The sequence below is a fragment of the Protomyctophum bolini genome (genome assembly GCF_963924005.1).
Source record: "Protomyctophum bolini genome assembly, chromosome: 1".
Classification (NCBI taxonomy): Eukaryota; Metazoa; Chordata; class Actinopteri; order Myctophiformes; family Myctophidae; genus Protomyctophum; species Protomyctophum bolini.
Window position 1 is genome coordinate 26874777 of NC_137862.1, and position 60948 is coordinate 26935724.

At 42.3% G+C, this 60948-nt stretch overlaps 2 protein-coding genes across 4 annotated transcripts; both read right to left on the reverse strand.

The window, feature by feature from the left end:
* Nucleotides 1-16074: 16074 nt before the first annotated feature.
* Nucleotides 16075-26173, reverse strand: polr2m (RNA polymerase II subunit M). Of its 2 annotated transcripts, none has more exons than XM_080759122.1 (5): nt 25863-26173; nt 23689-23909; nt 22694-23057; nt 21518-21761; nt 16075-18644 (listed from the first exon to the last, which is right to left on the reverse strand). In XM_080759122.1, exons 1-5 carry the CDS (start codon nt 25970-25972, stop codon nt 18486-18488), a joined length of 1098 nt encoding a protein of 365 aa, XP_080615248.1. In that variant the 5' UTR covers nt 25973-26173; the 3' UTR covers nt 16075-18485. The 2 variants fall into 2 exon arrangements, with proteins under 2 accessions (XP_080615248.1, XP_080615249.1); XM_080759123.1 differs by having other exon boundaries at nt 22694-23040; nt 23678-23909.
* Nucleotides 26174-26355: 182 nt separating this feature from the next.
* Nucleotides 26356-60619, reverse strand: myzap (myocardial zonula adherens protein). 2 transcript variants are annotated; one of them, XM_080759105.1, is made up of 14 exons: nt 60505-60619; nt 57805-57894; nt 42991-43083; nt 40878-41066; nt 40128-40220; nt 39487-39600; nt 38122-38274; nt 36899-37024; nt 35518-35646; nt 34325-34419; nt 33399-33504; nt 32761-32844; nt 30404-30462; nt 26356-29131 (listed from the first exon to the last, which is right to left on the reverse strand). In XM_080759105.1, the coding sequence occupies exons 1-14, from the start codon at nt 60574-60576 to the stop codon at nt 28654-28656; spliced, it is 1881 nt and encodes a 626-aa protein (XP_080615231.1). In that variant the 5' UTR covers nt 60577-60619; the 3' UTR covers nt 26356-28653. The 2 variants fall into 2 exon arrangements, with proteins under 2 accessions (XP_080615231.1, XP_080615230.1); XM_080759104.1 differs by having other exon boundaries at nt 30404-30507.
* Between the last annotated feature and the right edge of the window lie 329 nt (nt 60620-60948).

Here is a 60948-nt window from a genome sequence, read left to right on the forward strand (position 1 = left end):
GCTACTCTCGCTCGGGACCCCCCCACTTTGAGGACACACACACACACACACACACACACACACACACACACACACACACAGTTTTCCCAGAGTATATATAGGCTATAGCCCCTAATTTACACTTCTAGTGCTTGTCAGTTGGCATGTTCACAAATCACATGAGCGTGATTTCATTCAAAACCCAAGTGAAAATAATGAAAAACAGCATTACACCATATATCCCATTCTGGACGGGGAACACCTTTTGGGTGTTTTTAAGCATTATGTTAGACTTTAGCTATAGAAAAATAGCAGATCTACAAGCTTGTAGATCTGTTTTTTTTTTTTTTTTCGTGAAAATGTGGCACGAATCTTTGAATATATACTGTATTCTTTTAGAGCTCAAATCTTTGCTCATGGGAGGTGTCCTGTGGGAGGGGTCCTGGGCTGGAACAACATGTTTTCTGATTGTGGTCGGCGGCCAAATTCATATCATTTTTGGGGTCCTTGACTTGAAAAACTTTGAGAACCACTGACATTGAAACATGGGCTTTTTTCAGAAAACTGTCATGATTTAGAAGATATTTGTAGAATCGTCCTCAGGTATAAATGGGATACACGCACGCACACGCACACGCAAACACACACACACACACACACACACACACACACACACACACACACACACACACACACACACTATCCTGGCTGGTTCCCTGACAGAACCAGATTGACGTCACAGAGACACCAGCCAACAAATCATGCCTCTATATAATGCCGGGCTTTCGGGATCTTGATTGCCGTAATTGACAGCAGCCACGGGTTGTCAACATTTTGTGATAATAGGCTCAGACGATCTAACAAGCAATAAATATAGCATTTATTTATCAAGATTTTTAAATGATCACAAATGGGAAGATATTGCACAAGATAGTATTAAGTAATCCCCTTCCCTATGGGACCACAATGGAAATAAATAAGGTTTTACGGATTACTTCATTGCTTTTTTTCCCTCTTTTTTGGTGCTGTTTTGCCTTAAGGAGCAAAGCTATGTTTTTTAACATCAAATTGTCAAATAAATGTCAGTCAAGATTGATTGTCGGGTGAAAACCTCATATCTCCAAAACAGTTACTTTTGAGGAATGAAATTAAAAAACAGCAAAAGTAGCAGATCTACAAGCTCTGACTAAAACGTGCCGCAGCGCATTTCAAGCGTGTGGATCTGCTACTTTTGTGCGACACTGTAGTAGTAGGTCTACAGCAGGGGAATTCAACTGGCGGCCCGCGGGCCAAATGCATCACGCGTGGGGCGCCACCATTGTGGCCCCTGGAAAGATACCCCTGCTATAAGCATGCACTGCAGAGAGCATGGTGTGTGTGTCCAGCTGGTGCTCGTTGACGCTCGCCTATACTGTACATCTATTCTAAGGTATAGCATATACCAGACATTATTAGCCTGCTCATTTACCGTGCACAAATTAGTTATAAATCTTTGTGTTTGCATGCATGCATTGCATGCATTTTGAGAACCCACACATTTTCTGCATGCACGCCTCTATGCAGCCCTCCTCCACACACACAATCATTCTACAGTTGTGCCCCCCCCCCCCCCCCCCACAGCGTAATCTAGTTGAATGCCCCTGGTCCACGTACCTGCCCTTTTACCCGTCTGTAAAACAACTGCCCTTTCCAGACCACGAATGCAGCATTTACTATAGTTAAAGAAATGCAAAATGCCCTCCTCTCCTTATATACCCTGATAATTGCTTTTTTCTGATCTCTCCTGATCTTGAAAATTTTTGCATTGAAAGAGTGTGTTTAGAAATCCATGTCATCGCCGCATCTCCAGTATAGCCAAAGGGTGCTGCGGGCTCGGGTCGCGCCCGGTAAAATAGCTGATCTACAAGCTATTTTCTTCCAAAAGTGCCCTCTTTTACGGAATTTCAGCCCCTGCCTCTCGAACACTCTCTGCACGTCCATGAAGAGTTATTAAACTATGGAGATTAGAGGTTTCTGCCTGACGCAATATAGCCTACAATCGTGGGAGGCACAAGTAAAGGTGTGTGTGTGTGTGTGTGTGTGTGTGTGTGTGTGTGTGTGTGTGTGTGTCTTGTTTATAAGCCCAGGCTAAAACAGCATGGAGGATATAAGCCTATATAGCTCTGACATAATCGTTCTCCTATAAAAAATTAAATAAAAATAATAATAAACGGGTCAGAGCACACCGATATTACGCCAAATAAACCCACATGAGCAGCAAAGGGTTTTAATAATACAAGCAAAACCAAATAAATAAATACATTAGGAAAAAAGAAGGAAAAAGAAGTTGGAGGAAAGTGCATTGTTGTAACATTAATCTGGATAACAAGAATGGGATTTCTTTTCTTCCCCTCCTCCTCATTATTATGAACCGAGGAGCTGCCGGGACATCTTAAAAAAAAGTCTGTGGTTTCTCCCCCCCGCCGTGCCCTGGTACCCCCTCACCCCCCCTCCCCCCCTCCCCTGGCACCCCCTCAGCATCCCTACGGAGACCGCTTCCTCGGCGCGATGAGATTTTGACAGGCCCCAAAACAGCCTTAACACCCTTAATGCTGTGCCAGCCCCCAGACATGGGGTGGCCGGGAAGGGACGGGGGGGACGGGCGGCTGGCAGCTTCTTGGCACCTATACGCAACGACACAACACGCATCGTGAGGCCTCCTCAAAATAAATGAAAAAAAAAAAATTATAGATGGACTTCGTCATGATGGCAGTGTCATTTGCGGCGAATAATGGCCGATCTACAAGCTTGTGGATCTGCTATTGTCACATGACTCGATCGGCTGTACGCCGGAGTAGCTCAAGTCTCTCTCTCTCTGCCTCTCTGCGGAAGCTTTCCAAGAGAGGCAAAAATGTGTGGGAGTTTCTGCCTATAGGGCACACAGATGTATCCAGAAACCATGTTTGTCCTGCATGGTGTAATCTGAAGATCTGTAAAAAGATCTGGACTGAGTGTTCTTCTTGTGTTATCTCCCCCGGCCGATGCGAGGTGATCAGTACCCCTACAGCCTCTATATGGCTCACATTAGGGGAATGTCTACCTACACCTTGGGAAAGCAGTGGTGCATTGCTTATCTGGAGCTTGACCAAAATCATTCCAGGTCTATACGCCGCAAATAACCGTCAACAGCTGTCGATGCTGGCTGCAGACTCTTTCAGAAATAGTGACAATGTAACATGCCTATTGCCTATACTTTGGATATGGGCTTTCTCTTTTCTATATTATTGATTATATGTGCACATTATAGTTTTAAAGCCAGCAGTGTAATTGTGATGATGGTACTAGTAGTACCAACTCTCTGGGAGATTGCATATTATAGGCCTATGTGGGACTTCCATTCATTCCACCTTGATACAGTACAAATACAGATACAACACTGACATCTAGTGTTTGGCTAGAAGTAGTGCCGTGCAATAACAACACAAAGTACAGTATGGGCAGTCCATTTGCTGCAGGCAATCTGAGTCAATAAGGATAATTAGTCACACACACACACACACACACACACACACACACACACACACACACACACACACACACACACAGTCTCCATCTGTGGCCAGCATTACTGCTACTGAAACGTAAACACTTTGTCCACGGGAAACAAACAACACAGGCCACTCATGCGGAGAAGGCATGCAGTATGTTATTTATAAAGAAGGCATGCAGTATGTTATTTATAAAGCCTTTCCTCTTCAGAAGGCATGCAGTATGTTATTTATAAAGCCTTTCCTCTTCTGTCCCGGATTTGAACCCGCTTTTCTTGCGCAAGTCCTGACATTTTTACCGTTGAGCTAATAGAGCCTGCCAGAAAAAAACCCATCATAAATAAATATTGAAACCAGATATAATCATTAAGGAAAGAATGCATGAATATGTGTAGGCCTACTATATGTAAAGTCTTCATTTCCATTTTCCAGCCATTCAGTTGCAAAAAAAAAAAAAAACATTTTATGTATAGGCCTACAATTGGCTATATATATTCTAGGGACCCCCTAAAATAATTTGGTGACCCCCCCGAGGGTTTGCGACCCCCAGGTTGAGAACCCCTGGTCTACCATACGGATATAATTAAATATTGGGTGAAACTATTATTTCCATTCAAAAATAAACTCCATTTATTACCTATAGTACAAGCTGTGAAATGGAGTGGCCTTTTACAAAAAAATATAATTATTATTAAATATATATATATATATGCAATAAAAAAATGAAGCATACGTAATCTTGTCCTGAGTCTCTGGAGTAAGTGGTCCATACCTTTCCTTCTCCTTTCACACACACACACACACACACACACACACACACACACACACACACACACACACACTATGATATTAACAGAAAAGGCTTGCGCACAGACAGAAAATGGGTCTCTCGGGATGCAAAACTAATAATAAAATGTACAGATTGAAAAAGTTGACAAAATTAATGGACATTTTGGTCCTCCGACCATCAGCAGCATCATTACTGGGGATGCAGTTTAGACACACCAACGGACTGACATGACATCATTACTGGGGATGCAGTTTAGACACACCAACGGACTGACATGACATCATTACTGGGGATGCAGTTTAGACACACCAACGGACTGACATGACATCATTACTGGGGATGCAGTTTAGACACACCAACGGACTGACATGCGGAAACAACGGTCGGACATGCGGTGGAACATGCGCTGCTCCGTGCTTGCGGTTACGGTTAGATTAGGGTTTGAGGTTGAGGTTGTCGGTCTAATGACTGTCGAGCCAGGTAACCAGAAAAAAAGGAGGAAAAAAGGCTTGCAAATTGACAGAAAGAAAATGTTGAAACTACATTAATTTACAAAGTGAAAAGGGACATTTCATTCCTCACACCTTTGCTCAATGTCGCCCGTTTTACTTTGTAAATAAATGTAGTTTTGCATCCCATGAGCCTCAAACGTTTTCTTTCTGTCAGTGTGCGAGCCTTTTTTTGCAGCTCTAGCTTTGCCTCGAGTTTGGAGCCCCAAAATGTTCTACTTTATTGGCTGTTACCAAATAAATTATGAAGTTTTATTGACTTCACCTTCTTCTAAATCCTCTCATTTGGTTTAATTGAAGGGGGGAGCATTAATTAAGGATTGTAGACAATTGAGTGAGCTGTGAATCACAAAAGGTTCAAGTGACTTTCAATGGGGTTTGGCAGTATGTGCCAGGCACGCAGTTTTGAATGTGTCAAGACTATACAATACCAGTTTCCCCATGTGTATAAAAAGAATGGTCCATCACCCAAAGTTCGTCCGGGCCAACAGCGAGGATGTGGTCAAAAACAGTTCATTGACGAGGAAGCCCAAAGGGAGGATTGAAAGGAATTGTGTAGCGCTATAATAGTTGAGGTTAAAGTTAGTTTACAGCCCCGTACAACACTGGTGGGAAGACCAATATGGAAGAATACTCATCAGACTCACACACCTTTTGCCCGTGAAGGGATATGGCAACCAAGTGGGCCTGACAAAGTTCAGCATCTTTCAACAATAAACAAGAAAGTGGTAGCTGGTGGGAACTACATGGTAAACAATGGAGGATTGGAACAATATCAGCTGGCCCAGAAGATTCCCAATTCCTGCTGTTTCGCACTGATACTGAGGAGGACTAGAGTATGAAGAGATCCCTATGCATTCATTCCGAGCTACAGTACTGTAGTGTGTTGGTGTATAGCTCATATGTTTGAATAAATGGCACAAAACTGCTATTCAGCACCAGCTGGGGCAATGTAATGGACTCTCAACACAACACAGATATCATTTATACATGTACATTTTCAAAATGACCTCTCCGGTCTGGCAGTGAGTTTAAGTGTTATTATTTAGCACCGACATCGGGTGCAGTACTTAGTTTAGACAGTTTTTGGTTTAGACTAGTCATTGGTTAGAACAGTCATTAGTCCTACAACTACAACCTATCTCAAACCGTCACCCGGCCTAAACCTAACCTCCCACGGGGCAGCACACCTAAACCTAACCTTAATGCATGTCTAACCAATGACTAGTCTAAACTAAGTATGCACCCCCCGACATCAGGACAAATCAAACGGCGAAAGTAGCAGATCTGCATGCGTAAACGCGTAAATACCAATGTGTTGATTCAGACGTGATGATAATATCGTCGCCAATATAGGCCTTCTATACAACTGATTCTTTAAACCTTACCTTGCTTAGTTGCATCACAAACGGTCTGGGCTTGGCCTCCGCCTGCTGTTGCTGCTGCTGTACTGAGACATTCCATGATCCGCCACTGCTGTAAGAAAAGAAAAGGAAAAACAAAAAAAAATTAATACCGTCCGTGAATGGTGTTGACGCCACTCTCTCACTCTGGAGTGTCCCAATTAAAGTACGGTGTACGGTGCGGGTGGCCAATTTAAAAACGTCAACCATACAGATGCAAGTGCACACGTCAATAGCCAGAGTGCCAATACTTTATTAGGACGCAGCAGGTTTAGACAAATGAATCCTTTCCTTTTTTTTTTATATTATTTTTATCCCACGATTTTGCAACCCAGTTTTTTCACCCAGTGCCAATTATCTAATGTAATCCTGGGCGCTACACTTCCTCTGCCAACCTGGGGGGGATGGGGGGGCAGCGGACTGCCTCCTATGCATGAGGAGTCCAAGCTGCTTCTTTTCAACTGACGGGGGAGAGTTTCCCTGGCGGGACGTAGCGCATGGAAGGAACACGTTATTCCGACCAGTTCCTTTCCCCTCCATCAGGCACCCCGGCTGGCCAGGGAGGTAGTTTAGAGACCAGGATTACGGCATACTTTTGCGAGGGTACCTACCCTAGGGGACACAGGGAGAACATGCAAACTAGAAAGGCCCTTTCGCCAACCCCACCTCGGGTATGGGCACTGATGACGCGGAGGAGAGAACACGCCCCCAGCGTCCTCAGCGGGAATCGAACCCAGGACCTTACAGCTGTGAGGCGACAGCACTACCGACTGTGTCACCGTGCCCCCATGAATCAGTTCTCTCCCGTGGGCCGGCACCACTACAAGGACTTTGGTGTGCGTTAGCATCTTTGTACAATAGTGACAATAGGACTATGGGGCGCCCACTGGCCTAGCGGTCTAGGCGCATACCACATACGCACATGCCTGACAGCGCGTTGCGAGTCCCGATCCTGACGACCTTTGCTGTGTGTCATTCCCAGTCTCTCTCCACTGTGTCAATAAAGGCAGAAATGCCCCAAAAATATATACAAATATAGCTATAGCTATCATCTACAAGCTCACCTTGCGATCAGCTATTTTTGCCAAATGCTTGCTCCATTTCTCCCTAAATATGACATTCGAGAACAGGGACGCTAGTAAGGGTAGGGTTCATGTGGTTATGGGAGGGTTACGTGATATGATTTTTGTTAGAAGTGATATGATTTTTGTTAGAAGTGATATGATTTTTGTTAGAATAAGTGATATGATTTTTGTTAGAATAAGTGTTAAATAGTGCTATATTAGCCTACTCGTTGCTATAGATTATTTGTTCAGAAACCAATCTCCATGTCTCTCCAAACACATTTTCAGGGTGGGGTACCAATGTTATCCAATGAGGAGAGAGCACTCACACAGGACAGGATAGAGATTGCGATGATCTTCAATTTTCTGCCCTCAGTAGCTTTTTATCCTCAATAGACTTCAATGAAATCATCTCAATTCCATGCTCAGTCGATCGAATCATCGCTATGATTCACACAAACACACAAAGCTGCATGCATGGCGTTTTGTTTTAACAAAATGACTTACCCTACCTTTAAGCAGTCACACCTGGACTGAATTAAATTAAACAGAGCTGGAAGCTGGGTGGGAGCTGGGTGACCAGACACTAGTCTGTCAATTGCCACGATCTTGAGCTTGCAGATCCTATTGTCGCTGAATGGCGAACATGTTCGCTTATTTTCACCAATATGCTAGTCTAGTCGCCAACGTTTGTGAATTGTTGCCTATACTATGACAATAATGGTCAGAATAGGGAACGTAGAGTTCCATTTGCTTAAGCAGAAACCTGGGCTGAGTTAAACTAATTACTCTGCCTGGGTGTGACTACTGAATACACACCTGTTGTGCATCAGGCTATGAGCTCTCTCCCTCTCTCTCAAAAAAGAGCCTCATAGTCAGGCAGACAGCAGGTTTTTTTGTTCAAAGCGGTACATTCGGTATAGGTTTTTTTATTGGCCCAAAATATTGTCTATCTCTAGTCTACACACATTCATGAATCCACCTGCTGACCGGCTGTCATCTTTCAGCAATATCTTTTATTTCATGATTCTGAATCCATTCCAAACATTAGTTTTGCATGAAAAACACTCCTTGCCTTGGGCTAAATCCGGCCATAGCCACTTGCCCAAATGTGATGACCTCATGGCTATGGCCGTTTTTAGCCCAAGGAGTGCGTTTGACACTCCACATGCGATTTAAAGCACAATTAAATTTAGATATTTGTTTTGCCTCACATACAGTTACAGTATCATTGAGTTTTAGTAAACTACTAATTGATCATATATACTACAGAATTCACTCAAAAGTAGCAAATCCACAAGCTCAAAGCTTTGGCGCCTTTTGGCTTTGGAATATGAGGTTTCCACCCCACAGAGACAATATTTGTTATGTAGGCACTAGGCAGTCTATGGCAACCCAGTATAATTGCACTTCATGTGACCACCGCACTCTGACTTTAGGTGCGTTACCCGTTCAAAACATATCAAATAAATAACGGTAGTGGGTCGCACATACCAAGACTTGTTTTCTTGCATTTTGAACAGGAGACCATACAAATTACAAACGTTTCGGCTCCAGCCTTCATCAGTGTGGAGAGTGGGAGTGGTGACATAGTGCAGGTGCACAAAATCACTGCTAATCACCTCACACCACACCCGGTGGGTGATCACAGATTGGAACTGTGCAATAAGGTGCACCTGCACTATGTCACCAACACTCCTTTAAAAGGAACTTACGTTCAGTCACTCTCCACACTGATGGAAGGCTGGATAGCCGAAATGTTTGTCTCCTGTTCAAAATGCAAGAATACATTTTTGAACTACAGTCTTGGTGTGTGCGACCCACTGCCGTTATTACCCAGTATAATTGAACATAATGCCACACATACCATGCCAAGAAAAATACACAGTTATGTACTGTACTTAAGTTATGTAAAGAAAAATGTAAAAAGAGAAAAACAATAACTTTGGCAGTAATACCATATTATGCAATAAAAATAACTCATAATAGGTCTACCATGTTGTGTAGCTTTAATGCCTACTAATCCTGAGTGCTAAATTAACACAGGCTATTGCTGGGACATAAAAAGAGAGATATAGACTATAGTATAGGCTACGATCTATGTTGTCAAAGTAAATAGGCCATACTGTATGCCATATTGTTATCTCATAATAGAGCCTTACAATATATAGGCCTACTACCTACATGCCCGTCAAATGCCTTTTGACGGGCAATTTACTGAAGGAAAACCTAACCACGTCCCCCATTGTTTATACAAATTTACACAGCTAAAGCTACTGTGTATGTATATCACACCCTTCACTCTTGACAGTATAAAATAAATTAGTTTATTTCTCCTCGCTAGTGTTTTCTTGGGAATAGTTATTTGGCAGAAATATAGCAGTAATATCAGTAGCTGACAGGAAATAATTATACCCAAGCAGTCCAGGACCCTAGCAACACAATTCTACTGAAAAGGTCAATATAATGATATCAGAAAATAGTACAAAGCCACAAAATACCAATTACCAACTATGTAATTATTTTAAAAAAAATATATATATATATATAATGTAATGTTTTGACAATGTACTACAATTGTATTTTTTATTTAGTTTTTTTTACGACAGTAGTATGGCGTTGTTTTTACACATGCCATTGTTTTATATATATATATTTACCGGTACTGTCCTAAAGATAACATGCTGTATTACATCACCAATGAAGTGACTATACTATAGTCATAAAACAATGGCATGTGTAAAAACAACGCCATACTACTGTCGTAAAAAAAAACTAAATAAAAAATACAATTGTAGTACATTGTCAAAACATTACATTATATAGCCTATACAATGTCATGATAACAAAGTTATATTGTCCAAAAAGCATAGTGATATAGCATTCAACATACAGCATACAATATTATACAGGGAACAGAAAATGCCCAAAGTATATTTGTAAAAAGACCCACCATGCTATGTAATAGAAAGCAATGCCATCAGACAAACAAATCACTGGCACTGCTGAAAAACTGCTTCATCTACACTAATATCAAATTCCAGTCAGTTTAACGTAAATCTTAATAATCATGTGGAATCGTTTTATTTTTGTTTGTTTGTTTTTACCCGTCTAATACTTTTCGTCCTGTCCATTCCAAAGACTCGCTCGCAAGAATCAAAGATGAGCTTTAGGTTCACACACACACACACACAACCGCGGACGCATGCGCACTCACACACAAACACACACACACACACACACACACACACACACACACACACACACACACACACACACACACACACACACACACACACACACACACACACACACACACACACACACACACACACACACACACAATGGTCGCCATTTGACTTTAGTCTGAAAATATGTTACTGATAAACAGAGGGGCGGACGAGGGGAAAAAAAGTCATTGAAGACATTTTGGCGAGTCTTTTCGTTCTGTTCATTATGCGCTTTAAGAGAGGTTGGGAACCTGTTGTTTTGTTTGGTAACTTTCAGGGTATTAATTGTGGGTGTGGAGTGCCAGAGATGTGGGGCCTCAACGTTGGCCCTTTGCCCAGGGGCCTCCCAATCATTCAGTCCCACCGCTGAGCAAATAGGATGCTTCTAAACATGACACCCAGTTCACCTGACTGCAGTCAAAAGAAACCAACCCATCCACCCACTCAAACTGAGCATCTATCAGATTAAATATTTATATGTATATCAACATTTTTTAGAAGGCTTGTTTTCAGTAGTAGTAGCTCATTTACAATTAATCTTTAGGGTATTTTTAGTGGTGTAAAGCAACTAATGTACTCAGTGTGGTAAGTGAGGTATTTCTCTTTTACTTTCTTCAGTATCTACTTTTACTCCACTGTAATTAATTATGAAATTGAAAACATTAGTTACTAGTTACTTCTACATGATCGGCTATTTTGAAATTATTGTTGTTTTTAGTACTAGTATTTTGAACTTGTGGAATGGCGCATTCTGCACAACAAGTACTTCTACTATTGGTGCGCTACGAGCTTGTAGAACTGCTTTTTTTTATCGTGAAAATGTGGCGCAAATCTTTGAATATATATTCTTTCAGAGCAAACGTTTTTAACTCAAATCCTTGGTTCTGGGGGTCCCTGGAACAACATATTTTCAGATGGGGGTCGGCTGCCAATTACATATATTTTTGGGGTCGTTGACATGAAAATGTTTGAGAACAACTGACATAGAAACATAGGGTTTTTCAGAAAACTGTCAGGATTTAGAAGACATTTGTAGAATCCTCCTCAGGTCTAAATGGGTTATATCAGGGTTTTTTTTCAAAAAAAAGAAAGAAAGGAAAAAAAAGAAGGCCTTTGTTCTACGTAACTTGGAATGCTCATACTGTAAGTCATAAATATGTTATATACATTTTTGTAAATCAGACTTGACCAGCTAAATCCGCCCCCACATTTCCCATACTATATTCAAGGCTGTGACATCAGATGTGGAAGGAGTCCAAACCTGGCAAACTCATACACGCTCCCTATAAACAAGCACAAGGATATACTTTTATATCATCGATATACATGTATGTAATGTCATATTTGACGACATAGGAAAGCCTACAAACACAAGCATGGGTTTGAACGCAAGACATTTACATTGTACATTTATACAGTAGACCAACATAGACCAACATTATACTTCTAATTATCTAATTATGTGGATAATAAGTACATAAAATACATAATATGTGCATAATAGATATACAAGTGGTAATTTAACTCTCTGTTTGTGATGTCGAGATTCTTCAATTCAATTCCAGCTGCCTGTTTTGAAACCTTTTGTTTTAAGTAAATTCTAAAAAAGGCGTAGTATGTAAATGTCAAGAGGTATATACCTAAATAAAGACCTGAGGACGATTCTACAAATGTCTTCGAAATCCTGACAGTTTTCTGAAAAGGCGTTCTCAATCATTTTCATGTCAAGGACCCCCCAAAAAAGTATGTAATTGGCACCCGACCACGACCACCGAGACCTCCCAGAAGCAAAGTTTTGAGTTTAAAAAAACGTTTGCTCTGAAATAATATATATTAAAAGATTTGCGCCACATTTGTGCTATTTTTCAATAGATAAAGTATGCCATAATGCTTAAAACACCAAAATGGGGTTCCCGTCCAGAATGGGTTTTTAACAGAGTGCAGCTTGTGTATACATAACTCTAATATCAGAGAGCCATATGGGAACGATTGATTGGAAACAACCAAAGGGTCATTCTGTCTGTGGGACCTTAATTGTGCTGTCCAGGACACAAATTTAACCAAAGAAATGCAATTTGGTCATTGTTGATTGTATTTATACTGCATGTGAGATGTACGTTTTTCTAAATGAATAGTGTGTAGGCTGCATACTGCAGACTACATGTTCACACACAGCTGCAGCCACGCGACGTCATTGCTTCCTCGGCTGTAACATAAACAGAGCTACGTTACCTTTTTATTAGAGTCTCAAGCTCTCGACGACAAGTTTCTCACAGTCAGAAATGTCCGAAAAATACGCGTTATTTTACTGTCAACTGCAGTATTCTATAGGGAGCTGCGGAGTCACACAAGCCGTTTGTTTCACATTCAGACAATAATAATGGCATTTGCATATGAAACATTGGCAACCTCAACTTGTCATGCTTGAGATCATTTTAATAGTTTCAAATGTGTGTGCGCGCTCCCGCCATGGCTTGAACATATAGGATATGTATTAACATATGAAAGCTCGGCAGTACACAGTGACTCTTGTTAAAACCTATTCCAAATCTTCCACGCCTCAAGATTTGTTACCAAAACAGAACCCCCTGGTGAGTGAGTGCCCATAGTTGACGGCTCTGCTTTGTGAAATGAAAAAAATATATATATTTGATGTGTACAATTTATAAAGAGGGCACATTTCAAAATACAACCCCCCCCCCACACACACACACACACACACACCCACAAAAAGGAGGGGGGTGGGGGGGACGGGACAAAAAAACCTGGAACTCATAATTCAATTCCAGGCCTAGTATGAAGAGAGCTGGTTCTAATTGGGACGAGAGGAGATAAACGGTAACCTTATCTTCAGAAAGCTGCTGACTATACGGCATTATTTCATATCCTTGTGTGCCTTGAAAAAAAATAAGACCCAAAACATCAGATGGAAGAGAGGCTGGGAAAAAATATGACCTCAGCCTTTGCAACCTGGCAGACATAACGCACTCACTCTGCCCAAGAGACTAAATTGTTGCTTAATGCCAGTCTATACATCATATATTTAATGTAAGGCTGCGCTGACTTGTCTTTGAAGGAGGCAGTTTTTTTTTTAAACAGCATACCATTTTCTCCTCCCATAGACCAAATTACTGTTGCCGCTCCCCTGAGATGTGTGATTTCGGACTTTTCGAGTTGGCGCAAATCGCTTGCAGACTATAGCTTCATGAGGACGCTTGTTAATCAGTGATGAGTGAGAGAGGGGTGTGGGATCCACCAAGTTCAAGTATAAACAACCTCCTCCTCCTCCTCCTCTCGGCGAAAAACACACAAAGGGCAGTGTGGGCCTGCAGAATGCATGGCTTGGGTTCTACGTCAGCCATATCAACGACAGATAGCGTGGGTCAGAAAAATCTACAGGGGGAGAAGGAGAAAAAAAAGTGCCCCTTAATTGGTAACAGTCTTTGAATTTATGTTGGGAAGGTATAAGACCCTAATTATTCCCATGCAGTACAAGGAAGATCCTCTACTAGAGCAGAGCTCATATATTTATTATTGGAAGTCAAAGCTCGGGCCTTTCTGGAGTCCATCAGCCTCGATGTCTAAACACACAGCAGCCAGATGGGCTTTCTTTGTTTCTCTCCTCATGGCGAGTAGTATCTCCTAGCAATGCCATCAATTATCAAAGGTTATCAAGGAGCATCTATACCAGCGAGTCTTTATTTAATTATCAAAGGTTATCAAGGAGCAGATCTATACCAGCGAGTCAATTATCAAAGGTTATCAAGGAGCAGATCTATACCAGTGAGTCAATTATCAAAGGTTATCAAGGAGCAGATCTATACCAGTGAGTCAATTATCAAAGGTTATCAAGGAGCAGATCTATACCAGCGAGTCAATTATCAAAGGTTATCAAGGAGCAGATCTATACCAGCGAGTCAATTATCAAAGGTTATCAAGGAGCAGATCTATACCAGTGAGTCAATTATCAAAGGTTATCAAGGAGCAGATCTATACCAGCGAGTCAATTATCAAAGGTTATCAAGGAGCATCTATACCAGCGAGTCAATTATCAAAGGTTATCAAGGAGCAGATCTATACCAGTGAGTCAATTATCAAAGGTTATCAAGGAGCATCTATACCAGCGAGTCGGTGGAACCTCATTCAATCACGTCCTTGCATTCTCATTAAAATTCCTCTATCATGAGCTGAGCACTCTGCGGGGAAAGTCGTATCTGAGAAGAGTGGAATAGAAAGCGATGCGAATGGTTGTTACTAGTTAAAATAGAAAGCGATGCGAATGGTTGTTACTTGTTAAAATAGAAAGCGATGCGAATGGTTGTTACTTGTTAAAATAGAAAGCGATGTGAATGGTTGTTATTTGTTAAAATAGAAAGCGATGTGAATGGTTGTTATTTGTTAAAATAGAAAGCGATGCGAATGGTTATTTGTTAAAAAAAGGCTAAACAAAGACCAGCGTCCCTATTCTGGGGGATGTCAATATAGAATATAGACAATATAAACATTCTGTGATTTATTTTTGTACCTACAGGTCCACTTGGTTCCATGTTGTACTCCTTTCTGATTGAAATGATTGCAATGAGCATTTTACTGTGCGCAGTGTGGTGAATGTGATTCAAATAGGTGAAGTAAACAAATCAAATTTGTCGACTTTTGTCAATGTCAATAGGCAAACATTTGGCAAAAAATAGGCAAACATTCTGTGATTTATTTTTGAGCGGCACTAGCCTCTCCCTATATTCAGCTATTAAGTGTAGATATTTTCTCTTACACAAATTTGGACAAGCACGTCGGTATTGTTTGTCTTACACAAACATTAGATTCCCATTGACAATGAATGTGGTGATGTACGATGATCGATGATAAGAGCGCGCCTCACTTGACACGGGTGTGATTTTTACTTTTAGATTTGATATGTTATATATAGCTCTTTATTCATAGCTATAGAGTTTGGGCTGTTATTGAACAAACACACAAACAAAGCATTAACCGTTAAACAATTATCATGAGAATATAGAACTTTAACTTTTGAAACAAAATAAAACTATTACTTTACAGCACCTCTAATGTAATGCAGCCCGGCATCTCTCTTATCTACTGCACATTAGCAGCACACGCTGGAGAAATGGTGTTTTTACAATGTCACATATACGCCTCATGCCAGCCCATCTCCTGCCATTACCCAGCAACAATAACACCATCCCAAATGCGATCCAGATGGAAGCAGCTAGCAGCCATCACGCTCCCATATTTCACTGCTGCCTCTATTAATCTTATCAAGTCTGCCACAGATTTCCCCATTGATAACATCACACAGACATCTTACAGACAGCAGAGTTATTATTGCCCTGGTATCGACCACAGCACCGGGTGTTAGCAAAACATTCTGGAGGATATGTCTGCTTTGATGCCTGGATATGGAATATGGAGTCCTATTATAATAATACGTCTTCTTACACCTCAACAAATATGCAGTTATATTACAAATACAACTTTTATGCTATAGTTATTTTGTGTTCATCAATACAAATCAGCGGTTATACAACAGAAAAGAGCTGGCAACATATCAGGAATATATAGTATCAGAAATCAAATCAATTTATTCAAGTTCACTCACAACAACAGCAGCACCATCACATCTCTTTTTTTGGGGGGAAATGGTTGTAGACGGTCACTAGCTGTGTCAAAAATACTCAGCTTTACCACTGGCTGTTCTCTGGCTTTGGTTAGAGCGTCGCAGTCCCGCCCCCTCGAGAGACCCGGAAAATAATTCCCCGTTCTTTTTCTCATAGACTTTTCAAAATGTATTTATTTAAAGACGTTTACGCCGCGGACAAAGCCAACTGGAGTTGTGACAAATCATGACAATAAACCCAAATTTTTGGGCTGATCAAGACTTTTTTTGTTGTTTTTCTTCTTTGTAATTATTTGTTTGGTCCAAAATATTGTGTTTGTTGTCATGATTTGTCACAACTCGAGTTGGCTTTGTACAAGGCTTAAAAGGTCTTTAAATAAATACTTTTTGAAATGTCTATGAGGAAAAATGCATTGGGAATTATTTCCTGGGCCAGTCGTCGTCGTCATGAAAGGCACGGGAATGCGACGCTCTATACATCTTATGTATATGGTCGCTGTTGGGCAGAAACACCCCATCTTGTAATCTATCATATTCTTTCCAACCGTTTGTGTTTTTTCTGTAAATTAACGTCCTAGTTGATCATACACCGTCACACAAAAGCATCAAAAGTAGCAGATCTGCAGGCTTGTTTTGAGCTTGTAGATCTGCTATTTTATTTAATGAACATGTTTTGGACATGAGGTTCTTGAACGCTAACCTGACTCCGCCAGATGGTGGCGGTAGTGAGTTCCTCCTCCTGCCTCCATCTGGACTCTCTCGGGCAGAGACGATGTACCTCCAAACGAACCAGCAGATTTCGGACCAATCAGCGGCAGCTAGAGGCGGGATCAAGGCGAGACTGATGACCAGTGTTGTTTTTGGCAGCAAATTTAGATTTCAGTTTTAGTCAGTGTCTTACATATCACAAGATTTTAGTCGACAAAATCTACAGGTGATCGACTAAATTGTGTTTTGGCGGGCCTTGATGCCATCGCAATGATTGTTTTTACACTTGCTGAAAATTTCTGATCTACAAGCCCACAACGTGTCACGCAAGCTTGTAGATCAGCTATTTTCAGCATGCAACTAATTGTAAAATGACTTAAGTGGATCTCTTGTCCACTTAGTTTTAGTCATTATAGCTTAGTTTTTATTTGGTTTCCATTTAGTTTTTGTCTTAGTTATAGTCGACGAAATCAACACTGCAGATGACGTATTGAAGCTGTGCCACAGCGCACATGTAAACACAACCTAACAAGACTACAACTCCAAATTATTATGGAGTTATCAGATTCTCCCCCCCCCCCCCCCCGTTGGTTTGGGTTAATCATTTCTGCTTGAGAGAGACCAGATTGAGGTAGGAGGGAACATGTGAACTCAATACTGCTGCAATCTGGTGGAGTCAGGTTACCTGAACGCTGCCTCACCAATATTGGAAAAAAAATATTCACCATTGTATACTGCACTGTGCAGTGCATACAAACATGATTAGTATGTTATATTCAAGCCATAATAGTGCAGCCAAATGCTTGAATGAACAAAACGAATTGTTTGATATTTTATATCTGGTCAATATTTACCATGAAACATTAGGATGATAAACACAGTGTGTTCTGTGTAGAACACCGAGAGCGAAATTATTCTATTAAAAGCAATTCCACATTCAACGTCACAATAAACCCATGAACACAAACAGCAGGTACAGTAGCTATACATTCATCCCAGAGTATCCATGGCAGACATTTTGGACACAGCGTAAGAGAAAGGGTACTTTACTATTCCTGCAGGACTGTCAACGACCTAACCACACGAGCCGCATAGCATCCGTATCGGGGGGGCCTGTCATAAATGGGCAAACATTCAACCAAAACAGGCCAACATTGGGCAAAAACAGCCCATCTAGAGGCTCGTCATGGCGCACTGTGAGCTTGCCTTGAACATCGGCTATTTTCCACGAAGATATATGATGTGGAGAGGAGGGAGGGAGGGCGGAGAAAAGAAGGAGGGGGCCGTGTATAGACCCCTGGGGGGGGGGGGAGACCCCAGGCAGTCAACAACGTATATAGGGCTGGTTAATGCAAAGGTTTGCCTGGATGACATCTCAATACGCTCAGTTCAACCACCCACCATTCAACCTCCCCGAGTTGAGTGGGAGTCTGGGCGATATAGACACCGGCCTACGGCTTTACAATGCCCCCCAATGCACAGGGCCCATGCCATATGGATATACCCCTTTATATATAAAAACCCTTCGCTCCATAGGGCTCCCCCCATGGCAGGGCCCAAAGCCTGTTGTCTCCCCGGGGCCGTAAAGGTTATGCTCAGCACCCCCCCCCCCCCCCCCACACCACCTCTCGGGGGGGGGATTAGTCCTCCTCTGAGGAGCGTTGGGCTCCATCATCGTCGTGGTCGTGAACCTCTTCTCTGTAGGCGGACGTGGGGCCACCATCGGGGTGGAAGCTCCCCATAGTGCTGCTCCTCAGCCCCTCAGACAGTTTCTGGGCTGCCTGTTTGGCCTGCAACTCCTGAGATTAACACAACACAGCGGAGGAGGGAGGGAAGGGAAGGAGGAGAAAAAAAGCTGACATGAAAAGGTTTGTAAACACTGGAGGCTGAGGCGGCGTATTATAAAAAACGCCCGTCACGCCACTTTAACCCATTTAAGACCCGAGAAGAACTGATCCTACACAAAAATGTCTTCTAAAATCATGACAGTTTTCAGGAGAAAAAAAACAAATTTTCTAATATCAGTGGTTCTTAAACTATTTCATGTCAAGGACCCCCCAGGAATTATATGTAATTGCCCCGCCCGGACCCCAATCTCAAAATATGTTGCTCCAGGGACCCCCCCCCCCCCCACCCCCGAGAAGCAAAGATTTTAGTTAAAAAGTGTTCACTGGGAAAGAATATATATATTCAAAGATTTGCACACATTTTAACGATTTTTCTAAAAGAAAAGCAGATCTACAATAATGGTTTAAAAGGTGGCTTAATAAGCTAAGGCGACACAGACACGTTCCCGTCCAATGTGGGTTAAAGGCATCAACGAAAGTGGAATGGCTAATAAGCCATACAGTGAGCTCCATAAAAGTGTTTGGACAAGGACGTAGTGTTTTGCGCTTATGGTGGCAACTTTTTGTAATGTTGAGGAGACATAATATCAAGGTTAAATTATAAACTGTTTGTTACCTTTGATTTGGATTTATTTATTGGAAGTTGGAAGCTATAAACTATAGCGTGTATGTATGGTCCCTTCCAATGTAAGGGATAAAAGCGTCTTTGTCAAGGTTAGGTTACATTAAATAAAAATTAACAATTTCATTATTGAAATTGATTTTTTTTTAAAGCTCCCTTTCTTGCCATTTACTCATTTTTCATTGTGAATTTAGTTTGTAGTTTTTAAATATGATTCAGGTGTTCTGGGTTTAACTTTAAAATATATTTGTTTTTCTACAATTTATTTACTTCACATTTTTAACCACAACGCCAGTATAAGCCACTCTGTCGGTCGGTCGGACGGTGTCTAAAACGTTCAAGTGCAAAACAAGAGCTGGCCACGGTTTATCATGAATTACATGCTTGTTTAGCATCCCATTGTTGCGTATTTAAAATCTTAACTACGAATTAAAAAGTACTCGGTTAAAACAATCACAAAATGACAATTTATTTGTCCTAGATCAAAGATTTGAGAACAAAAATGTGTAATAACAAACAAATGCTTTCCCCCCCCATTATATGAAATCATCACTTTAGTATACCGTTACTGTACCGGACTATTGATTTTGTACGGTTTGTGCGCGAGTGTGTTTTTGCACGTTGTAATCCCCCAAACCTCCAAGAAATGTACAAAACAATACAGTACTGTGTACAGTAGCATTCTTTTGTAGAGAAATCCATTCAATCTCACTCCCACCCTCTGTGCCTCCGTTGATGTTCTCATGTGGACGTTTTTCATCCACATGAAACCTTTAGAATGTCTATTCTGAGGGATGCGAAAATGCACAACAACGCAATGCCTCTTTTTGGCAAAGACAGTTGGTTTAGAGGGTGAAACAAAGAGGGGATCCCGGTCAAAGGCATATATATATATATATATATATATATATATATATATATATATATGATTTAATTGGTTTTCATGGATTAAAAAAATTAAAAAATAGGCCAAGTCCGACACCTAATGTTTGATGTGTGAATCATGGTGAAAAGGAGCCCTTAGAGTGTCATAAACAATTATCACAATATGTAAAATTATTATGTTTTGGTAGCCATACTACATCAGCCAACCAGTTGAAGAAATTGCAGTGACAAAAAGTAATTTTGTATTTTAAAACAAAATGTCGGATGCCAGAATTAAATTATCTGAGATCAGGATTGGATCTGGAAGATTTGTTTGTCCACTTTAAATAACAGAAAGTAGGCCATCTACAAGTTAAAAGACGTTGCAACGTGGCCTGTTATTAACCATTATTCTATGCTTTAGCTATTGAAAAATAGCAGATCTACAAGCTCATAGCACGCTATGAGCTTGTAGATCTGCAAAAATAATATCGTGAAAATGTGGAGCAAATCTTTGAATATGTATGTATTCAGAGCAAACATTTTTATTCAAATCTTTGCTTGGAAAAACATATTTTCAGATGGGGGTCGGCGGCCAATTACAAAAACAATTTGGGGTCCTTGACATGAAATAGTTTGAGCACCACTGACAGAAAACTGTTAGGATTTAGAATACTTTCTTTTCCTTTCTTTTAATCGTCCTCAGGTCTAAATGGGTTCATCTAAAATAACAAATAACCCAAAAGTAGGCCATCTTAACAAGCTAAAAGACGTCGCAACGTATGTATGGAATCCAAATGAGTGAAATCAGTGGTGGTGACCGAGTACGTTCCAGTAGTTCCCAAAGGTATTCTAGCCCGTGATCCAAAAGAGAAATCCTGAAGTCTCCCCCGGGACCCAAACTAGTGAAAATAGCAGATCTACAAGCTTGTAGATCCGGCTATTTTCACTACTTCTTAAACCTTTTGTTTTCTAATGTATGGAAATTCTTTGATTTTTCTTTGATGACTGGAGGAGGGGGAATCATGGAATTGTTTTTAATTCATGAGAATTTCAGCGAAGCAAAACTTTAAAGAAAAGTACTTAACGGCACGGCGATTAATGCCATTTCGCAAACGTTTCTGCGGTCTCCTAAAGCTGTTGTATGCATCTTTGAAACATCTCACCGACACTCAAGTGACCGAGCAGGTCTCCGTGAACAGACAGTGGGTAAATCTGGTGGAAAAACCTACGATGGACCCTAGGGTCCCGCTGTCCAAAATTCAGAAAAGGTAACCGAGGGTCCCGAAAGGGGCTAGGGGAAACAGTGCGTTTAAATCCATGGGTTCCACAAACAAACCTGCTGTTTCCTGGTCTGGGCCCTGAGGAGCTCCGCAGACTCCTCCATGGACAGGAGCCGAGCGGGCTGGTAGTGGAGGAGAGGAAGCCTGGCCGCCGTGATGTCATCCAAGTGCTTCCTGTCGCGCTCCTTCCTGGCCTGTGCCGAGAGGACCGGCGACGGCGACAGCAGACCGCCGGCTCCAGGTGACGATCGGCCAGGTGACAAGGACCCTCCCGAGGGAGAGCCTCCTCTGGGGCCCAACCTGGAAATGACAAGCGGATGATAACGTTTTCAACTGGTTGAGATGAGGTCATTTCCCCCCACACCAATTACATTGTTATTAACCACTTGAGCCTCATATCGTTGCTGTCGCGGCAGGAAATCCCTTATCTCCATATTCTAACTTTTTGCGGGTTTTTTTGGTAAATGAATACCCTACTTGAACTTGATCATACGACAGTGTCACGCGAAAGCATCGAAAGCAGCACTAAACGTGGCGCCACAAAGCAACGCGTTTTTGAACTTGTAGATCTGCTGCTTTTGAATTTTAATCCTTTAAAAGTCAACAGTTTTGGACAGTTTCCACCCGACATCAACCATGGGGTGCCTTGGACATGTATAGGTGTCTTTACGTCTTTTTATTGATGTATATTTTTTTTGGTTGACCTCTCCTTCTGCACCGTACTCCTTGATTTGCACAACATTGCCCCCCCAGCATATTGCACACGATGCATTATGAGCTTGTAGATCTAATATCTTTTCCCCGAACATTCACGTATTCATTACAGCATGATTCTGAGTTGCTAAGATTGTGAACTTCTAGTCGAACTGCTTCTGTGCTGAATATTTCCCCCCGAGAATATGGATAGTTCACATGCTTAAATTTGATAATGGGCACAGGGGCCATTAACACCTAAACCAGGGGTTCTCAATGTTTTTGGCTGGGGACCTCCAGGAATGCTTTGGCCCCTGCCGTGCCCCCCCCACCCCCAATACAAATTGACACATAATAAATAAATACTGAAATCAGATATACCGGTAATCATTAAGGAAAGTTCATGCATGTACTGTGTACTATGTACACTCTTAATTTCAAATGATTTCAAAATAATTGAGAACGCCTGACCTAAACGACATGCCCTTTTTTCTAATGAATAGTAAGTATTTTAGATACAAAAATGTCAAATGACTAACTGGTTAGGTTTGAACTTCTGTCTCAGGGGGATGATGGGATTGCGCTCGTTTCTGGCCAGAACCTCCATGAAGTGCGCCTTCTGTGGATGTTTTCCAAGAAAGTAATTGTTCATGACGTCGGTGGCGTTGGCGGTGTCTTCTTTGCGCTCTCCGGCAGCGGAAGCAGAACCAGTGCTGCTGCGGCCGGTGGAGGCTGGGGCGGTGGTGGTGTGAGACAGGCTGACCCGATCCAACGCCTCCGCCAGCTCGCTCTCTTCTGTCCCGTCAGAGAGCGGGAGAGAGCCACCGGCAGTCACCGACGCTGTCTCCATGATCTGTCCATCACAAGCAGCCTCCTCCTCCTCCTCCTTCTCCTCCTCCTCACCTGCAGTGTTTTGATTTTAGTTTTATAGTCAGTCTTTTGAATAGTTTTCGTTTAGTTTTTTAGTCACATTTTAGTCACCCGGAATGTTTTAGCGTTAGTCTAGTTTAGTCGACTAAATCTACAGTTGATTTAGTCGACTGAAATTCATTTTGGCAGGCCTTGATGCCGTCGTAAATAATGGCTGATTTTACGCTTGCTGAAAAAAGCCGTTCTACAAGCTCACAACTTTGAGCTTGTAGATCAAGCTGACATCATCATCATACCCGGAAGTTATGCGGGAACGCCTACTGAGTGGGAAAAAAAACTACTTTCTGTGCTTGACGGTGCATACATCCAAACAGAACAGTCCTATCCGATTGCATTAAATGACTTTAAACAACATTAAATTCACTTTGTCACTCACTTTGCCACTCGATCTGCAATTCACTTTATGCATGCGCATACCCTCTGTACTGGATCTCTGGGTCCACTAGTCCCTTCCTAACATTTTAGTGCAGTTTTTATTTGTTGACAAAATTGTCAAGTATATTTAGTCTTAGTTTTAGTCATCATGGATTGGTTTCAGTGGGGGGAAAAAAGGACGAATATTTTTCGTCATAGTATTAGTCGACGAAATCGACACTGTGCTCACCGTCTCCGTTGTATTTGGCAGCAGGGTGATGGTTGTGGACGACAGCGGTGCCTCGTTGCTGCTGGGAAGAGAAGGCCTGCTGGTATTTGGACTGGAACTCCGTGAAGGACGACATGTCCTTCTTCCTCTCTTGCTCTTCATGGCGGGCGATGGCGAGACGCACTCGCTCTGCAAACTCTGATATCTTCTTCCCTTTGTCCGGGAGTCTCTGTATGAACCTCCTGCACAATGACAAAGTCTCTGTATGAACCTCCTGCACAATGACACAGTCTCTGTATGAACGTCCTGCACAATGACACAGTCTCTGTATGAACGTCCTGCACAATGACAGTCTCTGTATGAACGTCCTGCACAATGACACAGTCTCTGTATGAACGTCCTGCACAATGACAGTCTCTGTATGAACCTCCTGCACAAATGACAGTCTCTGTATGAACGTCCTGCACAATGACAGTCTCTGTATGAACCTCCTGCACAATGACACAGTCTCTGTATGAACGTCCTGCACAATGACACAGTCTCTGTATGAACCTCCTGCACAATGACACAGTCTCTGTATGAACCTCCTGCACAATGACACAGTCTCTGTATGAACGTCCTGCACAATGACACAGTCTCTGTATGAACCTCCTGCACAATGACACAGTCTCTGTATGAACCTCCTGCACAATGACACAGTGATCCATTTGACATGATATATACATATCAATATTGTAGGCTAGGGATGCACCGAAAGGGAAATTCTTGGCCGAAACCGAATACTGAATATAGGAAACAGTTGGCCGAAAACCGAATATGATTAATAGTATATATCTTCTTTCCTACCATTGCTGTCATGGCCGTGTCATGGCTGTCAAATCAGCTACCTGATTTATGGCTAAATAAATGGTTATGGCAAAACTTAACATAAATAATAATCACTATTATGGGTCCATAAAACATTTATTCAGCTCTTTTGAATTCATTAATTGCACACTATTCAGTGATATATTTTCTCCCTATTCAGGCCCAAACTGAATATTTAGCCATTTTCTGCAGAATACCCTCATATTTTATGCAGCCGAATATTCGGTGCATCACTATTGTAGGCTGTAGGTAGGTAGATTATTCTGAGAGTGAATAAATATTGTAGGGTGTAGGTACTAGGTAGCTAGATTGAGTGAGATTGAGATTTTCTTTTATATTGTGAAATGCCTTTATTACAAATTATTTTCAGGCAGACATCACAAAACTTCCTATCACATTTTAAAACATTGCTCGAATACTAAATGACAATAACAATATCAACATATTAACAGTAAATGTGCTTAATGTATTATTATTATTATTATTATTATTAGCAATAGGACTATGAAGATTACACCAGACATGACTAATAGCGGAACACTGACTCACACAAATCTACATACAAACAGAAACGGTTTCAAGGGTGCTTGCTTTGTGATCCCAAAACTAAAACATGATAACACACTCACTGATGTAAATAGGTTTTCAATGTAATGAGTCCCGGGATGCAGGGATGGTCTTTTAGAAATGAGTCTAAATCTTAGGCTAGTATATTATGTACTGTATTGACTGATTGATTGAAATATGTATTAAGTTTGCAAAATTACAGTACATTTCAAGCACAAACTCAATACAAAGACTTAACTGTGAGTGGACGACCCAATAAAGCATTACAAATCATGCTTTGTTCAAATCATCAAAACATTTAGAGACGTACAAATAGACACTTCTATATAGCCAAAGAACAGAACAGGAATTCATCATAAAGGAGGTAAAAAGGGAAAAGAAACATACAGTGAGGGCCTGAGGGGAAAGAGGGGTGGTTGGTGGGGGGGTGCAGATTTTACGGGGGCCAGTTTCAAATTGCAGCCGTCCGTATAGTGCCCTTTGAGAGCAGCCCTTTGAGAAGGAGTCAAGGTAGGGCGTTCCACATTTTGGTGGCATAGGAGCGAAAAGTACATATTGAAATATTGTATTAACAGTTTGCAAGATTACATCACATTTCAACTAAGCACAACTCAATACAAAGACTGTTAACTGTGAGTGGACGACTCAATAAAGCATTACACTTGTTTACCTCAATTGTTCAATTCATCAAAACATTTAGAGACGTACAAATAGACACTTCTATATATATATATAATCAAAGAACATAACAGAACACTTACTTGTTGGCCAGCATGTGGTCCTGCCGCAGCAGCATATCACACAGCTCCTCTTTGCTCTGACATGTCAGGTCTCCCACTTGTCCCTGTCGCTCTGTCCACGACGACGACATTATCACATTATTATTATTGTTTATTAACGTATATTGTTATTAATGTCTAACATCTCTGACCACCTATGGACGTTACTGAACACGGAGCTGTCACCGAAGGCCCGTCTCGAAGGGATAAAAGCCGTGTAAACATCATTTAACAACACGCACAGTGATGTAAACACAACAAATATACTAGTACTTTCTTCAAACTAGAATTATCATGCCTCTTGTTTTTCTTCTTCTCTGGCGGAAACCACATCACATGGTGTTAAGATGTGGTTGTACCGCCACCTACAGTACCGGTGTGTGTAGTGCACTTTGATACCCATGCTAAATGATGGAGAGTTGGTAACCCTAACCAAATGTGTCCATGGTTCATAATGAAATAATCAAAGCAAGCATGTGTAATAGTCTTTATTCCAAATATATTTCCAAATATATATACACTTTTGTCATTAGTGGCAATTTGATATGTATCATTAAGGAAAAGGCACATCATAATTCATAAATATGTTTCTTCTTCAGAGATAGATCTGGCAGTGCAGATATAACATTTTGCCACTGGCTCAGGAATGGCAGTTACTTCTACAAAGCAGTGGTTCTCAAACCTTCCAAAATCATATCAAGGACCTCCCCCATAAAGCCTTATTCATAGTTTGATTTATCGGTGGTGAGGTGACCACCGCAACTACAACATGACGTCACAGAGCCACGGTGAAGAGCAAACCACCGCTCTCCCCAGCCCTTCGCTCTGTTTTTACTCACCACCGCTCCACGTTATTACAGCTCCGGTGGTCATCTCACCACCGGAGCAGTGGTCACCTCACCACCGGAGCGGTGGTCACTCACCTCACCACCGAAAATCCAGACTAAGAGTATGAATAGGCCTTAACTCTGACGGTGTTACAGACTAGCTGGTTACAGACCTGTGAGGGTCCATTTAGAACCCCAAAAGTGCTCTATAAATAAAGTTGGATTGGACCTCGAGGGTCCCTGGTCCCCCTACCCCCCCCCCCCCTCCCTCTGAGAACCACTGCTATAAAGTCACATTTAATATTGTTAGCATACATTTGCGCAGAGTTTACCCAGTGGCCAATTTAAAGAGAATACCGCCTATCAGATTCCCCTGGTTTAAAGAGAATAGCGTCTATCAGATTCCCCTGGTTTCCTTCCATCACCGACATAACAGGTTGTTCACAAAGGCACAAAGCATATTAATAAATATTTTGTACATAATTTGTGACGAGTAACAAAATAATACTTTTTATCTCGTTTATACAGGGCAAATATAAAAGAAACGGGTAATATATTACACACACACACACACACACCATATAAACCTTCATACAAGATAATTAAGTGTGCTATAGTAAAAATCCACAAAAGCAGGCTATATACATTCATTGTAAACAAAACAAAAATACAATCCTTCAATAATATCACTGATAGATAGTATTGAACGATTGAACGATGAATGAATAATATATTATATTATTGTATATTAATTATGTGATTTACAGAGCGATATAAACTTATGTACACCCTTCAGGACGAAAAATGCATTTAATCTGCCGATAACTTCACAAATTAGATTTGTTTACTTCACTTATTTGAATCACATTCACCACACTGCGCACAGTAAAATCCTTTAGTGTTAATTTCAATCAGAAAGGAGTACAACATGGAACCAAGTGGACCTGTAGGTACAAATAATCAGGGTGTACAAAATGGAACCAAATGGACCCTCACAGGCATAGTCACCGGAGGGGGGTCATTTGGGTCTGAATGTCCCCGCACTAATGGTGGTCTATTTACTTATTCTTTCCCCGACCGGCGCTGGTGTCGACTGTCTAGCACCGTTTCCATTTAGCTGCGCAATAGTCGCGGTGTATTGGCTCCTAGCCTGGGCACCATTCCATTTCGGGTTTATGATCCGGTCGGAAGCGGATGATATCACTACATCATGTTGTAGTATTGTTTTGTAGTCATCAATCTTCCGGAACTTCCTTTTCCCTCAAACCGGAAAACAAACGGGAAAAGGAAGTTCCGTTTGATTGTTCCTGGCTGATGACACAATACTACAACATGATGTAACGATATCATCCTGATGACTACAAAACAATACTACAATATGACGTAACGATATCATCCTGAAGACTACAAAACAATACTACAACATGACGTTTAAACGATATCATCCTGAAGACTACAAAACAATACTACAACATGACGTAACGATATCATCCGCTCCAGACCGGTTCACAAGGCACTTTTGGAACAGAGACCAGGCTTTCCTCCGAGGTGGAAAGCCTGGTGAGGCGAGGTTAATTGAATGCGACTCGCCCATTTAGCAACTCGCCCCGGGCGTACAGCCGGCAGAACTGCTCATCCTGGGCCAGAAGGGCGAGATGGATTAGGGGCGACCGTACCTGATACTACTGCAGTTGCTCTTAGTCTCAACTCGATCAAATAATGTCCCTGCACTTTTTACATGACGGATGCCGCTGACAACAGGTCCATTTAGTTCCAATTTCTAACTTCTGAGTTAAATTAAAACTGTGGATTTTACTGTACGTGACAGACACACAGTACCCTGTTTGTGTCAAAACAATTTAAAAAAGAAAGAAAGAAAGAAAGAAAGAAAGAAAACACACTTTATCCGATTTAGAAAACACTATACAAAAATAAATAAATGACGACTAAAGAGAGTCGTCCGTCAGCGAATCGCTGATGTTAATGTTCGCCGTGATCTCCATGAGTCTCATGAATGGAGTGTAGATTTGCGACGGGCTTGATCTGGCTCGAGGAGAATAGGACGCCGGAGGCGGGGGAGGGGGGTCCGGAGCAGAAGAACCCTCTGGACCTGAGGAGGCCGTATCCGAGTCCTCTGCTGCGCTGCTGGTGGTGTTGGTGGTGGAGGACCAGGACGGGTTATTGGCCTGCAGAGAGCGGCTGTACTGGAGCGGGCTGTACCTCAGGAGACTGGACTCCAGTCTGCTGGGGGGCGGTGGGGGGGGACCCCCCGACCTGGGGGTTCTTGCTTGGGGCGGCGTGGACAGGTGGTAGGCTGCTGGACTCGGCACCGGAGGCGGGGGGGGCTGGTGGTGGAGGTACTGAAAGGAGGGGAGTGGCGACTCTGACTGGAAGGATGGCTCGTCGTGCCTCTGTGCTTCAGGCCTGCGGATTGGATGGATGGGGGGGACGCACGGTCAGACAGTGGTGATTTCGTCAACTAAAACTAAGACAAAAAAATGTTTGTCGCCTGTATACCTTTTTTCACTGACGAAAACTAAATAAAAAAATGATGACTAAAACTAAGACGTAGGGCTTATCCCTAAACTTCTTTGCCTTTTTTTACTATTTTGAAAAAACATTTTTGAATAGTTCAACTAGCTTTTAGTCGACTAGATTCGTCGACTAAAATCTTATGATATTTAGTCGACTAAAACTAGACTAAACACTAACACATTCCAGGTGACTAAAACTAAATTAAAACTATTCAAGAGACTATATGACTAACACTAAAACTGCCAAAAACAACACTGCGATCAGATCACAATCAAACTAAGAAAGAAGACCTGTTGAGCGGTAACCTCGGGTCACCAGGCTTTCCAACTCGGAGGAAAGCCTGGTCTGTGGTTTTTTCTTCTTTCTAATTCTTTGTTCGGCCCAAAATGTTTTGTTTGTTGTCATGATTTGTCACAACTGGAGTTGGCTTCGTACGAGGCTTAAAAGGTATTTAAATAAATACTTTTTTTAAAGTCGGGGGAATAATTTCCTGGGCCCTGGTAGGGGCGGGACTGCGACGCTCTATATGCTAAATCAGTTTTAAATATTAAGGTGTTATACTATCATTAATTGAAAGTACTGCGCCAGTATGCCAGGCCTTTTCTGTGTTGTCGCCGGGCAGATTCATTTCCGTGTTACCGGCATGGAGAACAATCGGCTATTCATAATTAGCGTTAGCTCACGCTGTTTATCTTTGGGCAGAAACGTTAACATGTCGGGAGCGATGCGGTACAAAATCACATCCCAACCTCGGATGAATCGTTAAAACCATGCACAGTGCTCGTAGTTTCAGAGATACGAGGCATTGAAAATCCTACTTTGACTGGAGGTTAATGGGGGCCGTGTGCAAAGATCCTCCTGGTGCTGGGGGTGACGGAAGCGTTGCCTAGCAACCGGAACAATGTTAGAACCTGATTTTCGGCTAAACCACTAGCTAGATCCAACACCCATTGACTTACATTATAAAATGACATGGGTCATGTACAAGCTCGTAGCGTGCCACTCGGTGGCGCGCTACGAGATCTGCTATAAATAATAAAATAAAATAAACATTTATGTTGTACTTTCTTGGCCTACTGGAAAGTGTGCACAACTATTTAGTTCTGATCAGTCCAGCGGTTTGTGAGATTAACCCCCCCCTTCCCAGGTGATTCTTCTCACCTGGGTTGCAGGTCACAGACCACTCCGATCTCCCTGGTGTGCACAACATCCCGTGTGTTCTGTACAGACATAAAATACTTGAGCTTGTCTTCAAACTCATTATTCTGGGAAAAAGGAAAGAGACATAGAAGAAGGGGCGTCAGGTTCGGTCACATGCAAGACAAGAGGCTGCATCTCTTCAGCTGCAAGAGGGAAGTGAACTGACAGGTGATTACAGTGGTGGACAGTAAAGTATATCTACGCGCGTACAGTACAGTACAGTACAGTACAGTACCTAAAGTGACATTCACTTTTAAACATGTTGTTTTTGGGACTCCATTCAAGGTCTACTTTGGCTTTTGTGAGCACCCGAGATCGTTTTCAAGTTGCTCGTTTCACTATTTTACTATTTAGATATTTGATATTCATTTTATCAGACTAGTCACCATTCCTATACAGTATAAACCCATTGTACTTAAAACTTAATTTGAACCATTCATTGAAAACATCTGCCATTGGTCCTGGTGACTGATTATTGGCCGTCTAATATGTGAGGGGGCTTTTCAATTACGGTTTCAATCATTAGGATGAGTTTTTGGGAAAAATAAAAAAAATAAAGAAATATATAATAATTTGAAAAACACGACCCCTCACGTATTAGAAGAACAATATTAGTCACCAGAACCAAGGGACGTGTGCTTTCGATTAATCATTATGGTTAGAACAATGGGTTTGAAAAATGTCTGAAAAAATGTATATCAAATATCTAAATACTGAATCAAGCAACTAAAAACTGTCTGGGGTGTTCAGAAAAGCCTGAGTGGACGTTAAAATGACATGTTTGAAAGTGAAATACTGTAGCTTACTTTTGAGTCTTACTATACATTTCTAGGAAGGGACTCTTGGGACCGAAACGTACAAAAAGGATATACAAGCTCACAATGTACGTGTCATTCATGTGTTGTGAGTCTTGTGAGAATTTATATATATTTAATTTCCTGACAACTTCCAAAGCGTACTTTGTCATTTGTACCTTTGAACACTTTTGGTGTTTTAGGCATTATGTTATACTTTAGCTATTTTTGAAAAATCGTGAAAATGTGGCGCAAATATTTGAATTATGTATATTAGTTTAGAGCGAACGTTTTTAACTCAAGTCTTTGCTTCAGGGAGGGTCCCTGGAACAACATATTTTCAGATTGGGGTCGGCGGCCAAATCCATATATTTCTGGGGTCCTTGACATGAAATTGATTGAGAATGACGACATAGAAACATGGGTTTTTCAGAAAACTGTCAGGATTTAGAAGACAATTGTAGAATCGTCCTCAGGTCTAATGCCATATTTTACTTGAGTATATACTTTGTCCACCACTGCATATGAAAGAGACACTCAACGCACCACCACACAACAGAAACACACGAGGACATGTGTTGTCTTATCTATGGAGAATCACACACAGCAGAAACACACAAGGACATGTGTTGTCTTATCTATGGAGAACTACACACAACAGAAACACACGAGGACATGTGTTGTCTTATCTATGGAGAACTACACACAACAGAAACACACGAGGACATGTGTTGTCTTATCTATGGAGAACTACACACAACAGAAACACACGAGGACATGTGTTGTCTTATCTATGGAGAACCACACACAACAGAAGGACATGTGTTGTCTTATCTATGGAGAATCACACACAGCAGAAGGACATGTGTTGTCTTATCTATGGAGAATCACACACAGCAGAAGGACATGTGTTGTCTTATCTATGGAGAATCACACACAGCAGAAGGACATGTGTTATCTTATCTATGGAGAACCACACACAACAGAAGGACATGTGTTGTCTTATCTATGGAGAACAACACACAACAGAAGGACATGTGTTGTCTTATCTATGGAGAACCACACACAGCACCACCATCATATTCCATGATATTCTTATCACACAGTGGTTTTCAACCAGTGGTTCGGGGACTACCAGTGGTCCTTGAGTGAGAGGGCTCCAGGTGGTCCCCAGCTCAAATGATGGAGAGTTGGTAACCAAATGGACCCTTAGAGATCTTTAACTTTTACGCTCTCAAGAGTTCAATTATTGTTAAACATCTGCATTACTTAATTTACAAGAAGTCTACAGAATTACAGAATGTAGAACAATTGTTATTTTTGATCTACGTTTGCCTGCTGCCTACAAAATCGTATCTAACGACATCATGCTTGGGTCTGAGAGGCTGAATCAATCAAATGGTGGTTCCGTGGCTCAAATGCATAAGAATAAAAAATGGACCTTGATATGAAAAAGGTTGAAAACCACTGTTCTAACCCCCTATAACACCAGGGGAGGATCCGTCTGTCCGTCCATCATCTCACCTCACACTCCACTATAGCGATCCTGTCCAGCAGCTCTGAGATGAACATGTCCTTCTGGGCAACTTGAGCTCGGAGAGACTGAACCTAGTTTTTCAAAACAACACAATGTTATTCCTGTTTCGACAAATTATTACACTTTTGTAGTGTATAAACGCAACCAAATGGGCCAACGATACAGGAGCATCATAACACCAGACTATTGAACCGTTTATTTTATCTAGCAGCAATTAGAGATTAAGCTATATGCCTGATTCGGCTGCACAGACTGAATAAGTCAAGTGAACTGTGACTCCCTTTTTTTATCTACTGTACATCCACGACTCTTATATATTATGCACTTTAGTAAAATAGGAGGCATTCCATTAATTTAGTACTCAGATTGGTCATATATTATGCAGTTTATGCCTCCTCTTCTCCTCTTTTCTGATCTGACACTATATCTTGTAATTGCAATGATGGGCATGCAACAACGAAGAAGTTCACCCACCTTACTTGTGATGTGACAAACAAAGCCTACCCTAAGCCATTCATACACACCACATGGATGTATGGGTTCCATTTGGTTGCATTTATACACTCTTATGAACATTGACGCTTTGACCGTGTCCTCAAAGACAGACGAATAAAGTGATCCTGACCTCCTCGATCATGGCCTTGACCTTCCTCTGCTGGCAGAACACCATGTCGTTGAGGTGTTTGATTCTCTCACGCAGGTCTGAGGCTTCTCCTTCCAGCTGTTTAGACCTGGGCAACGAACAAAATGAACACTTCTTAACCCACATTGTATAGTACGTCTCAGTCTCAATCAGTGGAAGTTGCTCAGTGGCGTGTTTTGAAGCACCCGGAAGAACCGTCTACTTCCACATTTCTTCGATTTGTGCAAATGCGCTCAACGTTAAAGCCCAGTTGCACGGACCAAGCGCCTCAACGTTGCAGAGCCTCACTGGGGCCTTGGTCTCAGTCAGTACTCTTCTATACATGCTGTATAGTAGGCTACACCATGGGGTTCTCAATGTGAGGTCCAGGGACCCCCAGGGCACCGTGTGGTTCCAGGGGGTCCCAAGTAGTTCGTCACAATCATTTTAACCACTTTATCCATTCATATGTTGTCTATAAATACATTTGCAGACCTACAAGCTCTTGTACATCTGCTATTCTTGAAGATTTAAAAAGAATATAGAAAATGTTTGGAAGCTTTTGAATATAATGTGTATATATAAAATCTTCTCTTCTGGGGGTCCCTGGCACAAAGCCTTTTCAGATGGCGATCCGCAGCCAAATATATACAGTATATGAATTTGGGGGTCCTTGGGGATTTTTGGGGAACATTTTTGCCATATTGGTTGTTGATGGTCACAACTTTCAGCAGCTGTCAAAAATTCCCCTAGGGTGGTTGAATAGCAACCAGTGTGGGATATGTTAGTAGACACCTTTACAAACACACTGGTGAAGAACATTCTTGGTAACAAATGTATTCCCATATTGTATGACTATAATGTGTGAGCTGTACTGAATTGGGTGTGCTGCTGATAGGATAATGTGGACATCATGCAGTTCAGTATACCTGGTGGCGGCGGTTGAATCCGACCTATCGGTGAGCTCCATCAACCTCAGGCGCTGTTCACACTCCTGCAGTTTATTGTGAAGGTGACTCTTTTCCTACAGCAAGAAAGAAAGAATGCACGTCTTTCATACCAGAAACATACACAGTACAACACAACACAGTACAGTATTATTCACGTCTCATGCCGTTGTTCTGTCTGTCAGTAAAAAGGTGGGTGAAATTAGTTTTTGTGCATACTCCCATCGTGTTATTTTTTCCAAGAAAACAAAGGGAAGAAGAGAGGGGGGAGGATAAATGCAGGAAAGAACAAATGTAAGCATGTGGGGTCAAAATTAATACACATGGAAACAAACAGCAGAGGGCACTGTTTTTCCCTTTTTTTTTTACTGTAACTATTCAGCAAAAACATGACATCTGTGTGAAACAAGTGGATAGAGCAGGTTTTAACCGGAAACATTTATTATTATGGATATAAAGTGAACAACAGTGTGTTCTCTGGCAGGTACATGGACTTTATACTTGAACACATTATGGACAAACCTGCACCTTGAAATGAACACAGTGCTTAGTATTGATACAATTGATTATTTGCATTTCAAAATGATATGATACAAAGTCAAACAATACAATAGATCATTATGTTGAGTTTCGATTTTGATATACTTCGATTCTTGAAATTAAAATGGATTTTTAGATGCAGTTACTATATCGTTGGACATCTTCCCAGATTGTAGATGACTAGACAGACATCACAGACCGTCTAAACCTTTTCATGTCAAGGACCCCCACATTGAGACTAATTAGCCAGCGGACCCCCATTTAAAAATATATGCCAAGGACCCCCATAAGAGAAGGCTCTAGCAGTGATTTTCAACCCGTTTAATTTCAAGGACCCCCAGTTGGACATGCATTAGTCTACGAACCCCCATTTAATGGCATTTCTATCTCGCTGACCCCCAATTTATATTGTAAAATCAATGTAACTCTGAGAGTGTACAAATGGAACCATTCCATGTGTACACTCTCAGAGTTACACGGACGGTCCATATGGTTCCAAACTATCATTTAGCTGGGGGACCCCCTGGAACTCCCTCAAGGAACCCTGGGGGTCCCCGGACCCACTTCTACATGCAGTCTGCATGGTCCACTGGGTTCCCATGATGTGAATCCTGAGAGAGATCCACATGTCTCACCTGTGTCATACAGTCCAGAAGACGCTCCACTTCGCTGATCCTCTGGTCTCGCTCGGCGATCTTGGCATCTGCGATCTTAATATTCCTCTCCGCTTCTTCCAGACGCCTGACGTACTCATCGATTTGAGCCTGAGCCAAGAGTAAAACACATATTGGGTTGAGATACGGTACGGCACTCGTTCCCAAACAGTCCCTTAATATTTTTTTTGGTTTGCTACATTATATTTCCCAACATTTTCAACAAACATTCCCTAAAAAAGCTAAAGTTTTCTTGAATTAATACCAAATTAAATTATTTTATTTAGTAAGTAATTTCTTGAATAAATAAAATAAAAATCTAAGTCCTTCCACAATTTAGAAAACAAATATTTAAGAAGTAGTGACATTTTTCACTAGTTTGGGTCCCCGGGCAAATATATATATTTTCTTTTGGGTCACGGTCTAAAAGGTTTAGGAAGCACTGCAGTATGGGAGTCACCCACACCCCCAGGTGGCTTTCTGTCAATTACATCGTTTTTACACTAGGGGGAGGTGATGTCATTCTTTTAACATGTGTGACAAATCATATGACTTTTACTTTTTTTATCAGTTCACTAATGAATGAATTCGTTATCAGTGGTTGTCAAAGTGGGGTTCAGGGACCCTGTGGGTTCACTAGAGGGGGTTCAAAGTGGGGTTCAGGGACCCTGTGGGTTCACTAGAGGGGGTTCAGGGACCCTGTGGGTTCACTAGAGGGGGTTCCAAAATGGACCCTTCACATGACTGTGGGTACAAATGGAACCAAATGGACCTGTAAGGTTCCATTTGTACTTTTGAGAACCAAGTTATATTATCTGTCTTAAGTTACCATTTTGGCCCCGAGGCCGATTCTCAAAACAGTTTTCGACCAAAAACAAACCCTGTTCAGGAGTGTTAATGTTAAATAAATGGTTTCTCAGCCTCTCGTATAGCAGATGGAAGCATGAAATGACACGGATGCTTTTCCTCAGGATTGAAAGGTGGTTCCCAAAGTGGGGTCCAGGGGGTCCTTGAGGGAGTTCCAGGGGGTCCCCAGCTAAATGATAGTTAGGAACCAAATGGACTCTTATGGGTCTGTAACTCTCAGAGTGTACAAATGGAACCAAATGGACCCGTTTTACAATATGCATTGGGGTCCCAGAGATGGAAATGGGGGTCCATAGCCTAATTCGGGTCCTTGAACTGAAAATGGTTGAGAATCACTGCTAGAGTCATGAAAGCATCTTCTCTTATGGTGGTTCCTGGCATATCTTTTCAAAGGGGGGGGGGGGGGGGGGGGGGGGGAGTCCACGGGCTAATGAGAGGGGGTCCTTGACACGTTAAAGTTTGGGGAACCACTGGTATCTCTAGGATCCAACCAGACCTGCAGGTGTTCGATCTCCACTCTGTGTTTCTGCTGTTCCTCCAACAGCTTCTCTTCATACTGCCTCTGGAGGGTCACGGTCACCTCCTGGACCACCTGACCTCTGGCCTCTGAGGAGCAGTCCACCTGGACAACACATGGACACACACACACACACACACACACACACACACACACACACACACACACACACACACACACACACACACACACACACACACACAGTTACATACAATACATTTTGAAAACATCAATGCATAACTATATGAATTATGAAACATGACATAGCAAGATTTCCACAAATAAAATACCTTTCAGGATTGAAAATGTAAAACTATTTTGGCCCTTCACTTTTTGGATTCAATGTGCAGAAAAGGGTTTCCTTGTGGAAACATGCACCGTTTCTGAAGCGCGGTGGGAGGGGCCCAGGGTGTGAGCTACAGAATGAGCGTAGTGCTGAGGGAACATACTGGGGCTAATAGTATATGTGTATAGTAACAGTCCCAGTTTGTATAAAGTAATATCCCATAGCAGTGCTCAAGTAGACACCATATCTATGGTATATCTGTTTCCACGCTATGCGTTGTAACAGATATCTATAATCTATGCCTCTCTGTACTGGAATTGTTACTATTTTAGTCCTATGGGTTATTTCTGAACACTCTTGATTATTCAACAATAAACACTTTTGTTGTGAAGAAAATGTATATATTTTTTAAATGAAACATTTAGTTGAGGCAATTCAGACATCGGAGGCATAATATCGTCACTATCGGCAGAAACCTCTATTTTAACATTTTGTGGGTTTTTTTCCCTAAATGAATGCCCTGCTTGATCATACTACAGCTTCACACAAAAGCATCAAAAGTAGCAGATCTGCCAAGCTGGAAACGCGACGCGAACGTGAACGTTTATCACTGTGCTGGAATCTTCAGCAAATGGAAAAAAAAGAGATCGAGTGTGTTCCAGGCTATATGTCCTCCCAGTGGGGGCTCCTGACTGGGAGGAGAGTCAGTATAGGATACAACAGTATGTCCTCCCGGTGGGGGCTCCTGACTGGGAGGAGAGTCAGTATAGGATACAACAGTATGTCCTCCCGGTGGGGGCTCCTGACTGGGAGGAGAGTCAGTATAGGATCCAACAGTATGTCCTCCCGTGGGGGCTCCTCACTGGCAGGTGAGTCAGTATAGGATACAACAGTGCGTGTGTGCGTGCGTGCGTACCTGTAGTTTCAGCGTGTGGTTCTCCTGCCTGGCGGCAGCCAGCTCTCTCTCCTTCTCCCTCAGCCTCTCCTCAGTCTTCTCACAGGAGGAGCGGAGCCTCTTCACCTCGTCTCTGGTGTCCACTCGGGTCTGACAGTTCTCCAGGAGAGATTTCTGACAAAGGAGACACAGTTGTTATTTCCACCCTTAAAATTCCTCTCCAGACCAGTGGTTTTCAACCCTTTTCATAGCAAGGCCCATGATTCTATTCTATTCAATTCTATCACTGCGCAAAAAGCATGGAATATGGATGTGTATATTACAGGAAACTCCCGTTAAACCTTTCAACAAACTCCGGTAAACTCCCGAATTGTACCATCACACCTCTATATTACCGTATATTAACTGTATATGCTGCTAAACTTGAGGTTTACAGGCAAATCTAGTGCCCATAATTGCCCGTTAACTCCTCTTTTCACGCAGTGTATTCTATTCTATTCCATCATTCTGGAACCACCATTAGATGACATTTACCATGGGAGAGATACCGGACCGGCAACAGGCAAACAATCAAAAATAACAATTCTTTTACATTCTCTAATTTTGTAGAGAACTTCTTGAAAATAAACTTAAATGCAGATGTTTAACAATAATTTAACTGAGTGTGTAAAAAAAAAACCCCCAAATGAACCGAAAAGGTTCTTATACAGTAGATCTATAGGGGTCCATTTGGTTACCAACTCGCCACCATTTAGCATGGGGACCACCTGGAACCCCCCTCAAGGACCACTGGTTGAAAACCACTGCTCCAGACGGTGGGGGCTCCATGCAAACACACCGACACGCACATGCAGCTGCTGCATGTGAGATGGGTGTGTTTGCATTTGAGTGGTGCAACCACTCCAAGGAAAAGCAATGTCCGTGTTCACCCGCCTATGTGTTGGTTCACCCACCCATCCACCCATGCACCTATGTGACTGTGAGCACCAGTATGACTATTAGTACCAGTATGGCGCAGTTGTGCCAGAAACAGAGAGAGAGATAGTGCTGCACTGTTGCCTGCTAATGAGAGAGAGAGAGAGAGAGAGAGAGAGAGAGAGAGAGAGAGAGAGAGAGCGGAGGGGGTGGGGGGAGAGGGGAGTTGCACCACTCAGTTCACACGGGTGTGAGTTATAAAAAAAAAAATACATGAACCTGTGTACTGGCACCCTCTACTGAAAGTGATGTCAGACTTCGATGCTCTATATAAATGTTGCCCAAAAGCATCGTCGGTCCCTGCAGGGTTAAGTACAGCACTTATAAGTAAATGTACTTAGTTACTTTCCACCACTCCCCCCGTCCCCCCCCATCCCTGTCCCCCAGAAACCGAGAGCTTGATTTGTATACCTGCAGGCCGATGTTGGCAGAGATGAGGGAGCTGTTCATCTGATCAAAGCTGTCCATGGCTGCCGTTCGAACCCTCACCTCCGCCTCCAGAGAGCTGCGCTGGGAGTTGGCAGTCTGTACGGGAACACATGGCACGTTTATTCATGATTCATTGCACTGGAGGAGGATGAAGCTCTGAGAAAAGTGCAAGATTTGAGATTCAAGAACTAAATTGTTCCCCTTGTGGGATCGACAAAAAGAAAATCTGTCTATTCATCCATCCATCCTATTTTTTGTATTTAAATACTGTTTTTATGACACGCGCAGGTCGTCGGGATGGGGACTCGAACCCATGACACGCTGCGATTACGTTTACGATTTCCCTTTTAAATTTTGAAATAGCAGATCTATATAGCAAAGTAAGCTACAGATCTACAAACTCAAAACGTGTCGTTTGGCAGCGCGTTTCGAGCTTGTAGATCTGCTACTTTGGATGCTTCTGTGTCACGCTGTACGTAGTGTGATCAGGGTAGCGTTGAATTACGAAAAAACACAAAAAGTTAAAATATGGAGACGATATGTAAGTGCGTGCGACGTGTGCGTGCGACGTGTGTGTGCGACGTGTGTGTGCGACGTGTGCGTGCGACGTGTGTGTGCGTTACCCTGATCTCCTGAGAGAGTTGCTGCATGGACTGCTGCATCCCTCCAAACTGTCCGTACATCCTCTCTCTGACCTTCTCCAGTGAGTCTCTGACCTTTACACCACACACACACACACACACACACACACACACACACACACACACACACACACACACACACACACATTAGGCATCCATACTGTACATATCCATTATATCTTCCATGTTTCATGATAACATTTCTCAGTTACATTAAAGTCGTAAAAACTTAAATGTTTGGTTGTTGTTTATTCCGATAATAATCATTTGTATTTGTGTCTCCAACTCTCTAGTTTAGTAAACCAACGTTCAGATCGGGGTACCACTTTTTCTCATCCAGTCAGGAAAGGGAACCCCAGTACTCGCACATCTTTTTTCAGCTTCAATTGTATAGTGTTCCAGTTCAAATTGTGTCTGCAAATGCAGCAACATAACAACAAACAATACAATATTAAGTGCCCCCTTAACCCCAGCATCGGTATCTTGGAGAAAGCTTCTTGCAGAAAAATAAGCAGATCGACAAGCTTTCCGCCACCAAAATATACAGAGAAATACAGAAAGGACACTAGCACAAAGCCCTGAGGCATGTCGTTTTTAGTTGAAGACACAAAGTAGACCTGGAGGCAGGAGGCCATCCTGCTGCTGGTCTCGTTTGGCTTCAGTCCTTTTCAATTGGCCTGGCCTGCCCCCCCTCTCTAGTCCTCCTCCACCACCACTCACTCACTCACTCACCTCCCGGATGTAGCGCATCTCGTCCTGCAGGTGACTGACGGACCACTCGCGCGCCATCACTTCCTGCTGCCTGTGGGCGCCCGTCGTCTGCACCACGCCGTACACCTTCGGCCCGTGGCGCTGCTGCGGCGGAGAGCCTTCCGCCGGCTCCCCATTGGTCACGGCTCCCGATGCCACCGATCCCGAGTGCTTCAGGGGGAGAGAGAGAGAGAGAGAGAGAGAGAAAGGATCACGGGCCGGCAGCGGGGTCAGGTTTCTGTACAGCCACACAATATACACACTCCACTGGTTTCTCTCTGTGTGCGTGTGTGCGGTGTGTGTGCGCGTGCATGCGTGCGTGCGTGCGTGCAGGTGTGAAAGCATATACAGCATATTATGTGTGCGCAGTTTGTGCACATTGTTTGTTGTCTATGTGCTTTTGGTATATATATATATTCCCAGCAATGCTGCTGCTGCATGCTGAGCACTTGAAACTCTGGGAGGTTGGTTGGTAGCCAGCAACTAAAAAAATAAAAGTGCAGTAAAGGGTGTCATGTTTCTGCAACCGTGTACAAGAGCTGCTGCTGCTGTCGTCTCTTCTGCCCCCATTGTACCGCCTGTCTGTCAACCACTGCCTGTCTGTCAACCACCCCATGGCCCTCCCCACGCCACCACCCACCCCATGGCCCTCCTCTCCACGCCACCACCCACCCCATGCCCCTCCTCCCCACACCACCACCCACCCCATGCCACCACCCACCCCATGCCCCTCCTCTCCACGCCACCACCCACCCCATGGCCCTCCTCCTAAAGTGAATGGCCCATCGAGTGGCAAATCGAGTGGCAAAGCAAGATGCAAAGTCAGTTTAACATTGTTTAACGTTGGGCCTGGGCCGTGGCTCAGTGGTCCAGGCACCTTGGCTAGTAATCCAGTCTGGCAGTGTGCCGCAGATTCGACTTCCGATCCCGACTACCCTTACTGCATGTCACTCCCCCATCTCTCTCCCCAGCCTACTGTCTGTCCCTCCATAAAAAAAAAAAAGGCGAAAGCTACAAAAATGCATAAACCCCCCCGTTGTTTAATGCAATCAGATAGGACTTTTCTGTTTGGATGTATGGGCTCTCAAGGCCAGAAAGTAGTTTTTTGCCACTCAGTAAGCATACCTGCATAAATTCCGGGTTTGGTGATGATGTCACGCGCATACCCTCTATAGCGTGCCAGCTTGTTATTATGATCAAACCGAGGGAGGGCTTAAAAGTAACAATATCTCACACATCTTCCACTATTACAAAAAGCGGATACTTAAGTCTGTAGAAGGAACAAACAATGGATTTCTTGTGGGGAGCCAACACATCCTCTCATTTTCAAACAACTCAATACTTCCTGAGTCCTTTGTCCATTTCACAGCCAAGTGCATGGATCTGATTTTGTATTTTTCATTCATAATGCATGAATAAGTGGAGAGGTTTATGTGCTCTTTGCATACTGTATTTCCACGTCGTTTCTAAAACTAAAAGTGACAGCCTCACATTTAGAACCAACCTTAACTCAACCCCCGCCAGTGGGGGGCGCTGATAGTTCAGCAACCGCCACCGTTCACCACCATTCTATTTGGCTGTAGAAGAAGACGGCCTCCTCGTGGTCACCCTAAATCGAACAAATCAATGGCTAAGGCACAGGAACTCTAACTCTCTCTCTCTCTCTCTGAGCAGGCAACAGTGCAACACTCTCTCTCAGTTTCTGGCACAAAAGCGCCACTTTTGCCCCTATTGGTACACTAGCATAGGGACATAGGGATGGACATATGGACATAGGTGTATGGACATATGGACATAGGTGTTCCTTGGGAGTGGTTGCACAACTCAAAAGAGTGTTACTCATATAGCTGTAACTCCTTTTCTCTATACAATGCATTTCATATCTGCTGCAAATTTTACTCAAGTATTCATTTTGAATTCCGGACTTGTAACGGAGCATTTCTATATTGCAGTAGGCCTATTGATACTTTTACCTATATAAGTAACAAAATGTAGTACTTTTCCCCCTGCACCACTGGCAGAAAGTGTGCTTGCTGTGCATGTGACGGCGACACAGCTATCAGTCATGATAAGGCTGTTGTTGTTGGTTGTGTACCTGATCAGGTGCCTCGCTGCCAGCTGGCCGCTCTCTCTGGATCAGCCCATTCTTCTTCTTCCACGCCCCGTTGACAACCTTCGCCTGCTCCTCCTGCGCCAGAAGAAAAGGCAATAATATTATAGGCCTACCGAAGAATGCTTTTGTGGATGTTGTTTCTGGTTTCATAGCTTCAGCTCTGAGAGTCACATCAAACGGTAAAGGAGGGGTTAATGAAAGGGGAGACTTTTAGAAGAATCCGCTATCCCTTTTGTTCAAACATTCCACGGTATCCGAAGGTTATCATTAAAGTAGCTACGTTTTTTGTATGGAATGTATTTTCATTCAACACTAGTTTTTGCCCCTTGTACTTAAGTCGTACAGTACATGCAATATTTGCCCCGTGTTTACAATGTCTTTTAAAGATATGCCTGAGCGTATAATGAAATCAGTATTGCCTGTAAATCATCATTACAATATGCCTGCTTCACCGAGAAGCAGGATTTTTGATTTTTCGGTTTGTAATCTATATGTCTCTCTTGCACCCCACCTAACCTATAGTATCAGCAAAATGCTACAATTAAATACCGCAACACTCCACTTCACAGTTCACAAAGTCTTCCAAATATACTGTACATCAGTTCATACATAACGCAGACATCACAAAATGTATCCCTGCATTAAAACACGGAGTTAATTTAATCCAACACTGATGGCGCTAAGAAATATCTCCGTTTGGATTCACAGATGACATGACATTTCAGTGCTTGCTACTAGGTATAGATCCTGAATCCTGGCAGCAATCTGCCTTGTCAGTCAAGGGCGGGCAAAACCTTTGGAACTCCTTGCCTACGGGTCTAAAACTAGAGACGGATGGGAATGTGTTCTACAGAGAACTCAAATGGTTGAAATCAAATCAACTGTGCTCACATGTACTGTATGTCTGACTGCTTACCTGAGTGATTATGTCTACTTTGTTATATAGGTCAATGTAATGGGTATTGTACGTTTGTTGTAAAATATTATTAGTATAGTATATTATTAGATTAGATGCATCGGCATGTATTCTTTTGTAAACAATTGTTTTTTTAGTATAGGTAGTTCAAATTTGTATAGAAGTGCAACTTTGTATATAAGTTGTATAGGTAGTTCAAATGTGTATAGAAAGGCCTAACCAGGGACTGGGGTTGCAAATTAGCCTTGTCTATAAACCCTATATGTACAAAGCAATGGTTTCATGTTTTTACAACTTGATACATTGTTTTTTGTACTGTCCCTGTTAAATAAACGTATAAAACTGATACACTTTGTGCCGATTATTTTCACAACCAATAAACACTCATTCAACCAAAACACTAAAGGCCTTTACTACTGTATATAGTGCTAACTGTATTTATAGCCTATGATTTATATACAGTAGGTCCACGTGACGTCACAAAATGTGTACCTTGTGTATTTAACTATACCACTGCAGTGAACGTATACGGAACTAACCGCGGCTCAACCACACGTCTCCACACCTGACACCGCACTTCCTTGAGGACTCACACAGAAACACCTGCCAAGTGTGAAGTCAAGTCGATCGGACGAACAGATATGCGTATAGGACAGACAGACAGACAGACAGACAACACCCATGCTGTATATATGGTTTTTTTATTGGTCCATCCTTTATGTGAATGAATTGCTTAGCATTTTTTCCCAGAATGCAGTGCTTCTGTTATCAGCCGAAATATTTTGTTCAGGAAATTGGATTGGATATAATTGTATATAATTCACACACACGCACGCACGCACGTACGGAAAGCTCACTCTGAGTGGTATGTAATTGAAATAAAGAATTGAAGCGTAGAATTTACGTTTATTGCATGGTACTGTATGTTGTGCATTTATTTTTGTACCACTTGCACATTATATTAATAATTAAATAACCAATGAAACCAAAGTGAATTTAACCCCTTTTGGTGTTTTAAGCATTATATCTAAGCATTATACTTTAGCTATTGAAAAATAGCAGATCTACAAGCTCATAGTGCGACACTGAGTGCCGCGTTATGAGCTTGTAGGTCTGCTATTTTTGAAAAATCATGAAAATGTGGCGCAAATCTTTGAATATACTATATTCTTTCAGAGCGAATGTTTTTAACTCAAATCTGCTTCTGGGGGGGGGGGGGGTCGGCGGTCAATTACATATAATTCTGGGGGTCCTTGACATGAAATAGTTTGAAAATCACTGACATAGAAACATTTAGAAGACATTTGTAGAATCGAACTTCGGCCTAAATGGGGTAAAAAAGAGAGCGTTCCTGCCACATACACATAATAACAACTATAGTGGTACTGTGTCCCCCAGCCAGGACCTCTAGCCTAGAGAGCAGAGGGAGAAAGACGTTCCCACACCCAGCACAGATAAGACTAAAGGAAAAAGACCTCTAGAACAATGACGCCAGTGTTGCTTCATGGACAGAACAGAGAACACGGACTGCTGCAACATTTAACTCCACCACGTAATCTACACAGAAAGAGAACATGCTGTCTGTCGAGACAGCAGCTCCTCTCGTAGGCGGATGTTCCAACACATGGATGGAGGCAAGCATGGTCGTCACAATGCCTAACAGCAGCTCGAAAGGCCTAATGCTTAATATAGCCGTTTATATGCTGTGCACATATTAGCAACTTGGCAAATCAATGTGGTCGATAAGGGGTTACGTGTGGGTTGTAAGGCTGACACGTGGAGGAAAGAATCTGGCAGCCCTACAGTATAAACCAAAAACTTTGGATTGGAGTTTAATTGATTGATTGATTGATTGATTGATTGATGACTTTTTTAAATGTCATGGGGTTAGGGTTATGTTTTATGTCATGATCCCTTTATCAGTTTGCAAAAGATACAGTACGGTACAGTTATACAATATTGCTAAAAGGTCGGATTGTTTTAATGCAAAAAATTGCTGTTCAAACTTGATAATAAAACAATCCGAGACCGAGTCCAATCTGGATAGTTGGGGAATACATCGTATCTGGGGTACCAGTGTGCACATAGCCATGATGTAAATAAAATGCCTTGTAATAGGCGGCAGCAGCGTTTATGTTGCCTAATGTATTATAAATGATATAACCATCCCATGGCGTGCTCTGCCTGCATGCTCTGGGCTGCCTGTCAGCCTGTCTGTCACCTCGATGCGTTAATAGAAAGCAGGCAGCGTTGTGTTCTGGAATCATTTAAAACCCCAATAGGGTTGCGTGACGGGGTTCTTCTTCTTGTACGTGGGTGACTGTTCTATTTGGCAGCCCGTTACCGCCACCTAGCGACATTATAGCGTTTTCATAAAGTGTGTTCTCGTGTAAAGGGTCAATAAAAATTGAGAACGCAACAGGACTTTGCCGTTTTATCTGGAGATGGTCGCCGTGTAAAAGAGGCCTAAATGACTAAAACTGAGACTAAATATATTGACAATTTCGTCAACAAATAAAAACTAGACTAAAATGTTAGGAAGGAACTAGTGGACAAGAGATCCAGTAATAATAATCATTTTACACTTAGTTTCATGCTGAAAATAGCCAATCTACAAGCTCACAATGCGTCGCAGCACGACGTAAAAGCAGTCATTACGACGGCATCAAGGCCCGCCAAAATACATTTTAGTCGACTAAATTGACTGTAGATTTAGTCTACTAAAATCTTGTGATATTTAGTCGACTAAAACTAGACTAACACTAACACTGCCAAAACAACACTGGCTTGTACATCTGCTATTTTAGGTGCACGATTCCACAACCTAAGTATAAATCATCCATAATGGCCCAAAGTTTAGGGGCACCTTTTCCACGAGGGTTGAAGCCCGGTTCTTAGTCCATGAGCCAGAGCTCCAAAATTGGAACGTTATGAATTGAGTGGGCAAAACCATACCTATATGAAATTGTTTATAGTAACAATATAAGTAAATTAATATATATTGATAAGATAACCCTTCCACAGGAAAAGCTTTTTCATATGTATCACATATTTTTTGTTATTTTCACCTAGGCTGCAGTATACATGATAGGTGAATCGGTAAAAATGAAATTAATACAAATCAAAATTAAACTTCCCCAGATGATTACCTATGCGAAGACAATGATTTATTGTATTGCAAGTTCTTAGAAATTGTACATTTAAATATGCAAATTAGGCATGATATAGGAAAATATGCAAAATAAAAAGAAATATTAAAAACCTACAACTGTGGTTTGCATATATTAATTTACTTATATTGACCAACAATTGAATATAGGAAGGGTTTTGCCCACTCAATTCATAATTAACGTTATGGGGCCAGAGGGAGCTCCAGGAGTTGATCGGCAAGTCTCCTGTGCTTTTTATTTTAACGTATAGAGTGAAGCGAAAAGTATGTGGTGATAAGGATGTTACGTGCAGGGACGTGCACACACAGACATCAAAGGGGGCTTCAGCCCCTGCCCTTTTATCCGTCTGTAAAACAACTCCAGACCACGAATGAAATGCAAATGCCACACCTTTCCATGCCATGCCGGAGGGCAGCATTAATTAACTTTTTTTCCCCCGAAGTCTCCTGAACTTGAACACAGTATATTGCGTTTGTTTAGAAATCCAATGTCTCCACGCGCCCCAAAAATAGCTGATCTACAAGGTCTCAACGTTACGCTGCTGCGATGCGTTGTGAGCTTGTAGATCTGCCAGTTTTGTCCAAAAGAGCTCTCTTACGGGATTTCAGCCCATGCCCCTCTAACACTGTGTGCACGTCCCAGCTGCTGCACAGTGTTTTATCTGGTTGTGTAAGGCCCTGCCTGGACCCTGTGGTCAGAGAGGCCACTGCCACGTCCACTTACATAAGAATCACACAGAATCAGATGAAAACAAGATGCTATCTATCAACGTTATGTCAAATATTTAACCGTCATTCCAAGAGTCACTGTCGACTTATTAACGTGGCATCGGCTTATTTGCTCTCTTCTTCTACGTGCACACACACACACACACACACACACACACACACACACACACACACACACACACACACACACACACACACACACACACACACACACACACACACACACACACACACACACACACACACACACACACACACACACACACACACACACACACACACACACACACACACACACACACACACACACACGTATTACAATACTACCGAGGATTCTAGGGCAGCAATTTTATAAATGACATTTTTACCCTTTTTGCCATGACACATTGTGTCACTGAAGTTTCTGCGACTAGTATAAATACAGTCATAACTAGTCTAAGCCCAATCTGAGAACCCATCGTCAAAAAATAAAGGAAAAACAGCGCCCTCTTTTCCTGTCAGTCTGTCTAGAGACTAGTCTAAGACCAACCCCTAAACCTAATGCACACACAGACACACACAGACACATAGTCCAAGACCAGCCCCTAAACCTAATGCACACTACACACAGACACACAAAGACACATAGTCCAAGACCAGCCCCTAAACCTAATGCACACTACACACAGACACACACAGACACATAGTCCAAGACCAGCCCCTAAACCTAATGCACACTACACACAGACACACACAGACACATAGTCCAAGACCAGCCCCTAAACCTAATGCACACTACACACAGACACACACCGACACATAGTCCAAGACCAGCCCCTAAACCTAATGCACACTACACACAGACACACACAGACACATAGTCCAAGACCAGCCCCTAAACCTAATGCACACTACACACAGACACACACAGACACATAGTCCAAGACCAGCCCCTAAACCTAATGCACATGCACTACACACAGACACACACAGACACATAGTCCAAGACCAGCCCCTAAACCTAATGCACATGCACTACACACAGACACACACGGACATTGTAGATTCTCTCTTGCAGCCCATTTGACCGACTTTGAAGAGACCCTCCTTTTGACTGGATGCATTGTGATGATGAAACTTAATGCTGCATTCAAGTAAACTACACACTCTGTGTGTGCCATATAGTTCCCAGGGGTGGAAAGTCACTATGTACATTTACTTAAGTACTATAGGGATGTCCCGATCACATTATTTTGCCCCCGATCCGATTCCGATCATTTGATTTTGAGTATCTGCCGATACCAATTATTTTATTTATATTTTTCTAGAACACTTATGCTATATCACAATAGTGATATAGCATAAGTGTGACGCTGCGGTGATGCATTACGTTGAATCCAGGCCATAGGTCCGTTCCAGCTCTGTGACGCTGTGGTGATGCATTACGTTGAATCCAGGCCATAGGTCCGTTCCAGCTCTGTGACGCTGTGGTGATGCATTACGTTGAATCCAGGCCATAGGTCCGTTCCAGCTCTGTGACGCTGCAGTGATGCATTACGTTGAATCCAGGCCATAGGTCCGTTCCAGCTCTGTGACGCTGTGGTGATGCATTACGTTGAATCCAGTCCATAGGTCCGTTCCAGCTCTGTGACGCTGTGGTGATGCATTACGTTGAATCCAGGCCATAGTAACCGATAGGATTCTCTCTCTCTCTCTCTCTCGCATGGCGTCGGGTTACCAGACACGCCTTTTAATTTGAACTTTATGGTGGTTAGACACTTTGCCACAGTCGACACTGAAACCCAATATCTGGAACGGTTTAGGTATTTCCTTCCTCCTTCATTAAGTACTTTGTTCTTCCTTTTTTCCTGTTGTCTTCTTTCTTTTTTAAATCACAAAGCTTGTTTTGTTTTTGTCTCTCACCAACCGAAACCTCCTTTTGGCGAAAATTACCTACCGTTTCAAAATGTTGCTCGAGAGGCATGTGATATGACATTCCTCTCTGAAACATAAATTTACATTTATTAAAGCAGCTCTATGTAACTTTTTAACACTGAATACAATGTAATTTTGTCTAATCTGTAAAGTAGTCAGAGTATGTTAACAATATTTTTTGGCAAAAGGGTGAAGTGTCCCGGTTCCCAAACATTGGGTCGGGACCCATTAGTGGGTCGCAGCAGACACATTGTTATATGGGTCCTCTTCGTTTTTGTTTCCTAAATTTGGTTTTTAATTATTATTGTTATTTCAAAACATTCCCCAAACATTCCCCCAAAAAATGCTAAACCTTTCATGAATTAAACCAAAATTCAATGATTTCTTTCCATAAATTAGAAGAAAAGAGGATAGTGAAATAGCCGATCGGCAAGGAACGCGGCGCAAAGGGCTTGCAGATGTACTATTTTCACTAGTTTGGGTCCCGGGCGGGAGAAGGTCTAATTTCTGTTTTGGGTCACAGGCTGAAAAGTTTGGGAACCCCTGATACTATGTCCACTCCTTTGGTCCCTCATCAACACCAAATGGATTCGCTGAAAGTAGCCCATGTACTGTACAAGTTCACAATTACAGATGTCCAGATAGGAGTCTTCTATGAACACAACACGAGATATATAGCTAGATAGCTACGTATAAACACAACACGGAATATCGGCCAACACAGAAAGTGTGGTATCGGGATCGGATCGGGAACAAAATAAGTTGTATCGGGACATCCCTACTCACAATGCTCCGCAATGTAACATGTTGTGAGCTCGTAGATGAGTCATTTATGGAAATAAATCAGTTATATTAGTTACAGTAGTAGAAGTCACATTTAGGTTTACAGGTGACAGCGTGTATTATAGGCAGATCATTTATCTCAAGTGGTTTATTATGCGATCATTTATCTCAAGTGGTTTATTATGCTATATGATTATAGCTCTCTTTAATAGCTAATATCCTCTACAAAAACACAGCAGAAGCTGTCATACAGACAGGTTTTCTTTTTCCTTCATGACCTTTCAGGATGCATAATTCTGTAGTAATTAATGTCCTATGCAAGGTGCCTTTGTCACTAGTCCAGAATGCTTCTTTCTTGTTAAGTGGGTTCCCTCTGTGTGCAGATGTCTGCCCTCTGCTAACAAACACATTGGCATCCTCCCTAAACCACTGGTTCATGTAAAGGACCCCCAAATTCTGTATGTATTTGGCCGCGGACCCCCATTTGAAAAGGCTTTGTGCCAGAAGGGACCCCCAGAAGAGAAGATTTATGTTAAAATTAATTCTAAATTAATCAACAATTTTCAAACCCTTTCGCAATTTTTTCTATTATTTAAAAAAATAGCAGATGTAGATCTGCTACTTTAACACTTTTTTAGATCATCGGCTATTTTTGAATACCCGTAGCCAGCGTAAAATGGATCAAGTGGTTAGAATGTTAACTCATTTTGCTGGCGGCCCCTGGAACCCCCATCCAAGGAGGACCCCTCATTACATTTGAGAACTGCCCTAAACCTGCAGTGTGTCCCGTCAATGCTGAGTGTCTTTCTACTTATCATCGTACATCATCCATTCATTGTCAATGTGTAGGACAAAAATAGCTGATTCGCTCGTCCAGATATGACGTAAATTCTCCATTCATTGTCAATGGGAATTTATTGTTTGTGTAAACACTACACTATAGCTTATCGGTCCCTCAGACAGTATAGACCCCCTGAGGGACTCCAGTCAACTACCGAAACTGTACATAGTGTTTTCGACTGTGTCTGTCTGTCTGTGATACTGTGTGTGTGTGTGTGTGTGTGTGTGTGTGTGTGTGTGTGTGTGTGTGTGTGTGTGTGTGTGTGTGTGTCTCTCTATTTGTTTTTCTCTGTGTGGATTCAGAATCGGCAAACACATGAATCATGTGCCTCCTACTACCTGAAAGGTGTTTATGTATCCAGTTAGTTGCTGTTGGGCAGAAACCTCTTATCTCCATCTAACTTGTTGTGTGTTGTGTGTCACACAAAAGCATTAAAAGTAGCAGATCTACATTCTATTTTTGAACTACAACCCTGAAAAGATTTCTTTGGTCATGGAACGACCTGAAGTTTCTTTGAGAAGTTTCAATACACTCCTTGGGAGGAAAACAGCCATAGCCGTCATCACAAATGTGATGAGGTTAGCACATTTGGTCGAATTTAGCCCAATGAGTGTTTCTTTGTGCAAAACTAATGCTTGGACTGGATTCAGAATAATGCAAACCCCCTAGTTTCATATGTCACATCATGCTAGTTTAAAGAATGATGAAATTTGGACCTTTTTTGGCCTTATATAGGATGTTAATGGTCAAATTTCCCACGGGAGTTGAATTTCAAACTTTTAGTACATTAGACACCTTTAGAAACACATTGGTGGAGATATTTCTTGGTAACGATTTAGTTCCCAGATTGATAAAAAAAAAAGCCCTTACTACAAGGGGAATCATCTCTGATGTACAGTCCAACATCTGTGTAGTAGCCTCCATATTTATTATTCCTGTTAATGTTGTACTTATATTTATATTATTATATGGGGTATCATGGATGTATTGCTGGCTGTTCTGTAATCGACATGTATACGATGTAGCTTTGAAGTGGAATAATGTCTGCCTCTTGGCCAGTTCCCACTTGAAAAAGAGACTGTCTCAACTGTTTAAATAAAGGCTAAAAAAGTATATAAATGAATAGCAAAAAATCCACAACATTGTGTGCACACACAGCGTTGTGTGGTTGTGGCGTGCACACAGCGTGCACACACACAGCGTTGTGTGGTTGTGGCGTGCACACAGCGTGCACACACACACACACACACAGCGTTGTGTGGTTGTGGCGTGCACACAGCGTGCACACACACACACACACACAGCGTTGTGTGGTTGTGGCGTGCACACAGCGTGCACACAGTGTGCACACACACAGCGTTGTGTGGTTGTGGCGTGCACACAGCGTGCACACAGTGTGCACACACACAGCGTTGTGTGGTTGTGGCGTGCACACAGCGTGCACACACACAGCGTTGTGTGGTTGTGGCGTGCACACAGCGTGCACACACACACACACAGCGTTGTGTGGTTGTGGCGTGCACACAGCGTGCACACAGCGTGCACACACACAGCGTTGTGTGGTTGTGGCGTGCACACAGCGTGCACACAGCGTGCACACACACAGCGTTGTGTGGTTGTGGCGTGCACACAGCGCGCACACACACACAACCTAACGTCAACCTGTGTGTCTCTGCAGTGACTAATGTGTTGAAGTCACTGCACAGCGCTTAAGTGCTTTAACCCTTGAGCTGACTGTCTTGTTATCAACTCAACAATAGCCATGCAGCAGGACAGTCACACCCTCCCAAAACGGAAGCGTGTGATGTTCAGTTTATTATTACAACATTCAGCCAGCTTGGAGCCAGTTCAACTGTTTTTTTCCAGTCCAATGCTGTTACTTTGTTTCCAGTCCAATGCTGTTACTTTGTTTCCAGTCCAATGCTGTTACTTTGTTTCCAGTCCAATGCTGTTACTTTGTTTCCAGTCCAATGCTGTTACTTTGTTTCCAGTCCAATGCTGTTACTTTGTTTCCAGTCCAATGCTGTTACTTTGTTTCCAGTCCAATGCTGTTACTTTGTTTCCAGTCCAATGCTGTTACTTTGTTTCCAGTCCAATGCTGTTACTTTGTTTCCAGTCCAATGCTGTTACTTTGTTTCCAGTCCAATGCTGTTACTTTGTTTCCAGTCCAATGCTGTTACTTTGTTTCCAGTCCAATGCTGTTACTTTGTTTCCAGTCCAATGCTGTTACTTTGTTTCCAGTCCAATCTGTTACTTTAAACTGCTTTGTTTCCAGTCCAATGCTGTTACTTTTAGGGTTTAAATTCAAAAGCATCAAAACAAGTAGCAGATCGACAAGCTCGAACTTGCGGATCTGCTACTTTTGATCTGCTACAAAAAATGAAAGTATGTAAAGTAAAATATGGAGATAAGAGGTTTGTGCGATATATTCCATCTGCAGTGGTTGGAGTATAGGGAGACCACTATACTCCCTTCTCTTCCATATTGACATATTGTGACCCTGCTGTCGGGAATGGTGACAGCGGAGCATTCCATCTAACGCATTGTTCTCCCGCGTGGGAGACGTATATAGCTGCGGCTTCCAAATCCACCAAGGACATAAATCTTGCAGCTTTTACGCATCGAGGCTGCAGTTAGCAATTAGGTGCAAAGTTGGTACATAGTACAGTGTATGGTATACTCCAGACCAGACCAAGGTACGTGTTACATACTGTACGTCAACTCCTGCACTTCATCTGAAGGTGTGCAGAACATGTTACGTAACATAATGACATGATAACATAACATGTTTCTGTTAAAAAACAAAAAATAACAAACGTGCACTCATTGGAGGAGCTAACTGGAAGCCTTCCCATGCAGGCGTTTACTTAAAAAGAGCAGTGGTGGAAAGTAACTGAGTACATTTTACTCAAGAAGTACTAGTACAATTTTGCTGCATTTGAACTTTGCCGGAGTATTTCGAAACTCCTCTGAGAGATTGTACTTTTACTACACGCTAGAATTATTTGAAAACTTTAAGTTTTGTAAATTTGTATTATTAGAAAACATACAGTAACCACTTCAGCCCTAAATACTGTATACATTTCAGCCATTTGAAAATAGCAGATCTACAAACTCGCTTGTAGATCTGCTATTTTCAAAAGATTTGTAAACTTTGAAAACGTGAAATGGGACATTCTGAATGATGACTATACTTTTTACCTTTGGTACTTCAAGTGCATTTAGTATGCCCCAATACTTTTGTACTTTTTGAATTCCGAACGTAATATTCTACATTGCAGTATTTTACACTTTTACTTAAGTAAAAACAATCGAGTATTATTTCCACTACTGTTAATTAAAGGGACACAAGTTCACAACTCTCCTCTCACGCTCTCGACTGTCAAACACTTACATCTGATCTCCCTTAAGGCCTATACGAATCCCCCCCCAGTACAAACAGAGCCAGGATCTGAACCACCTCCTATAGCAAACAACATATAGGCCCTGCAGCGTGCCTGTTCAAAACCATACATCACATGAAGTGCTCAGCATGTCAAAAAACAAACCCGAGGTTAATGTACCGACTGTGCACAATGTGTATTCTCAAAGTCAACAGACTTGAGAATATAATACATAACAAGCTATAGACGCCTTATCAGACGACGTCACTCTGATAAGCACCAGCATGTGCACGCAGGCCAGCAGCACAAGAACCCTGCCTCTCATAAGATGCAATGGAACGGTTCTAACTGCATCTCACGTGTAATAAATGCCCCATCAAACTTTCAGATGCTGTTTTTTCTCCCAGTGTGGAGGAAGAATGATTAGGATTTTATTGTATTCTCTCACTCTTGATATATATAATCCATTGGTTTCGGTTGTGTGTGTGAACAATAATAGCAATTCAAAGCAGTTGTCCTCAAAAACAAACCTCCAGTCGCTGTCATAAGAACGGGAGGTGCGCTCATGATCACGGCAGCATGTCCGCATGTACGTCCGAGCTCCAATACGGTAACTCTGTCACTTCTCCACCGTCTGATATTAACCTGTGGGCCACATTAAGTGGGCCCCGGGCCGCCAGTTACCCATGTAATGCATGCTTGATTTTCAACCAATATTTCAACCAACCAGTGAGCCTTGAGGGGGTTCCAGGGGGTCCCCAGCTAAATGATAGTTTGGAACCAAATGGACCTTAACGTTGATTTTTCCAGAGATAGAAATGTCATAAAATGGGTGGTCCGTAGCATAGACTAATGCACGTCAAACTGGGGGTCCTTGAAATTAAACGGGTTGAGAATCACTGCTACAGCCGTAAAAATCTTCTCTTATGGGGGTCCCTGGAATATCTCTTCAAATGGGGGTCCGCAGGCTCATTAGTGTCAATTTGGGGGTCCTTGACATGGAAAAAGTTTGGGAAATAATGCTTTACACCACCGCAAACCACCAGCTCACTGATACAAAGATATTTCCACAGTTTGCTGTGTGACTATTGCGCTGAAGATAATTAATAACAGCTGAGTATGCAATACATTATTACTGTATATGTACAGTATGTGCCCACACCCTTCATTGTTGACATTGCATTGAACTCTAGACTATAAGCAAAGTAGATAAGAAACAAAAACACAGCAGTAAATGCGACAGTGAGCATAATGTTAGTTCACTTGTGTTGCGACGCATTGTGAGCTTGTAGATCGGATATTTCCAAATGGCCAAAATATATAGGGTTGAAGTGGTTAATGTATTTTTTCTAATCAATTTAAATCGCCAAAGTTTTCAAATAATTGTAGTGAAGTTAAAGTACAAATGTTGGCTCTGAGATGTAGTGGAGTAGAAGTAAAAGTATTGAAAATTGGAAATACTCAAGCAAAGTACAAATACCTCAAAATAGTACTTAAGTACAGTACTTAAGTAAAAGTACTTAGTTACATTACACCACTGCTGTGTACCATAATGGCACACACACACACTTGACAGTAAAAACAGCACTATAAGTGGCTGCTTGGCTTGCAATCGCAAAACCTCTTTTGGTGCAACAGTATCTTAAAAGCACCTTTGTCAAATGCTGCTAAATATAGAATTTAGAGAGGTGTATAAAGTAAGCTAGAGAAACAGTAGAGGACATCTAAAGCAGTGGTTGATTATGATTTTCAACCTTTGTCATATCAAGGCCCATTATTTACTTCGGCATTTGAGCCGCGGAACCACCATTTGATGACATTAAGCCTCTCAGACATTTTTCAGAAATAGCAGATCTACAAGCTTGTAGTGCAGCACTCGGTGCCGCGCTATGAGCTTGTAGATCTGCTATTTTTCAATAGCTAAAGTATAACACAATGCTTAAACACCAAAAGGGGTTCCCGCTGTAATTGGAAATTATGAAGATGACAATACTAAACTGTCTTGACTACATTCACATGAATCATCACAGCTAGCGTCCCTTTTGTTACCTCACAGTATACTGGGAAGCAAGGCTTCCACCTGTTGGTTGTCTGGCAGATGACCTATTCTTACATAAGACCCATGTTTGACCATGTCCACTGACCACACCTCCAATGTATTCTCTGCTCTGTCACTGTGTATAAGAGAGAGAAATATGAAGAGCTCGGGAGGCTTGCATTCGTGCTTCCTCCCTGGGCGGGTACTGACCGGTCTTTGTTTCAGTCCACTCTCTACCTTTATTATTTCTTAAAGATTCTGATGTGAGTTCTGAATAATCCACCGCCCAGAATGGGTTAAACACATATGCTATTTAAATATTCTTGAGAAAAAAATGCTAGTATAACATTTAGTCTATGATGCAATGTGACATAGCTCTGTTTACAAAATGCTGTACCCCCTCCAACTGTATATACCGGTAATGTATATACCATTTCCAACAGTTTTTATTGTATTTTGACACTTGCTTTGGCAATGTAAACATTTGTTTTCTCATGCTAATAAAGCTCATTTGAATTTAATTGACTAATAGTAACTCTTATTAAGTCTTGGCATCTACTGGAGGTGAAAAAGAGTGCCTGCAGGTGTTTGCAAAGGGTGGAATAATTGCATATCATTTATTTCGTTCTGCCTATTACAGTCTGACGATGTTATGGCAATAGTGTCTGATACTTACAGGTACAAATGGACAGGTCAGTGCTAAATACAGCACCTCAACCATCCCAAAGAACCGACGAAGAATAACCACCATTTGTGTGTGTGTGTGTGTGTCTGCGTGCGTGTGTCCGTCCGTCCGTGCATGCGTGTCTGTGTGTGTGTCCGTGTGCGTGCTTGCGTGCGTGCATGCATGCGCATGCGCATGCGTGTGCGTGTGCGTGTTTGTGCACCTGCCACGTATTAGTGAGGGTGATTTAGGGTGTGTCTAGGAACATCAGAGGAGATGAGCACAGCTTGAAGCGGTTTGCAAAACGGACGGACTGCCCTCTCTCTCTGTCGGTACAGAGGGAAGGCTTTGAAACGTACCGTGTCTGATGATCTGCCACTGTTTGGTTGCTTTGTTCCATTCTCTCCTCCTACGGGGTGTAGTGTGAGTCTGAGACGTCGGATTCTCCTCTGAGGACAAAAACAACACAAACACGCAACAAAACTTAATGTTATTATTCGATTCCAATCCCCGCCCAAAAACAACAGATATACTGTATATTGTTGGGGCAGAAACCTCTTATCTCCAATATTCATAACACAGAGGTGGGGAAAACAGCCTTTTGTTTTAGTGCCCCGACGACGTAGAATGACCTACAGCTTAAATTAAAGACCTGTATATTATTCAGTGATTTCACTTATTCAAATATCACTTCTTTTTTGTTTTGTTGTGATAATCCTCCCTACTATAGAGTGTGCTGACCACATAAGAAGTTCCTCCCTGTCCCCAGTTAACCCCATGGGGGTCAAAAAAACGTAAGTTTAGTTTTTGGCTATACTGTAGGTGGCCCAGCCTTCATCCAATCAGATTGGTAGTGCTGTCGCCTCACAGCTAGAAGGTCCTGGGTTCGATTCACGCTCTGGACGCTGTGGGTGCTGGCGGCGTGTTTCCTCATCAGTGCCCATACCCGAGGCGGGGTTGGCAAAAGGGCCTTTCTGTGTGGAGTTTGCATGTTCTCCCCGTGTCCCCTAGGGTAGGTACCCTCACAAAAAACATGCAGTAATCCTGGTCTCTAAACTGCCTCCCCCTGGCCAGCCGGGGGGCCTGATGGAGGGGAAAGGAACTGGTTGGAATAACGTGTTCCTTCCACACGCTACGTTCAACCAGGGAAACTCCCCCTGTCAGGTGTAAAGGAGCAACTTGGACACTCAGGCATGAAGGAAGCATGTTCAAGTTCAAGTCCGTTGCTCTCCCCATATATGGGGACTAGGTTGGCAGAGGGTGTGTAGAGCCCAGAATCGCATTAGATAATTGACACAGGGGTGAAAAATGGGTAAAAAAAAATATATATAATAATTCAGCAAACTCAGTGGCTAGGCTAGGTAGTTTATTGGGACATTTGTGGTCGTAGTGACTACATCTGTCATTAAAGAAATATGTTTTTTCAGTGATTTTCTTAGTTTTAAGGGTAACTGTTGTATAATTGCAATATTACACGAGAGGGGTGGTTTAACGTCATTAAATTAATGCACGCCTGCGATGCGCCAGGAACGAGCCCGCAGGGTGAGTTCCGAAAGCAACGCAGAAGTTAAACCACCCGCTCTCGTGTAATATTGCTTAAATATATTGTAAACAGGTGACATTACGGGACCTCGCTAGAAGGTGAGAAGAATGTGAGAAATGTGAACAGCACAATGGTGGTACAGTAAGAAATTAAATTAAATTAAAAAGTCCTGGGGAACTCCTTTCTGTTGTGGTCCTATGTATTCAATTAAAGTGATGTGTTTTGGTTGAAACAAGAAGTTTTTTGAATCACTACATTCTGATAGTAATCATTGCTGATAGAGTGTTTGTTCAGTAACAGAGGCCTGTTTCTCCAGCTCTTTAATAAACAGAAAATACATTTTCCAGGTGGGTGACAAACAACATTTCAGCCAATCAGGAGAGAGTAGCTATTCATGAGCTTAATTGTTTATAGTGTTTCAGTTCCAAATTTGTCAGCTCATTTCTTTGTGCCATCACTTAAAATTCCACTTAATTTTAATCTGTATCCTGACTGCATTCTCTATCCTGATTGGATAACATTGGTATCCCTGTTTCAGTTTCACAAAATGCATTTTCTGTTTAATAAAAAGCTGTAGAGACATGGAGACTCCTGTTACTGCTTTTTAACACTTATTTTAAGTACCAAAGAAAGTCACTTACACTAAGATTAACACAATAATACATGTCATCAACAAATACACTACTGTACAAAAGTAATACAATAAATGTACCCCCCCCCCCCCCCCCCTTGATAACATCTACAACCCAATCTTTGACATTACTGTGATACTAGGGTTGTTAATAGAATTCAATCCAACTACACTGAGTTTATCGCTAAAAGCTGGTACTGTATGATGTCAGTAACAGGCTGAAGAGAAGAGCTGATCCTGATAGTTTAGGTAGTGAGTGAGGACTGTTTTGTTTGTCAGAGAGAGAGAGAGAGAGAGAGAGAGAGAGAGAGAGAGCTGATCAAATAACCATGAATTGAAAGCCCTGCCTCTTGAACTTGGATCTCATTACACTCTCTTGCAAAGTGAATGCATCTCACAGGCCATAATGTACACGTATGCATGGATGTACGTCGTGTCAGTCTGACGACAAGTCTTCCCATCTTGACTCTTGTTGTCTCACAGCGACTACTCAGCCAAAGATAGGTGACACGATAATGCTTTGTTTTGACATGAAACTGCACTTGGGGGGGAAGCAGCCAGCATGCATGGAGTGCGGAGAGCAAACAAGGGCATGCACACGCACACACATTAAGTGTTGAAAGTTCACCAAAAATAAAACCAGAGGGAAAAGGCAAACATGCAGATATATAGAGAATGATTGCTGAAAGAGCATAAATCATGAAGAGTAGAAAAACAACAAGTGGAGTGGAGTATACGTGGAGAGTGGGTGGAGAAATAAGGAGAGGCTTGTGTGTGTGTGTGTGTGTGTGTGTGTGTGTGTGTGTGTGTATACAGTGCATGCGTGCGTGCTCAGTACATGCGTGCGTATGTGGTCCTTGTGTCTCATGTATACGGTCCTCTTACCTCTCCGTTAAAGTCTGGACTGTCTTCAGTAGTGGTGGTGCTGACCCGTCCTGGCGAGCCGTAGCGACGCATGTCTCCCCTTCTGTCCACTCCTCCTCTGTTCCTCCGCTCTCTCTCTCTCGTCCCGTCCCTCCCACTCCCCTTCCTCTCACTTCTCCCTTCCTGAGTCTCTGCTCAAGCTCCAAGTGCGACCACCACCACCACCTGCTTCCCCACCCTGCTCCACCACCACCCACTCCACCTCCCGGCCTTTCCCACTTCTTCCCACTAGTACCGACCGCAGTTCAGGGACAAGGAGGGAAATTCCACATGCCTGTATGTCACTGCGTTGGAATCCTAATATCCTAACGCAACAACAAGGCGCTCCCCAAGATATTCCGCTTTTTCTGTCAGTGAAAGAAAAAAGAAAGTGAGGCTAGTATTAGTCCATGCAGCAGTACGTAC

What these genes read in the sequence shown, in the direction of transcription:
- polr2m (XM_080759122.1), bottom strand. Translation starts at nt 25,972, where the DNA reads ATGTCGTCGTCGTGGACAGAGCGACAGGGACAAGTGGGAGACCTGACA. An exon ending in TGCCAAATACAACGGAGACG is followed by an intron (nt 23,058 to 23,688) that starts GTGAGCACAGTG and finishes AAAACACTGCAG; the next exon opens with GTGAGGAGGAGGAGAAGGAG. An exon ending in CCCAGACCAGGAAACAGCAG is followed by an intron (nt 18,645 to 21,517) that starts GTTTGTTTGTGG and finishes TGTTAATCTCAG; the next exon opens with GAGTTGCAGGCCAAACAGGC.
- myzap (XM_080759104.1), bottom strand. Translation starts at nt 60,576, where the DNA reads ATGCGTCGCTACGGCTCGCCAGGACGGGTCAGCACCACCACTACTGAA. An exon ending in GTCCAGACTTTAACGGAGAG is followed by an intron (nt 57,895 to 60,504) that starts GTAAGAGGACCG and finishes TTTTGTCCTCAG; the next exon opens with AGGAGAATCCGACGTCTCAG. An exon ending in AACTCTCTCAGGAGATCAGG is followed by an intron (nt 39,601 to 40,127) that starts GTAACGCACACA and finishes GTTCCCGTACAG; the next exon opens with ACTGCCAACTCCCAGCGCAG.